Consider the following 60,948-nt stretch of genomic DNA (forward strand, 5'->3'; position numbering starts at 1 on the left):
TTAGGTTTCAGAATGCAACTGTAGCTCTAACCAAAGAGCTTTCCTTTTTTTATGTTTTCACCACTCAAAATGTATAAAAGTAAAAATACATTTCAATTTTCTCATATTACCGATATGGTATTTTCATTTGTAATCAATAGAGCTACTACATACATACAAACCATACTTAATCACACACACATACGCACACACACACACACAAAACACTTGATAAATACCATTAATCATTATATTTCCATGCTAATTAAAATTGATATTTTATGCAATGCATATGATGACAAGGACAGCAACAACAACAACAACAGCAGTAGCAGCAGCAGCGTCAGTGTTGTAACAGCAACAACAACAACTGCAATGATTACAATACCAAGTGATGCTAGAGTTACAGCTATGCTACAAGCATATCCATCACCACCAACAACAACAACATCAACAGCACAACTCAAAGTAGATAGGTATGAAAATTGTAAATTAACTTTTCGTAAATCTGATTTACAACCAAAGCAAAAACCACACTCACATCGTCAAAAACCTCCAAAACCGCAGGTCATGGATTCCAATTTTCACTCGACATGTGTACAAATGAGGTTTCATGTAAGTGTGCGCCTTGTATCACCCTGTAAGGGCACTTAAACAACGAAAAATTCTACAAATTCCATATTTGTAGTGTGACTGTGTGACATCTCCCTGAAGGAGGATAAAATGTAAGCAAAATAGGATGTGTTTCGTTTATATGTACAACTGTCATTACTTACTTTTGTCAGCCAGTGTATACTCCAAAGTACTCTCCAGTGTAGGGTGATTTTTTTAGAGTGACATACAGATAATCTTATCAGGGATTTTAGTTTTACTTAATCAAAGTAAACAAGAAAGTCCGAGGGAAGACGGAGAGGAACTTAGCCAAAAAGACAGACAGACAGTCGGACAGATGAACAGCCACATGATCGGACTGATGAAAAAACTGACACAGGCTAAGGGACAAGTTGGTAGACGAACAGCTGGGGCAATATAGAGACAGACACGCTGACAGAAGGACAGAAAGTGAAATAGGCAAACAGACAGACGAAGAAACAGGTGAAATAGACAAACAGACAGACGAAGAAACAGGTAGATGGGCAAAGAGATAGACAGACAAGATGACTGATAGGAAGACAGGCCAGCAGAAAACCCGTCAGTTAGACAAACAGAAAGATGGACAGAAAGATAGACAGAAAGAGAGACAGGAAGCTAGACAGATAGACAAACAGAAAGATGAACAGAAAGAGAGACAGAACAAGTAAAAAGGCGTTAAGTTCGGCCGGGCCGAACTTTGGATACCAACCACCTCGGGTATATATGTAAACCACCTTTCATCAAAATTCGGTGAAAATTTCATACCTTATACTCATATACCTAATACCGATCTGAACTATATACGACACGGATGTCGAAAAGCCGAACATAAGTCACTGTGTCAAATTTCAGTGAAATCGGATTATAAATAAATGCGCCTTTTATGGGGCCAAGACTTTAAATCGAGATATCGGTCTACATGGCAGCTATATGCAAATCTGGACCGATTTGGGCCAAGTTGCATAAACATGTCGAAGAGCCTAACACTAAGCACTGTCCCAAATTTCGGCGAAATCGGACAATAAATGCCTGTTTTATGGGCCCTAAACCTTAAATCCAGAGATCGGTCTATATGGCAGCTATATTCAAATCTGGACCGATCTGGGCAAAATTGAAGAAGGACGTCGAAGAGCCTAACCAAACTCACTGTCTCAAATTTCAGCGACATCGGACAATAAATGCGTCTTTTATGGCCCCAAAACCTAAAACCTAGATATCGGTCTATATGGCAGCTATATCCAAATCTGGACCGATATGTGCGATATTGCAAAATTATGTCAAGGAGCTTAACTTAACTCACTGTTCCAAATTTCGGGGACATCGGGCAATAAATGAGCATTTTATGGGCCCAAAACCATAAATCAAGAAATCGGTCTATATGGCAGCTATATCCAAATTTGAACCGATCTGGACCAAATTGAAGAAATATGTCAAAGGGCCTAACACATCTCACTGTCCCAAATTTCAGCAAAATCGGATAATGAATGTGGCTATTATGGGCCTTAACCCATAAATCGGAGGATCGATCTATATGGCAGCTATATCCAAATCTGGACCGATCTGAGCCAAACTAACGAAGGATATCGATAGGCCTTACACAATTCACTGCCCCGAATTTCATCAAAATCGGATAATAAATGTGGCTTTTGTGGGCCTAAGACCCTAAACCGGAGGATCGGTCTATATGGCAGCTATATCCAAATCTGAACCGATCTGGACCAAATTAAAGAAACATGTCAGAGGGCCTAAGACAACTCACTTTCCCAAATTTCAGCGAAATCGGACCATAAATGTGGCTTTTATGGGCCTTAGACCCTAAATCGGAGGATCGGTCTATATGGCAGCTATATTCAAATCTGAACCGATCTGAGTAAAATTGACAAAGGATGTCGAAGGGCCTAACACAACTCACTGTCCCAAATTTCAACAAAATCGGATAATAAATGTGGCTTTTATGGGACTAAGACCCTAAATCGGTGGATCGGTCTATATGGGGGCTATATCAAGATATAGTCCGATATAGCCCATCTTCGAACTTAACCTGCTTATGGACAAAAAAAGAATCTGTGCAAAATTTCAGCTCAATATCTCTATTTTTAAAGACTGTAGCGTGATTTCAACAGACAGACGGACAGACGGACAGACGGACGGACATGGCTAGATCGTCTTAGATTTTTACGCTGATCAAGAATATATATACTTTATAGGGTCGGAAATGGATATTTCGATGTGTTGCAAACGGAATGACAAAATGAATATACCCCCATCCTTCGGTGGTGGGTATAAAAACAGACAAAAAGACAGACAGAAAGACATACAGAAAAATAGACAGACATAAAGACCTAAAGAAGACCGATAAAAGTCGGGCAGTAAGACAGACAGTAGGACAGACAGAAGGACAGAATGTCCGATAGAAAGACAGACAGAAAGACAGATAGCAAGACAGACAGAAAGACAGGCAAAAAGAGAAACAGAAAAATATACAGACAAAAATACAGACAGGAAGACGGACAGAAAGACAGACAGAAAGACAGACAGAAAGACAGACAGAAAGACAGACAGAAAGGCATACAGAAAGACAAACAGAACGACGGACAAAAACACAGACAGAATAACAGAGAGAAAGAAGGACAGAAAGGGAAGCAAAAAAGGATTCAGAAATGGAGGCAGAAAGACAGACAAAAAGGGAAACAGAAAGATTGACAGAAAGAAAGACGAACAAAAAGACAGGCAGAGAGACCGAAAGAAAGTCCGAAGGCAATACCGAAAGAAATACCGAAAGAAAGACCGAAAGAAAGAACGATAAAAAGACGGATAGAAAGACAGACAGAAAGACAGGCAGAAAGGGAAACAGAAAGGGAGACAGAAAGAAAGATAAAACGGGAAAGAGAAAAGGAAACAAGAATGAAAACAGAAAGGGAAACAGAACGGGAAACAAAAAGACAGACAAAAACGGAAACAAAAAGACTGGCAGAAAGACAAATAGAAAGGCATACAGAACGACAGACAGAAAGAGAGACACAAAGACAGAGAGAAAGACAGACAAAAAGGGACACAGAAAGACAGACCAAAAAGGATATAGGAAGATAGATAGACATACAGAAAGACAAGTAGAAAGACAAATAGAAAGACAGACAGAAAGGAAAACAAAAAGGGAGACAGAAAGGGAAACAGAAAGAGAAACAGAGCGGAAGACAGATAGACAGACAAAAAGGGAAACAGAAAAGCTGACAGAAAGACCTAACGAAGACCGATAGAAAGACGGACAGTAAGACAGACAGTAAGACAAAAAGTCAGATAGAAAGATAGACAGAAGGATAGATAGGAAGACAGACAGAAAGACAGGCGGAAAGAATGGAATATAGACAGAAAGATAGAAAGAAAGACAGGCTGTAAGATAAAGACAGGAGCAGAAAAGGATACAGAAAAGGAGACGAATAGACACAGAAAAAGGGAAACAGAAAGACTGACAGAATAATAGACAGAAAGACTGACAGAAAGACAGACAGAAAGGCCGACAGAAAGACTGAAAGGAAGACCGTCAGCAAGACAGACAGTAAGACAGAAAGTCAGATGGAAAGACAGACAGAAAGATAGGTAGAAAGACAGACAGAAAGACAGGCAGAAAGGGAAACAGAAAGGCAGACAGACAGACGGACAGAAAGGGAAACAAAAATGGAAACAAAAAGGGAAACAGAAAGAGACAGAATGGGAGACAGACAAAAAGAGGCACAAAAACAGAAAAAGACAGACAAAAAGGGAAACAGAATGGGAGACAGAAAGACAGACTGAATGACAGACAGACAGAAAGGGAGACACAAAGGCAGACAAAAGGGGAAACAGAAAGACTGACAGAAAGACAGGCAGAAAGGGAAACAGAAAGAACGACAGAACAACCGAAAGAAAGGCCGAAAAAAGACAGACAGTAAGACAGAAAGTCAGATAGAAAGACAGATAGAAAGACAGGCAGAAAGGAAAACAGAAAGGGAGACAGAAAGGCAGACAGAAAGCGAAATATATAGGGAAACAGAAATAGAAACTGAACTGGAGACATAAAGACAGACAGAAAGACAAACAGAAAGACAGACAAAGAAACAGACAACAAGAGAGATAGAAAGACAGACAACAAGACAGATAGAAGGCAGCAAGACAGGCAGAAAGGAAAACAGAAAGACAGACGGAAAAAGAGATAGAAAAAGGGACAGGCAAACTGAAATATAGACGGGCAAAGACGAAGGCAAGACAGATAAACTGATAAACAGACGGTCAAATAGACAGACAGACAGACAGATACAAAAAACAATCAGAGAAACAGACAGACAGCCAGATTGACACCCTAACAGAGAAGCAGAAAGACGGCAAATGGACGGATGGACAAAAAGACAGACAAATCGGCAAACAAATAAACTGATAGATAACAGACAGACCGACAGCCATATAGACATGCAGAAAAGGCATAAAGGACCTAACAAAATTGAGGGCCGATCTTGACAGACAGACAGCCATAAAGACACAAAGACAGGCAGAAAGGAAAACAGAAAGACAGACAGACCGAAATAGAGAGACATGCGTACTGAAAGATACACGGGCAAAGACGAAGGCAAGCCGACAGATAAACTGATAAACAGACGGTCAAATAGACTGACAGACGGACAGACAGATACAGACAAATAATCAGGCAAACAGACAGACAAACTGACAGATAGCCAGACTAAGACACTAACAGAAAAGCTGACACACAAGCAGATAGACAGACGGACGTACAGAAAGACAGACACAATGGCAAACAAACAGACTGATAGATAACAGACAAACCGACAGCCATAAAACCAACAGCCATATGGGCATGCATAAAAGGCATAAAGGACATTACCAATATGTGGGCCGATCATGACAGACAGACAGCCATACAGGCAGGCAGAGAAGACATAAAAAACTTTGCCAAAATGAGTGGCGATCTGGACAATTTCTTAAAAAATAGCGGCTAGCTCTACGCATTCGACCGCTATCGTGATTTTGGTAGACGGACGGACATGCCTAAATCGACTCAGAACGTCGAGACGATCACGAATACATATACTTTATGGGATCTTAGACGAATATATCCAGGTGTTATAAACGGAATGACTGGATTAATGACTGGATTAATGGTTGGCATAAAAAGTTTGCTAAAACTTGGTTATCCTCATTAGAGTTTGGGCGGTGCCTCTATATAAGACTGCATCTAGATTTTAAATTTTCTGAATGTTTTTGCCACATTTGGTCATAGATGCATTTGGGTTCTAAGTAGGTTGAAAATGCATCTATGACCAAATGTGGCAAAAACATTCAGAAAATTTAAAATCTAGGTGCAGTCTTATATAGAGGCACCGACCAAACTCTAACGGGGATGACAAAGTTTTTGCCACACCTTTTTATACCAACCACCATAAGATGGGGGTATATTAATCTAGTCATTCCGTTTATAACACCTGGATATATCGTCGAAGATCCCATAAAGGATATGTATTCGTAATCGTCTCGACGTTCTGAGTCGATTTAGGCATTTCCGCCCGTCTATCAAAATCACGATAGCGGTCGAATGCGTAAAGCTAGCAGCATAAAATTTTCCACAGATACTTAATATTGATATAGGTCGTTGGGAATTGCAAATGGGTGATATCGGTTAAGATTTAGATATAGCTCCCATATAAACCGATCTCCCGATTTGACTTTTTGAGCCCCTAGAAGCCGCAATTTTAGTCCGATTTGGCTGAAATTTTGCATGTGGTATTCTGTTATGACTTCCAATAACTGTGTCAAGTATGGTCTGAGTCGGTCTATAACCTGATATAGCTCCCATATAAACCGATCTGCCGATTTGACAACTTTAGCCTCAGGAAGCCGCAATTTTGGTCCGATTTGGCTGAAGTTTTGCATGTGGTATTCTGTTATGACTCCCAATAACTGTGTCATGTACGGTTCGAATCGGTCTATAACCTGATATAGCTCCCATATAAACCGGTCTCCCGATTTGATTTCTTGAGCCCTTACAAGCCACAATTTTTGTCCGATTTGGCTGAAATTTTGGATGTGGTGTTCCGTTATGACTTCCAAAATCTGTGCCAAATACGGTCCAAATCAGTCTATAACCTTATATAGCTCCCATGTAAACAGGTCCCTCGATCATCCATGGTTTGATAGAAGTTTGGTATGTAGAATAAAATAATGCCCTTCAACTAAATTTATTTTGTAGAAATTTTTAGCAGTGGGTTCCCAAGATTCATCCCCGTCGAACTTAGCACGCTTTTTATACCCACCACCGAAGGATGGGGGTATATTCATTTTGTCATTCCGTTTGCAACACATCGAAATATCCATTTCCGACCCTATAAAGTATATATATTCTTGATCAGCGTGAAAATCTAAGACGATATAGACATGTCCGTCCGTCTGTCCGTCTGTCTGTTGAAATCACGCTACAGTCTTTAAAAATAGAGATATTGAGCTGACATTTTGCACAGATTCTTTTTTTGTCCATAAGCAGGTTAAGTTCGAAGATGGACTATATCGGACTATATCTTGATATAGCCCCCATATAGACCGATCCGCCGATTTAGGGTCTTAGGCCCATAAAAGCCACATTTATTATCCGATTTTGCTTAAATTTGCGACAGTGAGTTGCGTTGAGCCCTTCGACATCCTTCGTCAATTTGATCCAAATCGGTCCAAATTTGGATAAAGCTGCCATATAGACCGATCCTCCGATTTATGGTCTTAGGCCCATAAAAGCCACATTAATTATCCGATTTTGCTGAAATTTGGGACAGTGAGTTGCGTTGAGCCCTTCGACATCCTTCGTCAATTTGGCTCAGATCGGTCCAAATTTGGATATAGCTGCCATATAGACCGATCCTCAGATTTAGGGTCTTAGGCCCATAAAAGCCACATTTTATGTCAGATTTGGATGAAATTTGGCACAGTGAGTTGTGTTAGACCCTTCAACATTCTTCGTCAATTTGGCCAAGATCGGTCCAGATTTGGATATAGCTGCCATATAGACCGATCTTCCGATTTATGGTCTTAGGCCCATAAAAGCCACATTTATTATCCGATTTTGCTGAAATTTGGGACAGTGAGTTGCGTTGAGCCCTTCGACATCCTACGTCAATTTGGCCTAGATCGGTTCAAATTTGGATATAGCTGCCATATAGACCGATCCTCCGATTTATGGTCTTAGGCCCATAAAAGCCACATTTATTATCCGATTTTGCTGAAATTTGGGACAGTGAGTTGCGTTGAGCCCTTCGACATCCTTCATCAATTTGGTCCAGATCGGTCCAAATTTGGATATCGCTGCCATATAGACCGATCTCTCGATTTAAAGTTTTGGGCTCATAAAAAGCGCATTTATTGTCCGATGTCGCCGAAATTTGGGACATTGACTTGTGTTGGGCCCTTCGATATTTGTCTTCAATTTGGCTCAGATCGGTCCAGATTTGGATATAGCTGCCATATAGACCGATCTCTCGGTTGAACAATGACTTGTACTTATAAGCATTTGGTCTAAATCGGATGATATCTATAGAGCTGCTATGGGGCTTAAGGTATGCATTTTTCACTGGATTTTGACGAAATGTGGTTCACATATATACCCGAGGTGGTGGGTATCCAAAGTTCGGCCCGGCCGAACTTAACGCCTTCTTACTTGTTCTTGTTTGAAGTTTCACTCTACTGTTCTAAAACCTTCCCCAAAAAATTTTATTTTCCCATTCCCTAAACTGTTCCCCTTACAACTGCACCTTTGTGTGCTAAATAAAAAAGATTCTCCTTCATTTTATTAAAACTAACTTCCATTACTCTAAAAACATCACCCCACTTGTGTGGATGTCCTTGTCCAGCAGCTGTCATCTAAAACATCCACAAGATACTCGTATTTTAGCATGGTGTCATTTAGTGTGCACAATTTCGCAGCTAGTCCTTAGGGCATCTCTGATGTAGGTTTTTCGCATTTTTGTGGCTTAACAGCTACTCCAACCGCTTCCATTACTTATACCAGCCAGCAGTGTATCACCATAGCGGTTTGGTAGCTTTGGTTGGTTGGTTGGCTCATCTAAGGTGTCACATGAAATATGCATAAATTGGCTGATGCTCATAATTAGAATGTCATTAAATTTACGCGGTTTTTAGCAACTTGAACAGTGATGACAACGTAGGCAAAAAAACAAAATTTTCATATGAGAATAATTCACTTTTGGCGATAACTGATATGGATATTAGGGAGGAACAGAAAAATCCCGAAATTAAGTGGGGCATTCAAATTAAGCGCGATCTTTTGTTATTCCAGACCTTTGGGGACGTGATACTGTCTACATACGTGTCTATACTGAGCTTCGAGGAAATTAGAGCCACACTCTCGATCCTTTTTGCGATGAGCTTAATGCTACAGACCTCAGCCTGAAGGACCGTTCTTTCGTCCGGCACTCAAACTGACATACCAATGTCGAGTGTCTCTATGTAGACCCCCAATCCCTTTCTTGACTCCATCCTGGAGTCGTCAGTGAAGACCGAGGCTTCATCCAACTCAAACGACAGCATCTGCCTCTAAATCTTCCGGGAAAACGAATACTGAACAACCTCTCCCGAATAGGTCTCGGCGACAGACAGTTGGACACCCTCTTCACCAAATCCCGCATCCTTGGCATATAGAATAGAGCAGTGGTCGAGTCAGCTTTCCTTCAAAATGCGAAGTTCCCTTGACTACACCTAGGAGCCATCAGTGATGGCAGAGGTCTCATCCATTTCAAACGACAGCATCCGCCTCCCAATCCTCTCTTCCGGGAAAGCGAATCCTAAACAAACTCTCCCTAATCAATCTCAGCGACAAACAGTTGGATTCCCTCTTCAGTCAATACCCGCATCCATGGCATACAGAATGGAGCACTGGCCGAGTCCGCTATCTTTCAGCATGCAAAGTTCCCTCAGTTCCATATGTCAGCACAAGTCTCACAATGGCCATGTACATCCAATATATCATATTCAGGTTAAACCCCCTTTTCTACCGTACATCCTTCTGCAGGAGTAGAAGGCGCACGTCACCTTTCGGCACCTTTCCTCCATATTTCTTTTCCAGGAAATTTTTGGAAAAGAAATATGGAGGACTAGGCCCAAGTATTTCGCCGCAAATGACGGGAGTCTGAAATCCGGTATCTTATATCTACGAATGAAGATCACCAGCTCCGTCGCCCTCGGGTTAGTACTCAACCCATTCTCGTAGCACATCTCGATAGCCTCCAATGAGTCACTAGGTTCCAGAGAATGGGCAAGAACACCACTACTTGAGGCGTTCTCCTGGTCCCACGCTATCTGACCACACTGTATCTCATATCCGCATTAATAATCCTGCTGAGAACCATATTATCCGCTCACCGGGAGAGACTCGGCAACTACCGTCACTATCTCCACGTTCTTCGCTATCCTCGTCTCCTTTAATCTGCCCGAGGCGTCTCGATATTCATACCACCATTGTGTTCTCCCTCTGATGAGTTTAAGATACCGTGATCTGACTCCCCGAACATTGATGCCTCGTAACCACGATTTCTGAACCATCTCTTCCCATAATCTTGAGCAGCTCATCAGTGGCATCTAAGTACGTAGGGCTTTAGAACGTAGGACTTTAAGATATAGGACTTTAGAACATAGGACTTAAGGTCGTAGGACTTTAGGACGGAGGACTTCAGGACGGAGGACTTTAGGACGGAGGACTTTAGGACGCAGGACTTTAGGACGCAGGACTTTAGGACGCAGGACTTTAGGACGCAGGACTTTAGGACGCAGGACTTTAGGACGGAGGACTTTAGGACGCAGGACTTTAAGACGTAGGACTTTAGGACGGAGGACTTTAGGACGGAGGACTTTAGGACGGAGGACTTTAGGACTGAGGACTTTAGGACTGAGGACTTTAGGACTGAGGACTTTAGGACTGAGGACTTTAGGACGTAGAACTTTAGGACGTAGGACTTTAGGACGTAGGACTTTAGGACGTAGGACTTTAGGACGTAGGACTTTAGGACGTAGGACTTTAGGACGTAGGACTTTAGGACGTAGGACTTTAGGACGTAGGACTTTAGGACGTAGGACTTTAGGACGTAGGACTTTAGGACGTAGGACTTTAGGACGTAGGACTTTAGGACGTAGGACTTTAGGACGTAGGACTTTAGGACGTAGGACTTTAGGACGTAGGACTTTAGGACGTAGGACTTTAGGACGTAGGACTTTAGGACGTAGGACTTTAGGACGTAGGACTTTAGGACGTAGGACTTTAGGACGTAGGACTTTAGGACGTAGGACTTTAGGACGTAGGACTTTAGGACGTAGGACTTTAGGACGTAGGACTTTAGGACGTAGGACTTTAGGACGTAGGACTTTAGGACGTAGGACTTTAGGACGTAGGACTTTAGGACGTAGGACTTTAGGACGTAGGACTTTAGGACGTAGGACTTTAGGACGTAGGACTTTAGGACGTAGGACTTTAGGACGTAGGACTTTAGGACGTAGGACTTTAGGACGTAGGACTTTAGGACGCAGGACTTTAGGACGAAGGACTTTAGGACGTAGGATGTAGGACTTTAGGACTTTAGGACGTAGGACTTTAGGACGTGGGACGTAGGACTATAGGACGTAGGACTTTAGGACGGAGGACTTTAGGACGGAGGACTTTAGGACGTAGGACTTTAGGACGTAGGACTTTAGGGCGTAGGACTTTAGGACGTAGGACTTTAGGACGTAGGACTTTAGGACGGAGGACTTTAGGACGTAGGACTTTAGGACGTAGGACTTTAGGACGTAGGACTTTAGGGCGTAGGACTTTAGGACGTAGGACTTTAGGACGTAGGACTTTAGGACGTAGGACTTTAGGACGTAGGACTTTAGGACGTAGGACTTTAGGACGTAGGACTTTAGGACGTAGGACTTTAGGACGTAGGACTTTAGGGCGTAGGACTTTAGGACGTAGGACTTTAGGATATAGAACTTTAGTACGTAGGAATTTAAAACGTAGGACTTTGTGACGAAGGAATTTATGACTTAGGACTTTGGGACGTAGGACTTTATGATGTTGGAACGTAGGACTTTAGTGCAGAGGTACTTTATGATAAAGGATTTTAGGACAGACGACCTAAAGAAGAAAGTGTTTGGAGCGTAGGACTTATAGACGAAATATTTGAGTGCTGATGAGTTTAGTCCATAAGCAGGTGGTATGACCGGATTGAACCGATGGAAGTTTTTGCCGGCCTGGGTCTTCAACCTGAATTTTTTGGTCTGTTTGCCCATTGTTTATCCGAAGCGCAGCCTTTGATCGATCATAGTCCGTGTATGGACCGAATAGGCAAACATTGAAGCTTCTTGAGGCCGTGGACTTATCAAAAGATCTGTTAATATGGGAACTGTATCATGTTATAGACCGAGTTAGAAATTACTTACCAATGATGGTGGAAGTCATATCAAAACATCATGTGCCAAATTTCACCCAAATTAGATAAGAATTACGGCTCATTAGGTCTCAAAATTACAAATCGGGAGATAGGTTCACATTGGAGCTACATCAGGTTATATACCGATTTAGACCATACGTAGTACAGTTGTTGGAGGTTATCAGCCGCTATCATCATTTTCACAGATGGATGAGAAGAGGTACGTAAGGACTTGACTTGATGGGTTTAGAATGTAAAGGCAAGATCGCATGTCTATATTTCGAGGTGTTACTAATGGAATGACTATATTATTATTATATCCACCATCCTGTGGCGGTTTGTATAAAACCGGACTTACCCATGACATGAGTAATACACATATCCGTCACTTTTTAAACCCTACAAATTTTCTATTCTATACCCTTCTTATATCATACCATATGCTGTTTGTTTCTATTATTGTGGTTTCAAGTATCACACCACTGCAATATACTCTAGAGTACACAATGACCATCAGCTTTTCGTGGGTTGGACTGATAAAAATGTCCATGAAGGTGTGTTATATGCATATTTGCTGTAAACAATGTCCACTTTGAGGTGGTTTTTGGGAGATGACAAGTGTTTATATGGCTTTAATATGAGTGCACTCAACTCGCGGACGCACACACACAAGTCATGAGCACTACATGCGTCCAACGTAATGGGATAATCTGGAAATTAGTGAGGATTTTGGGATTTCATTTTACAATGGACAACCACAAAAGTAATTAAGGCAAATTGTCATTTCATGTAAGCATTGGAAGCTGAAACATGGAAAATATATAGGGTGACATATATTAACATACATGCCTAGAAGGAGGTTCTTCATTAGAAAGCAGTTAATTAAGACTATTTTGATATAAAACAAAGGGTGGCATAGGCAATGAGGAAAACCAAGTAATGGTTCTGAATGTCTTTAACTGATTGAAAGTCGGCGCTCCTGCAGAACGAGATGTATGAACAGAGCAAGAAATCGATTATCTCATTCTAATCAAGACAACTACTTAAGTAATGCCTGTAATGTGTATCTAACTACTTCCACAAATTCGGCACAGGTCAGTATATCGACCCTCTCGGACCCTCTGGTACGAGTTTTATTGCACATAGTCACCAATTTTTGGGCACAAGCAACGTGCAAGTTAGCCTGAGATATTTCTTAGTCTACTCTCCGCATCTACAGTATCCAGTATGGTACTATGGCTGTAACCATCTTCAGCAAATAGAGATCCCTTAGCAATACCATTGCTCTTAGCCATAACATTGCTGGGGTATGGATCTCTACCGTGATCTCCCTCAGGTTAACTCTTTACCGTCTACCGAACATCCTACTGCTAAAGCACAAACAGCATAATGCCTTTGCCTTCGTTCCGTCGTAATCATTTGCATGATAGTTACAAATTAAGCATTAGGACTAGGTATTCCGCCACTTTCAAAAACAGCAGAATGATCCTGTCCAGAGACGGGAGTTAAAAATTCGTGTATCTCATAGGATCTTCAATCTTCATCTTCAATATCTTTTATATAAAAATCAATTTGTAATTGTTGACATTGAAAATAGGGTACCACATTTTTTGATATCTAAGGGGAGAGCGGACCCTCCCCCTAACCCTTATTTTCAGAAACACCAGATCTCGGAGATGGATGGTGCGATTTAGTCGAAATTATGTGTGCTCTCATAAGTACCCTAAAAATAAAAATTTCGTATCCAAATTCGGATGGGGTACCTAGGGGGACCGCCCCACCCTAAAACCTACCAAACATATATTTATAGCAATCACGACAATATGGGACTCAAATGAAAGGTATTTAGGATAAGAAAACGTATCTGATATCCAATTGTCGGACCAAGTGCTGGAGGGACCACCCCAAGCCCCAAAACACCCCTAAATCGTTCATATTTACCGACCATGGAAATATGGGACTCAAATGAAACGTATTTGCGAATAGAATACGAATATGATATCCAAATGTGGGACCACGTGTCTGGGGGTCCACACCTTCCCCAAAACACTCCCCCAAACAGGACTCATTTTGTATAATATTTGTGAAAAGTGTCTATGGGGCCACCCCAACCAACTGTCTAGGGGACGTCCCACCACCATAACAACCCCCAAATAGGACGTATTTGCTCACCAAGACAATTTGGGTCTTAAAAAGAGTGCAACTAAATATTTATAGTTTTTAGGGTCAATACCCCAAACCAAACATATTTGCTGACTTTGCAATAAGGAGTTTAAATGAAATTAAAAAACGAATTGATATCCAATTTTGAGGCCAATGGTAAAATGGAGTTCAAATTAACGATATATAGATAGATGAGAATAGAGCACGTTGCTGATATATTTTCCGGACTTAGTGTTTGGGGGACCACCCAATCCCCAAAACACCCCTAAATCGGACATATTAACCAACCATGTCCATGTGAAGCTTAAATGAAAGGTATTAGGAGGTAGAACACAAATTTGATACCCACTTTCGGGACCAATGTGCTGGGGGTCTACCCCTTTCCCAAAATACCAAACAAGCAGCTATTTTTTACTGACCATCGCAATATGGGGCTCAAATAAAGGTATTTGGGAGTAGAATACAAATTTGATATCCAAATATAGGACCATGTATTTAGGGCATCACCCCTTCCCCAAAACACGCCCCAAAGGGTACAAATTTTTCGACCATGCCAACATGTGGCTCAAAGGAAAGGTATTTGAGATTAGAAAACGAATTTCATAACCTATTTTGAGGCCTAAACCAATGGCAATATGGGGTTTAAATAAATGGTATTTGGAAGAAGAGCACGATGCTGATAGTTTTTCAGAGCCAAGTGTCTGGGGACCACCTCACCCCCGAAAACACCCCTTAATCCCTTGAGACATAATTTCAAGAGATTTTCTCTAAGCACCAAATTTCAAAAAATTGTTTAAAAAAAATCTAAAAAATATTGTCCAAAGACAAATTTCCATAAAACTGTCTAGGAAACATTTATCGAGGAAATTTTTTCAATACTTCCCCTGTGCGAAATCATTCACCCAAAATTTCAAACAATTTCCCCTTCTCTAAAAATTGCTTTGCAGTTTCCTGCATAGTGTTATAGTTTTCGCACAGCCTTTCATATCCTTATAGCGTTTTTAAGAATTGGGGAAAAAAAATGTAAATAGGTCTGGCAGTCTAGTTACTTCCTTACAGTCCGCCAGCCAGCCAGCCTTCCACCCAGCTACTCACTGTCTGTGGCGGTTAGTGTTACATTTGCCATAAATGTTGTTGCAATGTTCGCAAACATGTTACTTTCCACTTTTGTTGTAATAAATAAAAAAATTATATATTTACGCTTGCAATACATGCAACTTGTGGTTTGGTGGCTTATGAGGAAACATTACTCAAGATTCCATTTCGAAACTAAAACCACAGAGAGAAAAACGGATTGTAGGAAAAAAGTATATATACCAATGAGGAATAACCGCATGTAAGATACGAGGGGAGGGTATGAGAAGGGAAGGAAGAAAAAAGATGGTTATAGCTTTGGTAACATCTCGATATATTGGCATAAAGCTCTATAGACAGAAAGAAGGTGAACGTGGTGCAAAAATTTGGAAGTCTGGGGAAATTTGCGTCATAAAAACAAATGGTAAGCTGTGGTTACCCATAACTGATTCTGGTAACATTGGTGAGGTTTAAGGCCATGTAAAAAACAGAATTCCCTTTAAATGTATGTAAGGACTAAATTTTGATAATAATAACTGTGACTTTTTCTGGGTACATTGGTCGCTCTTGCAATGCTTCTGGCTGATCTTCACTCCAAAATCGACAATGCTGTTTATATACGTACCCATTGAGCCAAAAATTAGCTTCATCGATGGATTGGAAGAAGCGCACTATGAACCTTCTAAACAGATCACGCATTTTGGTAATAAAACTCAATAATTTCCAAGCGTTGTTCGTTTGTAAGACGATTCCTGATTAAATTATAGACCAAACCAGAGATTTTTGACAGTGAAACAAAACACGAAACGTACGTGAGCTGTTTTAGCTAGTGTTGCCAAAAAGATAAGAGCTACAAAATCACCCTTTATTTCTCTAAAGGCAAAATTTTGGTAAAATTTCTCTAAAGACTTAATTTCGATAAAATTTTCTCTAAAGACAAAATTCACATTTAAATGAAATTGACTTTATACTCTTTTTTTAGCAAACCTAATTCGCACACATGAACTAGTCGCTCATGTAATGGAAGCCTTATTTCCATTCTATAAAACATGATTTAGAACTATATCATATCAATTCAATTGCAAGAAATATTGAATTTTTAGTAGTAGGAGTCAAATAATTTTTATTACTTATACGCTCCCATTACCTAGAAATATTTAAAACATCATTTTTGAGGGTAAACGAATTGATATAGTAAAAATGAAACATACAGTAGATAGTTATAACTCCAAATTGATATATTCTAAACAAGTTTTGTATGTGTGCAGGACTTTAGAGGTTGTATAACAAATTTCATAGAAATTTTCTATAAATAAAAAATTTTAATAAAATTTTCTCTCAAGACAAGACAATTTGGATTATCTCACTATAATCATAATATCATATCTATAATATCATAACAAAGTAATGTCTATTGACCAAATTTTAAAAACATTTTCTTTAGAGACAAATTTCTAATAAAATATTTTCTAAAGTCAAAATTTCAGTAAAATTTTCTACGATTACAAAATTAAAAAAAAAAAAATAATTTTATAAGCAAACGTTCAGTGAAATTTTGCACAAAGATAAAATTTCAAACAAGTTTTCTCCACAGTTTGAATAAATTTCATTTAAATTTTCTCTCTAGACAAAATTTTAATGCTATCAAAAAAAATATTGTGAAATTTATACTTATTGTAACCCAAAATCTATGCACACATGAACTTGTCGCATACATTATGAAAGCATGATTTCCGTTCTATATAAAATGATTCCAAATTATGACTTATTAATTCATTTGCAATAAATATCAAATATTTAGTTGAATAAGTAAAATAATTATTATTACTTATACGCTCCCATTTCCTAATAATTGCTAAAAAGTTATTTTTAAAGAGAATCGAATTGATACAGTAAAAGTGAAAACCAACATAGATTGTCATGTATCCAAGCTCATAAAGTGTAGGCGAATTTTTTATGTGTGCAGTAGTTTTCGGGAAGTGTTTGATTTTCTATAGTCTGTCCCAATCATCTATTCCATTTAAAATTTAAGTGTAGCATTTCTCGTATTACGATGTAATCCGGCGTTCATTAGTGGTGGTTATCTCACTACTGATACTGGCGACATGCGTGAGGTTTCAGGCCACATTAAAGACAGAATTCCCGTTAAATTTATATAAGGACAAAATTTTGGTAATATTTCTCTAAAGATAAAAGTTTGGACAAATTTCTTTAAAGACTAGGCTAGGTTGAAAACAGGATGCAGATATTAATCCCCCCCTTCAAAAGACTAAATTTCTATAAAATTTTCTCCAAGGATAAAAATTTCTAGGATATTTACTGTAAGGACAATATTTCGATGATTTTCTTTCAAATTAAATTTCAATTCAAGACCGCCCGTCCCTATGCAAACACGGATCTATTTATGCCTGAGCTTGTGGCACCCAACGTCGGAACCATTCTGTTCCCTCAACAAACCTCAGGAGACATACCAGAGGTGCGTTTGCAAGGTCACCCTGATCTCACAAGAAACGGCTCCCCAGAGAGAGTCAATAGTCTCCTCCTCATCTTCTTCGAGGCAACTCCTACTGAAGTCATTATGCGGTATCCCCAAGCGGCCTTTGGCACAGTGTCCGGTTATGACCCCTGTCAAAGTATTCATCGACCTCTTATCGAACGCCAGCAACTCCCTCGTCCTCCTCCGGTCGATAACCGGCCATAGCGCCTTCGCAGTCCGGCAACCATCTACCGAATCCCACCTCGTCACCGACGTCGCCCTGGCCATCCCATCTATTGTGTTCAGTAGCTCGACAAATGGCACGTAGGCAAGACCGATGACTGGTCCGCCCGAACGCCAGGAATTCCCTCATCCTCCTCCGGTCGATGACCGGCCATAGCGCCTTCGCAGTCTGGCAACCATCCACCTTGTCCTACCTCGCCACTGACGCCGCCCTGGCCATCCCCTCTACTGTGTTCAGTAGCTCGACAAATGGCACGTAGGCAAGAACGATGACTGGTCCGCCCGGCGCAGATGAACCATTCCTGGTGCACTCGTCAGCCCTCTCATTCCCTGGAATCCCCTCATGCCCAGGAACCCATGTCAGTGTCACATCGTGATCCCGGAGCCTATCCAGGAATTCCAAACAGTCCGCACCAGCATCTAGACCTCACCATCCTCGACCCCAAGGCCTTGAGCGCCGCCATATTGTTCAAATAAATTTTGAGATTCAAGAGCGGTAAGCCCCTTAACGATATTTCTCTTGCGGTCACTGCAATTACACAGACCTCTACCTGAAAGGCCGTACACTCGTCTGGCAGTCCCAGAGACATACTGACATTTAGTGCATCAGAGTAGTTCCCCAATCCAGTCCCTGACTGGAGTCAGGAGGGTAGACTGAGAAGAATCTCCTACTATCCGGCGCCAGTGTCGACTGGAATGAGGGCATTCGCGAATGGAAGGCAGATAGTGTACTTGAGGAGGATGAGACCTTGATCTACACAGATGGCTGCAATATACATCCATCCAGTCTACCCTCCGTATCCATAACACCCAGAATCGATCTGTGGCCGCAACAATCCTTCTTCAGCATGCCGAGCTCCCTCAGCCTAAGGGAAACCCTGACGGCGAAGTTCCAAATAAAGGCCACAATGGGCTGCATATCCAGCATCGCCCCTAGGCCTGCCTGCGGTGCGGATCTCTGTGTCCCTGTGATTCCGACACACGCCAGTCTCTGGACCTTGTTGAACTCCCTCGTACGCGTTCTCTTCCCTACGCCATTTCACCATACCAGTGCTCCAAAGGACAGTACTGGTCGCACGATGGCCACATACGTCCACTAAATCATTCTGGGAGTAACCCCCCACATCCTACCGAACATCCTCCTACAGGAGTGAAAAGCGAACAGTGGCTTACGGCTTCTTTCCTCGGTGTTCCTCTTCCAGGACAGTTTCAAATAGAGGACTATGCCTAGGTACTTCGCCTCCTTCAAGGACGGAAGTGTGAACTCCGTTATCTTGTATCGACGAGTAAAGGGCACCAGCTCCGTCTTCCTTGGTCCTGAACCCATTTCTGGTATCCCACCGCAACAACCCCCAAAGTGACCCTTCCATGATCTCGCTGATCATAGACTGAAACTTGCCTCGGACCAGCAGCTCGACATCATGCGCATAAGCGATAATCCTCATGCCGTCCCTACCGTGATCCATCAGGATTTCATTATTCACGAGGTTCCATAGAATCGGTGAGAACACCCCTCCTTTGGGGATCCTCTGGTCACCCGCCTTCTGACCACACTATCTCCCAGGTTCGCATTAATAATCCTGCCATAAAGCATATTATTGGATAAAATGTAATCCAAAAGTGACCTCTTTCATTGGTATCCTTGCTTCCTCAGAGACTGTGGTGTGCATTGGCGTCACCCCCTAGCACAAGGTCATGCCCCTTCTCCTCTTACCAACCGACCAGGGCCCGGACTGTGTCTGTTGAGGGGTTGTACACATCGTAAGATAGGTACATGGAGGCCAGGATCAGTAATGGTTTGCGGGGTCTCTCCAGAGCCACTATCGTCATTCTTCATCGCTGAAACGAAAAATCAGAGCAAGGTTCAAATCCCTACTAGCTTCGATACAGCTTCTAATCTTACCTTCTTTGGGGGGGGGGGGGGGGGGGGGAGATGAGATTCAGATTTCGTGATCTGACTCCACGAACCTTGTTACCTCATAACCACGGTTTTTGAACGAGGCTCACATCAGTGCCATCTCTCCCCATAGCTCTCAGCCGCTCATCCGTGGCTGCCTCCGAGTAGTGCAGGTTAATCTGCACTAGCTTCAGGCATCCCATACCCCCTAGTACCATGGGTGGCATCGACTTCATCGGCGGGCAGGACCATTCTCACATGGTTTAAGCCGAACTTGACTTCTCCCAGCGAGGACTTCAGGAGTGAAAAGGATTCTGAACGAACCCTGATCCAGAGGTCCTTGCCATTAGCTTTATCCCACGCTTGTCCCCTTACAATTGTCCAGCCCTCCGCTAGCAGATGCTTATTCAGCCCTTTAAGCAGCCTGAGTATAGCTTAGTCCTCCAATACTGGTGGGGGAATTCATACTTGCAGCGTCGTCCTGCGGGAGATCTAATCAATCGGGACCAGATCTATCTTCATGCCAGGCGAAAGAGGGTCAAGGCCACCGATGCAGGTCGAAAGAAAATCCAAAGCTTTCCTTTTACCGCATCCGATGCCCTTCTGCCACTTGGCGACATCGAAAGCCGCAAATGAGTCATCCCCGCCTTTTCCAATGGCTTCCGATAGAGTTCGGAGAATCTCCTCTTCGACTAATAACCATCTCTCAGTGCATAGCCGGCCTTCAGGATTGCTCCGGTCCAGGATAGCCCCCTGTAATTCAGGCGCTGATGATAATCTGGCCAATTTCTTGGCCCTTTTGCCATCAGGCAAAATTAACTTACCATTCTATTCTCTCTCCTCGTTTCTACATACTTGGGATTTGGGAAAAATATTTGAAATATTTCCACACTGGCTTACAATAATTCTTGCAGCCATGGACTTTAACACTCCTTTAAGATTCCTCATGCCGCCACTCGGACATTTGGCCATATATTCTTCTTTAAGTTTAAAAATCCTGCCCGGAAGTTGAACGTTATTTATGGTTAGCAATCAAGTGCATTTTCATGCGGGGTGCTAGAATTGTTGTACTGAATATTAAGGAGAACATTTTGTTTACTTGCTGTGTTGCGTTTTTTTTCTTTATCAAACCAAATTCGTGTTAAACTCCTACAGGAACTGAGTAAGACAGCAATTATGGGTAAGAATGTACAAAAAACAAAATACAGAAAAGAAAATCAACTGACAAAGTTGGCAAATGCTAATGCAAATTTGGTCATGAACATTCCACTTTAGAACAGCCGCGATACTTCTCTCAAATCAATGAATGCGGTGCAATTAAATTTGTATCTCACCATAAGGTGTTACATATTTGGGGGGCCTCATCCTCATCACTAGATAATGAAGTTGTTAAAGGTAAAAACTCTCAAATATAGCCAGCATTGCTAAGGCGATAATCACCGCTGAAATTTTTACTGCCAAGATTAATGCCCAGTCAGTAAGCTTTGACATTCAAAGTTTACGGTGGCCTGACAAAGTCGGGCAATATTTTTTTCAGTGTATTACCAATAGCTTCTGCTTGCTGTTCATTGCCAACTCCATGTCCTTAAACTATTTCATGCGTAATCCTTAAACCTTTTGCACTTCTTCCTCTCCACCTCCACCCCTCTCTCTCTATTTCTCTTCACTTTACCTCTCCTTAAAATTCATTTGGTATTTAACACCTGTTCCTTTCTTAATTGTGAATCATAACTACACCAGCATTTTAAGTCCTTCATAAATGTTTCATACTTGCACTGCGAACTTTTCTATACTGGCCTTTACTTTTTGTACCAACTTGAATTGCATAGGATTTTCTGCACCACAGTAGGAAGAAAAACCTCTTTAATATTCTAAAGACATTCACTGCAATGAATGAAATTAAGATGTGCATGGCAAAAAGGACAAACGTAATTCGTTTAGGGAACAGTGGGAGTAAAAGAAAAAACATTTCGAGCACTACACCAAAATGACAAAAGGATGAAATACAACAGACATACATATTGGTAGGTAGCATTTGCTGCTATAATAATTTCAGCTAAATCGGAAAATAAAATTTAATTAAAAAACGTTAGATAACGGCTCTCGATGTTGCCCCGTGTGCCCAGGTACGAATCCAGGCCGGTACTCGTCCCAGCCCTCTGGCGTGTTCTCCCTCTTGGCCTTGTTAAAAAGTCTTTTACTCTCCCTCCTGACCACCTCTTTCTGGCCGCCTGGGAAATGAGCCTACATCAGGAGTTCCACCGTCTCCTGCCCACTCTCAGTGTAAGTCATGTCCTCCCTCCTCAGGAAGCTAAACGCGATGGGATCCTTCAAGAACACTTTGCGCAACCTAGATGCCTCACTAGTGCTTTCCAATTCCCCACAAAATTTCGCTCAGGAACTTCTCTTCGCCTTTCTCGTCTCCTTCTTGAACTTGCCAAGGGTGTCACGATACTCGTTCCAGCCCTCTGGCTGATTTTGCATGACGGTACTCTTTCGGGACATGCCTTCAATAAGGCCTCGTTCAGGCATCCCGTGAGAAGATCGACTGCGGTCTCCAGTTCTCTTGCGTCCTCCAGCGGTCCCCTAGGGGCCCTAATTTCTCCATATGTTCCCTGAACTTCTCCCAGTGGTCCTTCTCGGGTTTCTAAATGGCACCCTCCTACTCCTAGCGTGCTCGACCCGAAAACATATCCCATAGTGATCCGAAAAGGAGCACTCGAAGGAGACGTTCCAGTCCAAAACCTTCACCGAGTTACTATTCTTTACAAGCGTTATATCTAAACCTATTCCCTGATCCGAAAGTAGGGGGGTTTCCCCTAAGGCATACAACTAGGCCCGTGGATAAAATGTAATCAAAAAGTGACTCACCTCTTTCATTGGTATCCGTGGCGTGTTCTTCCTCTTGGCCTTGCTAAAAAGTCTTTTGCTCTCCCTCCTGAGCACCTCTTTCTGGCCGCCTGGGAAATGAGCCTACATAAGACATGGAATCCTTCGAGAGCACTTTGCGCAACCTAGATCCCTCACTAGTGCTTTCTAATTCCCCACAAAATTTCGCCAAGGAACTCCTCTTCGCCTTTCTCGTCTCCTTCTTGAACTTGCCAAGGGTGTCACGATACTCGTTCCAGCCCTTTGCCGTGTTCTCCCTATTGGCCCTGTTAAGAAGTCTTATGCTCTCCCTCCTGAGCACCTTCAGTTCCGGTGACCACCATTACTGGCTGATTTTGCGTGGCGGTACTCTTTCGCGAAATGCCTTCAATAAGGCCTCGTTCAGGCATCCCGTGACAAGATCGACTGCGGTCTCCAGTTCTCTCGCGTCCTCCAGCGGTCCCCTAGGGGGTCCCAATTTTTCCATCTGTTCCCTGAACTTCTCCCAGTGCGTCGTTCTCGGGTTTCTGAATGGCACCCTCCTACCCCCTAGGGTCCCCCTTGGGACCAGTCCCAATTTCTCCATCTGTTCCCTGAACTTCTCACAGTGGGTGCTTCTCGGGTTTCTGTATGGCACCCTACTACCCCTTGCGTGCTCGACCCGAAAACATATCCTATAGTGATCCGAAAAGGAACATTCGGTGGGGACGTTCCAGTCCAAAACCTTCACCGAGTCACTATTCTTTGCAAGCGTTATATTTATAACCTGTTCCCTGATACGGTTGTAGAAAGTGGGGGTGTTTCCCCTATGGCATACAACTAGGCCCGTGGATAAAATGTAATCAAAAAGTGACTCACATCTTTCATTGGTATCCGTGCTTCCCCAGAGACTGTGGTCAGCATTAGAGTCACCCCCTAGCACAAGGATCAAAGACCTTCTCCTCTTACCAACCAACCAGGGCCCAGGCTGTGTCTGTAGGGGGGTTGTTCACATCGTAGGTTAGGTACATGGAGGTCAGGACCAGTAATGGTTTGCGGGGTTTTTCCAAGGCCACTACCGTTAGGTCTTTATCGCTGAAACGAGAAATCAGAGTAAGGTTCAAATCCCTACTGGCCACGATACAGCTTCTAATCTTACCTTATTTGGGGAGGGGAAATGAGATTCTGATTTCGTGATCTAAATCAGCGAACCTTGTTACCTCGTAACTACGGTTTTCGAACGGGGCCCACATCAGTGCCATCTCTCCCCATAGCTCTCAGCAGCTCATCCGTGGCTGCTTCCGAGAGGTGCAGAATAAGCTGCACTAACTTCAGGCAGCCCATGACGCCTAGTACCCTGGGTGGCTTCGTCTTCATCGGCGTGCAAGACCACATTCTCACATGGTTTAAGCCGAACTTGACCTCTCCCCGCGAGGACTTCAGGAGGAGTGACAAGGATTCTGAACCAACCCTGATCCAGAGGTCCTTGTCATTACCATTATCCCTCGTTCGTCCTCTAACAATTGTCCAGCTCTCCGCTAGCAGATGCTTATTCTGCCCCTTAAGATGTGTCGTCCAGCGTGGGATCAATCGGGACCAGCGCTATCTTCATAACAGGCCAAAGCGGGTCAAAGCCACCGATGCACATCGAAAGAAAAACCAGAGCTTTCTTATTACCGCATCCGATAACCTTGATGCCCTTCTAGCACTTAGCACCATCGAAAGCCGCGAAGGAGTCATCCTCGCCTTTTCCGATGGCTTCCGATAGAGCTCGGAGAATTTTCTCTTCGACTAGTAACCATCTCTCAGTGTATAGCCGCCCTTCAGGATTGCTCCGATACAGGATAGGCACCTATAATTCAGGCGCAGATGACAAGCTGGCCAATTTCTTGGTCCTTTGGCCATCATGCGCCTGTGCATCGCCAGATTGCTGCCGTGTGTTCCCTGGATTGGGCTTGTCATTTAAGTGATATACTCTTGTCGGAAGGACTCTCTCCTAATCACCCTTCCAGGCTCTAGCGGCAGGATCTACGAAAGGCCTCGGCTTAACTGTTTTGCCCTTTTCTGGGCCTGGCATTTTGCACGCGGTGCTTCCGCTAGCGGTCTCGGTATTGTTTGTAGCGCATGTTGCAGTGTTCGCGTCGGTGTCAGTTCCAGTATTGTCCGATGTAGCAGAGGGCAGCATACGTTCCACGAAAGAAGCATTCATCTTAGAATCGTACTTCCTGACGTGGAACCTAAGCCTCCGCATCAAGCGCTTATCACCTATCGTCAGAGTGAATGGCTCTAGACACTCCATCTTCCTCAGAAACCCCCTGCGAGGTTCCCACCACTCCACCAGGAGTTGAGGTTCCGGCTGCGTTCGGTTCTAAGGAGATCATCTCCAGATCGCTCCAACTCCTGAGAGTTCATTGTGCATATATTGTGCATAGAGTTTGGGTAAAGTACTATGTAGTGTGCCTGTTTGCTGTGTAAAACATGAGGTTGGGACCTGCAGATATTGCATCCCTGCCGAACCTGTTGGTTCGGGTGGATTCACGGTGCTGGAATCCAGCGGTGGTTTTCCCATCCTAATGCAACATTTGCGAGGTACTATGCCATATAAAACTTCTCTCCAAAGAGGTGTCGCACTGCAGCACGCCGTTCGGGCTCAATGAAAAAAATTTTTGTAAAACTTATACTTATTTTACGCAAATTTCAATGCACACATAGACTTGTCACTTATGTCATCGAGATTGATTTATATTCCATCAAAAATGATTCGAAATTATGTCATATCAATTCATTTGCAATAAATATTCAATATTTAGTTATATAAGTCAAATAATTATTATTACTTATACGCTCCCATTTCACAAAAAAAGTTAAAAAATTATTTTTAAAGACATTTGAATTGATACAGTAAAAGTGAAACCTAATTTAGATTGTCATAAATCCAAGCTAATAAACTGCAGGCGAATTTTTTGTGTGTGCAGTAGTTTTCGAAAATTTTATGATTTTCTATAGTCTGTCCCAATCGTCTATCCCATCTAAAATTAAAGTGTAGCATTTCGCGTTTTGAATAAAATCTTCTATAAAAACAAAGCACTGCACTGGAAACGTCATCCGTTTCATAAAGCTGGATCGCTCCAACTCCTGAGAGTCCATCGCAGGAATCCTCGCAAGTGGGCAAGTCAATGTTGTCTTGTCGGGTTAGTATATTTTGCATAGAGTTTGGGTAAAGTTTATGTTGTGTGCCTGTTTGCTGTGTAAAACATGAGGTTGGGACCTGCAGATATTGCATCCCTGCCGAACCTGTTGGTTCGGGTGGATTCACGGTGCTGGAATCCAGCGGTGGTTTTCCCATCCTAATGCAACATTTGCGAGGTACTATGCCATATAAAACTTCTCTCCAAAGAGGTGTCGCACTGCGGCACGCCGTTCGGGCTCAATGAAAACAATTTTTGTAAAACTTATAAATACTTATTTTACGAAAATTTCAATGCACACATAGACTTGTCACTTATATCATGGAGCTTGATTTATATTCCATCAAAAATAATTCGAAATTATGTCATATCAATTCATTTGTAATAAATATTCAAAATTTAGTTATATAAGTCAAATAATTATTATTACTTATACGCTCCCATTTCCCAGTAAAAGTAAAAATACTATTTTTAAATACATTTGAATTGATACAGTAAAAGTGAAAACAAATTTAGATTATCATGAATCCAAGCCAATAAACCGCAGGCGAATTTTCTGTGTGTGCAGTAGTTTTCGCCAATAATTTGATATTCTATTGTATGTCCCCTGCGGCCCACACTGGGGCTATGTAGTTCTTTTTCTTTCGGCCAATCGCCTTAAAGGTTGTCAATAAACACAATTTCTGTAACATTTTCCCTAAAAGACAAATTTGTAATGAAGTTTTTTTTTAAACACAAAGTTTGAATGAATTTCAGCTGAATTTTCTATAAAAAATTTTTAATGTTATAGGTTTGAAAATTTTTTTTGTGCAATTCGAACTTTTTTACGCAAATTTCAATGCACACATAGACATGCCACTTATATCATGAAGCTTGATTTATATTCTATAGAAAATAATTCGAAATTATGTCATATCAATTCATTTGTAATAAATATTCAATATTCAGTTATATAAGTCAAATAATTATTATTACTTATACGCTCCCATTTCCCAGTAAAAGTTAAAATATTATTTTTAAAGACATTTGAATTGATACAGTAAAAGTGAAAACTAATTTAGATTATCATGAATCCAAGCTTATAAACTGCAGGCGAATTTTCTGTGTGTGCAGTAGTTTTTGAAAATTTTCTGATTTTCTATAGTCTGTCCCAATCGTCTGTCCCATCTAAAATTGAAGTGTAGCATTTCGCGTTTTAAATAAAATCTTCTCTAAAAACAAAGCACTGCACTGTCTCTCGCACTCCTACGGACCACACTGGGTCTGCTTAGTTCTTTTCCTTTCTACGAACAGCCTTGTAGGTTGATAAAAGACTAAATGTTAGTGAAAGACAAAACTGTAATGAAGACAAAGTTTGATTGACATTCAATTAATTTTCTCTATAGACAAAATTTCACTCATTTTTTCACCATTGCAATATCACGACCCCTAAATTTATAATCCGAATTTGCACTATTTCAGATGGCAAATATTGATTTGGTACTTCTTTAAAAGCAATTTTTTTCAAAATATTTTATAGAAAAAATTCTACAGTAACGCACTGTTTAGCATGTACGCCTTTGATGCTAAACACCTGGATTCGAATGCTGGCGAGAATATTAATTATCGCCTCCTAATGCTGGGGACATTTGTGAGGTACTATGCCATGAAAGGTACTATGCCATGTAAGGCAATATTCCCGAGTGTTATCGCACTGCGGGCTGTTCGGACTCCGTTATAAAAAGTTTTCCACCTATCATTGAGCTAAAACTTGAATCGCACTGCACTGATATGTGAGAAGTTTGCTCCTGTTCCTCTAATGGGCAATGTCTTTTTTTTTTGGCAAATTTCCAACAAAATTCTCTCCCACTGTGCCCAAACTTAACTGAGACCAGTGGCTTTGAATAGAGCTGAAACTCAAATAAAAAGTGCAGTAATTAATTTTATTAGCCATAAAAGGGACGTAAATTAGACACAACTATGAGTTGCTAAAAAACCAAAGAAAGAAACTTTCAAGGACTTTTAAGATACTTAGTACCAAAAAATAAGTGTAAGGATTTAAATTCAAAAAAAAAAAAATTCTCCTTAAAACTGTTTACCATTTTTGATAATCACCTAAACTTTTGAAATCTTGAAAATCTCATAAGAGGATAATGGTTGTTGTATTTGAATTCAATGCTTCTGGAAATAGTTCAAGCACAAGCAAATCGGTTCTCTATCCTTTATCCTTGGCCTGGCATGTTGTTTCATAAATCTATCAGGGTGTTTATAAATTATTGATAAAGAACAGCACAAGAAAATGCATCATCACAACCACAAACTCAACCATTGGGACAACATGAAATGTTCATCATGACTAATGGTCCTCATTGGTCTTAGAAGCATCACCAATTTGTGAATTTCTTGTTTTTTACTGCTTTTTCCATTCCTTCGGCTGTTACTCTGCCACCAAACACTTGATGGCATAATAAAACAATGGAAGATAATAAATTTTTCAAACTCCATGAACTGTGAACCAAGAGACAGCGGAGGTAAAATGAGAATACCCTACTTGAATAGAATGAAGGTATTAGAAAACTAAATTCTCTAAAAATCAGATTTCAAAAAGTTTTTCTTAAGACAAAATTTTAATAAAATCTTCTCAAAAGAAAAAGTTTAATGAAACTTTCCCCAAGGACAACATTTCTACGAAATTTTCCTTAAAATCAAAATTAAAATGGAATTTTCCCCAAAGACTAAAATTCTATAAATTTTCCCCTATGACCAAAATTTCATAAAATTTTCTCCTAAGGCAAACTTTCCATAAAATTTTCTCGAAAGATAAATTTTGCATAAATTTTTCTCAAAATTTTTCTCTGAAGACAAATCTTCTCCAAAATTATCCCTAAATACAAAGTTTTCAATTCAATTTTCCAAAGACAAAACTTCAATGAAAATATCCTTGAAATTTACTGTAAAGGTAAAATCTAGAGTACCACAAATTCGCCTACACCCTGCTTCTGTTCTTCTCCTTTCTTACAATCTCTCACCTCAAGTATCCATAAATCGGGGCAATGTGAAACAATCAAAGTGTTCCCCATGGTACTCTTTGATATCTCACAACGCTTTGTTTTTTCCCCATTTTGCTCCTTGCTTTGGATTGTTAATAATTTATGCGACCATAATTTACCTTGATTTTCAATGTTTTCGAAAACCATTGTGTATCTTCATCGAATGCTTCAAAGAAATCATAAAAAAGAAATTCCACAACCAACTCATGAACATGAAAAATATTCCTACGTTCTCTCCCGCTGGGGTGGCCGCCGTGAAAGACTTGTTGTACACAACGCCCAAGGATTGGTGTTGGTGTGGTTAAATGGTGCTTGTTATGATAAATCTGTTATCAATTTATAATTTATTAAAAGGTTTTAAGAGCTTAAACCAGCAAGATGTTGGAAAGGTGGTGCTTGATATCAGATATGATAAACAAAGGGTTTATTTGTTTTATAACTGTGCCAGGTTAAATTGATTTTGATGATGGGTGTCCGAAAGGTGGGTATCCGAGGGGTGGGTATCCGAAGGGTGGGTATCCGAAGGGTGGGTATCCGAAGGGTGGGTATCCGAAGGGTGGGTATCCGAAGGGTGGGTATCCGAAGGGTGGGTATCCGAAGGATGGGTATCCGAAGGATGGGTATCCGAAGGATGGGTATCCGAAGGATGGGTATCCGAAGGATGGGTATCCGAAGGATGGGTATCCGAAGGATGGGTATCCGAAGGATGGGTATCCGAAGGATGGGTATCCGAAGGATGGGTATCCGGAGGATGGGTATCTGAAGGATGGGTATCAGAAGGATAGGTATCCCAAGAATGGGTATCCGAAGGATGGGTATCCCAAGGATGGGTATCCGAAGGATGGGAAATCCAACTGATCGGTATTCATAAGATGGGCATCCAAAGGATAAGAATCTGATTAAGAAGAAACTGAAAGATGTGAATCCGGCGGATGGGTATCCGATGGAGGGGTATCCGACGGATGGGTATCCGTTGGATGGTTATCCGAAAGATAAGAATCGGATTAAGAAGAAACTGATAGATGGGTATCCGAAAGGTGGGTATCCGGTATCCGAAGTATTGGTATCCAAAGGATGGGTATACGAAGGATGGGAATCCGGAGGATGGGAATCCGGAGGATGGGATTCCGGAGGATGGGAATCCGGAGGATGGGAATCCGGAGGATTGGAATCCGGAGGATGGGAATCCGGAGGATGGGAATCCGGAGGATGGGAATCCGGAGGATGGGAATCCGGAGGATGGGAATCCGGAGGATGGGAATCCGGAGGATGGGAATCCGGAGGATGGGAATCCGGAGGATGGGAATCCGGAGGATGGGAATCCGGAGGATGGGAATCCGGAGGATGGGAATCCGAAGGATGGGAATCCGGAGGATGGGAATCCGGAGGATGGGAATCCGTAGGATGGAAATCCGGAGGATGGCAGTCCTAAGCATGGGAATCCGAAGGATGGGAATCCGAAGGATGGGAATCCGAAGGATGGGAATCCGAAGGATGGGTATCCGAAGGATGGGTATCCGAAGGATGGGTATCCGAAGGATGGGTATCCGAAGGATGGGTATCCGAAGGATGGGTATCCGAAGGATGGGTATCCGAAGGATGGGTATCCGAAGGATGGGTATCCGAAGGATGGGTATCCGAAGGATGGGTATCCGAAGGATGGGTATCCGAAGGATGGGTATCCGAAGGATGGGTATCCGAAGGATGGGTATCCGAAGGATGGGTATCCGAAGGATGGGTATCCGATGGATGGGTATCCGAAGGATCGGTATCCGAAGGATGGGTATCCGAAGGATGGGTATCGGAAGGATGGGAATCCGTAGGATGGAAATCCGCAGGATGGCAGTCCTAAGCATGGGAATCCGAAGGATGGGAATCCGAAGGATGGGAATCCGAAGGATGGGAATCCGAAGGATGGGAATCCGAAGGATGGGAATCCGAAGGATGGGAATCCGAAGGATGGGAATCCGAAGGATGGGAATCCGAAGGATGGGAATCCGAAGGATGGGAATCCGAAGGATGGGAATCCGAAGGATGGGAATCCGAAGGATGGGAATCCGAAGGATGGGAATCCGAAGGATGGGAATCCGAAGGATGGGAATCCGAAGGATGGGAATCCGAAGGATGGGAATCCGAAGGATGAGAATCCGAAGGATGGGAATCCGAAGGATGGGAATCCGAAGGATGGGAATCCGAAGGATGGGAATCCGAAGGATGGGAATCCGAAGGATGGGAATCCAAAGGATGGGAATCCGAAGGATGGGAATCCGAAGGATGGGAATCCGAAGGATGGGAATCAGAAGGCTGAGAATCCGAAGGCTGGGAATCCGAAGGATGGGTATCCGAAGGATGAGTATCCGAAGGATGAGTATCCGAAGGATGGGAATCCGAAGGATGGGAATCCGAAGGATGGGAATCCGAAGGATGGGAATCCGAAGGATGGGAATCCGAAGGATGGGTATCCGAAGGATGGGTATCCGAAGGATGGGTATCCGAAGGATGGGTATCCGAAGGATGGGTATCCGAAGGATGGGTATCCGAAGGATGGGTATCCGAAGGATGAGAAACTGTAAAATAAGAAACCGAAGTGTGGGAATCCAAAGGATGGGAATCCGAAGAAAAGGTATTCGAAGGAAGGCGAATCCGAATAATAGGAATACGAAGGAAGGCGAATCCGAATAATAGTAATACGAAGGAAGGGAATCCGAAGAATCCTTTGATGCCAAAACGTACACGCTGTCGGTATGCAGTGACATCGAGGGAGCTTTTAACAATGTGCGGACCCACACACTGATCCAAGCCTTAGACAACTACCTGGTGGATCCGGTCTTTGAGAATGGATAAACCATATGCTAAGGAACAGGCGGATAAATTGTGTGTCCCGGAGCAATAAGTACCACCCCCACTAGGGCACTGGAGACTATTCTTGATATCCAACCCATTGACATACAGCTTAAGTGTGAGGCAGCAACTGCGGTTAAGAGACTTAAGGCGATGGGAGTATGGATAAAGGACAGCTCATACCATCGCGGTATAATCGAGGCGACTATTGGAAAGCTGGATGGAATGGAAGAGGTTTCCAATCGGATACATGAGATGATACAGTCTTGGAATGACGGAACCCTAGTAATGCCATCTGGATGATCATGTTATACGGATGGATCAAAGCTAGGAAAGAGTGGGCCTTGGTGTTTGCATTGAGAACTCAGGAACTGAGTCCTGTTTTAGACTGCCTGACCAAAATACGGTCCTGAGGGAAGAGATCCGAGCAATCACGGAATGCGTGAGGTCGTGTGGTACTAACGTTGACGTCGTTGAGTGTGGCAGTAAAATTGCCATAAGGGCAATGACAATCAGGACGGTAAGGTCACGAACTGTCTTGGAGTGTAAGAAGGAACTTAACGCCTTCTCAGAGGATGGCACAATCCGCATCGTTTGGGTGCCAGGCCGTAGCGGAGTAAGGGGAATGAAAGGGAAACGATTTGGCGGTGAAGACCAGAGGACTGCGGTCAATAAACTTGGTTAACCCGAAGCCTTTCGGGTCGACGCAGTCCGAGTTAAGGGTGTGGGCGACGAACGCGTTGCAATCCTGTGGAACAGCAAAGTGATAGGTAGGACGGCGCAAATCCTATGGGGGAATTTAGATAGTGAAAGGGAGCAAGAAAGAGGTCAGTATAGCTATTGGTATCATGACGGCATACATAGGACTACGAGCTCACTTATGTAAAATCGGTGCAGCAAGTGATAGCATGTATAGGGCATGCGGGGAATATGATGAGACGTTGGAGCATTTCCTTTGTCAGCTTTCGTGTCTAACAGATACCGGCACTTGGGTGGAGACACTATACAAGACATGAACCAATTTAGGGCAGAGGCATGGAAAACAATTAAGGATTTTCTATATAGCACGGAATTCCAAAACTTGGATTTTCTTTTTCGAGGTTACTTTTTTTGTGTTTAGAGGGCACAACAAGCCGATTACTGGCTTAGGTGTATGTCCATTGTGGCAGGGGGCGTATTTATATCCGTAACTTCTTTTCAATTTAAACAGAACCATTTATCAGGATTCAGATTCCTTAGACCATGGATTCCCATGACTAGGATCCCTAGGATATAATAGCCGGCATAAAAATTCCATGGCTGAAATGCATAGGATAAGGATTTTGAGAATCAGGACTTTCAGCAACAAGTCCCCCATGTCAAGTTTGGTTTTGTAAATGGCCGATTTAAGAAACGTAGCTTAGTGCACTCTTTTGTTTAATGGTATTTTCGTAGCTATGAAGTTTATCATCCCTTCCCTTTACTCCTTAAGCATCCTTCCCCTTTCACATACATTTAAGACTTTATATGCAAACTCCCTGAACAATTTTTAAATCTTATTAAAATCAAATTATTCAAATCCTATTAAATTCGACATTGATATTGTCTCCTCAAACCACAAAAATTCTCAGAGTATTAAAATAACAAAAGAATAGAAGATATTCTATTTATTTAATAAAAACAAAAACCATTCAACATGAGCATCTCGAAAGATAAACAAACACAAAAAAACATATCATCAAACATTGAAGTTTGTTGACTTTAACACTTTTAAGTCATTTCCTTTGTTTTGTGAATCAACTGTTTGCTATGGTCAAATATATGTCCCTTTGCAACTCGAATGTAAGTCATCATGGTGTTTTACCCTTTTGAAGTTTTTTAGTAGTTTGTGTGCTGTTTTTCTCATTTTTTTTTTTTTGTTAAATAATGGAAATAAAGTTTTCATTGCTTTCATTCTCTTGAGATAGAAACATAAGTTTCATGCATGATTAAATAAAAGATTTACAGTACACAACAACTATCAAAATGCAGAAAAACTTGCAATCGGATGACTGAAAAGCAACAGAGAAGGATTTTTGAACACAGGGGGCCTTTGTGATTTATAGAGGGATATGTAATGTATCACTTGAAGGTCATAGTAAAGCATTGGCTAATATGTCCGCCTATGAGGCCGGAGGGTATATGGGAACTAAAGAAGTCATTGCTCCTGCCACCTGAGTTAGCTCGCTATCACTTGCATCTTTCTTAGGATGGTGATGTGGAAAACACATATCAATTTGCCTTCCGAGAGCCTTAAAATTTCGTCCATGTTGCTTTGCCATTTAGATTTTGAATTCAAGCATGACTTTCGTCACACATTTACATGTGAATATTTGCATTTACACACACACATACACAGAAAAACGCTTGACTACTATAAGGATATATTCGAATATCTTATGAGTCTAAAACACAAGTAAAAGTCACAAAAGTAAATAAATATGCAAACAAAAAAAAACCTAAGGATCCAAAAGGAGTTCACATAAAGGCAGCAATATTTTAAAACTTTGAAGAAGTTGAAACACACAAATCCTATAATACATAAAGATGCTGGATAAATACGATGTCAACACATTTAAAAGGATATTAAATAAAAGTCCCAAAAGTATGTCAGGTTATAAGCATGCTAAGTCAATCTGGTGATGGGAGAAGAAGCTAATAGTAGTTGACCATGAACATTGATTTAAGGCGAAGATTTTATAATAAAGGTAATCCATGCTTTATTGATAAGAAAAAAATGTGTAAGAGTTCTTTTCCTAAGACCAAATTTCTAAGAAATTTTCAACATTTCAAAGAAATTTTCAACATTTGAAAGAAATTTTCAACATTTCTAAGAAATTTTCTTTAAAAACCAGTAAGGAAAGGCAAAAGTCGGGCGGAGCAGACTATATAATACCCTACACCACCTAGTGTACGTAGTCCTCTTTTTATATGTAAAATTTATCTCGAAATCTAGTCAGACATTACTTTGGATACCTATTGAAATATCAAATAGAACCTAAGATTTTCCTACGATAAGACAACAAATTTGGATGGACAAATATGGATGTGGAACCTTAAAAGGCCATATCGGATAAAAGATATATGTGGAAGCTATACCTAAATCTGAACCGATTTTGGTACACATATGAAGACATCAAATAAAACATCCCATGCCAAATTTTGTTAAGATCGGACCAAAATTGTGGCTGCTACAGCCTTTAAACTTCATATCGGATAAATGTTATATATGGGAGCTATATCTAAATCTGAACCGATTTTGGCAAAAATTTGCACACATATGAAGACATCAAATAAAGCACCCCATGCCAAATTTAGTAAGGATCGGAACAAAATTATGGCTGCCACAGGCTTAAAGCTCCATATCGGATAAAAGATATATATGGGAGCTATATCTAAATCTGAACCGATTTTTATGAAAATTTTTCACACATATAAGGACGTTGAATAAACCACCCCGAGCCAAATTTTGTAGGGATCGGACCAAAATTATGCCTTCTAAAGCCTTAAAAGGCCATATCGGGTGAAAGATATATATGGGAGCTATATCTAAATCTGAACCGATTTTTATAAAATTTTTTACACATATAAGGACGTTGAATAAACCACCCCGTGCCAAATTTTGTAAGGATCGGACAAAAATTTTGGCTTCTACAGCCTAAAAAGCCATATAAGGTGAAAGATATATATAGGAGCTATATCTAAATCTGGACTGACTTCCACGAAATTTTGCACACATATGGAGACATCAAATAAAGCACCTCATGCCAAATTTTGTGAAGATCGGACCAAAATTGTGGCTGCTACAGCCTAAAAAAGCCATATTGGGTGAAAGATATATATGGGAGCTATATCTAAATCTGAACCGATTTTTGTGAAATTTTGCACACATATGAAGACGTCAAATAAAGCACCTCGTGCCAAAGCTCAGATCAAAATTGTGACTTCTAGAGCCTAAAAAGGCCATATCGGATGAAAGCTATATATGGGAGCTATATCTACATCTGAACCGATTTTGCCAAAATTGGGCACACATATGAGGACGTTTAATAAAACTCCTCATGCCAAATTTAGTAAGGATCGGACCAAAATTGTGGCTTTTATAGCATTAAAAGTCCACATCGGATGAAAGATATATATGGGAGCTATAGCTACATCTGAACCGACTTTTATGAAATTTTGCACACATATGAAGACGTTATATGAAAGCAACTCATGCCAAATTTGGTAAAGATTGGACCATAATTGTGGCTGCTATAGCCTTAAAACTCCATATCGAATGAAAGATATATATGGGAGCTATATCTAAATCTAAACCGATTTTTATAAAATTTTTCACATATATTAGGACGTTGAATAAACCACCCCGTGCCAAATTTTGTAAGGATCGGACAAAAATTTTGTCTTCTACAGCCTAAAATAACCATATCGGGTGAAAGATATATATGGGAGCTATATCTAAATCTAAACCAATTTTTATAAAATTTTTCACACATATAAGGATGTTGAATAAACCACCCCGTGCCAAATTTAGTAAGGATCGGGCCAAAATTATGCCTTCTACTGCCTAAAAAGACCATATCGGGTGAAAGATATATATGGAATTTCGGCCGATTTCGACAAATTTTGCACACATATGAAGACGTCAAATAAAGCACCTCGTGCCAAATTTTGTAAAACTCAGATCAAAATTGTGACTTCTAGAGCCTAAAAAGGCCATATCGGGTGAAAGATATATAGGGGAGCTATATCTAAATCTGAACCGATTTCGACAAAATTTTGCACACATATGACGACGTCAAATAAAGTACCTCTTGCCAAATTTTGTAAAGATCGGATCAAAATTGTGACTGTTACAGCCTAAAAAGGCCATATCGGATGAAAGATATATATGGGAACTATATCTAAATCTGAACCGATTTTGACAAAATTTTGAACACATATGAGGACCTTGAATAGAACACCTCGTGCCAAATTTTGTATAGATAGGACCAAAATTGTGGTTTCTACAGTCTTTAAAAGCCATATCGGATGAAAGATATATATGGGATTCATATATAAATCTTAACCAATTTTCTTCAAAAGCAATAGCGTTCGTCCTTGAGCCAAAAATGAGACTTGAGTGCAAAATTTTATGACAATCGGACAATAAATGCTACCTGTAACTTGATCACAAAAATACATGGACAGACAGACAGACGCACATAGCTAAATCGTATCAGCAAGTGATTGTAAGCCGATCGATATACTTATCAATGGGTCTAGCTCTTCTCCTTCTTAGTGTTGCAAACAAATGCACAAAGTTATAATACCCTGTACCACAGTGATGGTGTTGGGTATATATATGCCTTAAGCTGATCCGGGCGCCTCTTGCCAGGGCCCTTAAGTTGGTCATCTTCATTTGTGTTTTTATACCCACCACCGTAGAATAGGGGGTATATTCATTTAGTCATTCCGTTTGAAACACATCGAAATATCTATTTCCGACGAATATATATATATATATATATATATATATATATATATATATATATATATATATATATTTCGGATCGTCGTAAAAAAGAAAAAAAAGACGATATAACGATGTCCATGTGTCTGTCCGTCCGTCTGTTGTAATCACTCTACAGTCTTCAAAAATTCAAATATTGAACTGAAATTTGGCACAGATACGTCTTTTTGATGCACGCTGGTTAAGTTCTTAAACGGGCCAAATCGGACCATATTTGGATAGGGCTGCTATATAGACCGATCTGCCGATAAAGGGTCTGATGCCCATAAAAACTTCATTTTTCATCCGATTTCGCTGAAATTTAAAACAGTGGATTATTTTAAGCCTCCCGACATCTGACGTAAAAATGGTTCAGATCGGACTATATTTGGATATAGCTGCCATGTAAACCGATCTGGGGTCTTGACTTCTTGAGCCTCTAGAGGGTCTGATTTGACTGAAATTTTGCAAGTAGTGTTTTGGTATCACTTCCAATAACTGTGTTGAGTATAATTCAAATCGGTTTATAATCTGGTATAGCTGTCATATAAACCGATCTTGGATCTTGACTTCTTGAGCCAATAGAGCGCGCAATTCTCATCCGATTTGGCTGAAATTTTGCATGAGGTGTTTTGTTCTGACTTCCAATAACTGTGCTGAGTATGGCATAAATCGGTACATAACCTGATATAGCTGCCATTTAAACCGATCTGGGGTCTTGACTTCTTGAGCCTCCAGAGGGCGCAATTCTTATCCGATTTGGCTGAAATTTTGCAAGAAGTGTTTTATTATGACTTCCAACCACTGTGCTGAGTATGATTCAAATCGGTTCATAATCTGGTATAGCTGTCATATAAACCGATCTTGGATCTTGACTTCTTGAGCCAATAGAGCGCGCAATTCTCATCCGATTTGGCTGAAATTTTGCATGAGGTGTTTTGTTCTGACTTCCAATAACTGTGCTGAGTATGGCATAAATCGGTACATAACCTGATATAGCTGCCATTTAAACCGATCTGGGGTCTTGACTTCTTGAGCCTCCAGAGGGCGCAATTCTTATCCGATTTGGCTGAAATTTTGCAAGAAGTGTTTTATTATGACTTCCAACCACTGTGCTGAGTATGATTCAAATCGGTTCATAATCTGGTATAGCTGTCATATAAACCGATCTTGAATCTTGACTTCTTGAGCCACTAGAGGGCACAAATCTTATCCGATTTGGCTGAAATTTTGCATGATGTGTTCTATTATGACCTCCAATGACTGTGCCAAATATATTTCAAATCGGTCCATAACCTGATATAACTGCCATTTATACCGATCTGTGATCTTAGCTTCTTGAGACTCCAGAGGGCGTAATTATTATCCGATTTGGCCGAAACTTAGTACAACGGCTTCTCCCATGACCTTCAATATACGTGTCAAATATGGTCCAAATCGGCCCATGGCCTGATATAGCTCCCATATAAACCAATCTCTCTATATTACTTCTTGAGACCCTAAAGGGCACAATTCTTACTTGGATTGGCAGAAATTTTACACAAAGACTTCTACTATGGTCTCCAACATTCAGTTCAGCCCGGAGCATAACATAGCTCCAACAGCATAACAGTTATTATTCAATATTCTTTGTTTGCCTAAAAAGAGATACCGCGCATAGAACTCGACAAATGCGATCCATGGTGGAGGGTATATAAGTTTCGGCCCTTCCGAACTTAGCACGCTCTTACTTGTTTTTTTTTTTTTTCTTAGAATTTTTTCAATCTGTATCAGGAAGTTGCAGTTTTCTCTTAATTTGATATTTTTACACATAATTCGGCTAATAGGACAATTGTTTTGTCATAACCAATTAAAGTAAGGTAAGAGTTTAACCTGATGTAGCTCCCATAAAACCGATCTCTCGATTATCCTTGATCGATTCCTAGAAGCTTTAATTTTTGCCTGATTTGGCAAAAGATTCGACCCGGCCGAACTTAGCACGTTTTAAGTTGTTTTGGCATCATACCCGCCTTTAAGACGACACCATCTGATGCACTGAAATTAATGCTACACCTAGTGCTTCTGGGCATTGTGGCTAGACAAATTGCGGCTTTGATATCAATTTATGGGTAGGGCATGTAAGCTTATTTTCGGTATAATCCCCGAAGGGTTATACATGACAGATTGTTACAAATAAGCGGCTAATAAAGCTCCAAGATTAGGTGGCCCAAACTTAACTCAAAGTGTTCTACGGTTTTTCTTTTATTTCTTTGGCAGAAGTCTCACTAATCGTACCAGTCATGAAAGGTCACTGCCCTCTCACTTAGAATGCAAGTAATGATCTGTGCTTTGTGATTCATCCAAATTAAGGGCCTTTTGTTATGAACAACTTCCAAATTGTTGTTGCTTGTTTTGCCCTTTAATTTATGTTCTCAGCACATTTTTCAAACTAGAAGTGATTAGCATTTCCTTAAGTAACTTTTAATTTTGTTTTCTCCGATTATCTCTTTAATTTGCACGGATTTGTTGAGCACAGTTATAATTGCCCTCCCCCCTAAAGTATGCACTGATTTCGTTGACACCCCCAAAATAAAAGCAGCATACAGTCAGTTTGTCCGTCCGTTCGTCCTACCCTATAATTATCTTAATTTAATGTTTATATTTTATCTATTTAAAACACGTAGCACCGGTTAAGTTTTATTGTCGTTAACGCTTGACAGAAAAATGTCAATAATGATGCTCACGAACATTTCCAATTTGTGTGTCGAAACATTAAATGCTTTAAAGGTTTTTGCTTTGTCATAGCATTTCTTGGGCACTCAAAGTTTTTGGTTTAATGAATGGAGGGTGAAGGGTGGTTGGATAAATCCCCCTGATTAGAAAGTAAATGCAGGGACTTGGTGAAAAATGCTTAATATATGCATTGATTTGTGGCAAAAGCAAATGCCTAAATGTAGGCTATGGAAAATATTGATAAAGCAAACAAAAGAGATTAAGGGCCTACAAATAATGAATAACCTTTGTGCAAAGCCTTAAAATATGCAATAAATTTATGCTTCAACAAATTTCTTTGTTATAAAGTTTGACTTTGAGGAAATGGTCTTTAATTTATTTATAGGCGGAAAATTGTGTGTCGTTTTTCAAGCATCTCAATAGATATTCAATTGTTGTTGGTCCCCTACTTTTCTTTTCAGTTCCTTAAGCGGAAAATCAACAATTTGTTGTGACGGAAGCAAGGAAGGAGGGGAGGGCAACTGTCTTGAAGTCATCATAAAATGTCACTGGGCCCATCAACAATGACAGCTTCCTTGTTGGCTTTTGGTATGTCGTTTTTTCTTCTGATTTTCCTTCTGTTTTATGCCCAGTTTGTCTGAAACGTGTTCTGGCTTGTCGCCTGCCTATTTAGGTTTGGGTTTTTTTTTTCTTTTCCAGCCATACACCAATGGTGTTTGGCCTCAAACACCGTAACAATTGTGTTAAACATGACTTGGCAAAAAATGGTCTTAAGATGACAACAAAAGAGAAAGAAGAACAAGAAGAAGAAGAGCCTTAAGTAGAAAGCATATCATATAAGTTAATGTGCCTTGACATTTAATGCCATTTGAGACTCCGCAACAGATATGGCCATAAAAAACGACTACAAATATGGGACGTGATTTGGAAGCGGAACAAATGACATAGCAGAGAATGTATTTCAATGACTTTCAATACTTGGGCCTTACTTGACGAGAAGTTGAACTCAAATAGTAATGGAAGGTATGGAAGGCATTTAGGCTTGTTTTTAGAGAGGTGAAGTAGTTTCCAGGGAATTAAAAGTCCCAGAAATACCTCGAAGCGATATGAGAATGGTTACAGAATGGTCAGGACTTACCATCGCGGTGTGATCAAGGCCCCGATAGGAATCCTGGAAGAGGTTTCCGTTCGGATACCTGAGACAACACATGAGGTCGAGGGCGTGGCGCTGCTTCCAGTGGCACAGCTTTGGATTGACAAAAATCTGGTGATTGTTTTTTTTATTCTCTCCACCATAGGATCGGTGGTGGAGAGAATAAATTCCGTTTGCAAAACATCGACATCCGCATTTGCGACTAGCCATGTCCGTCCGTCTGTCGGTTGAAACTTTGCACAAATTCTTTTTTTTTATCAATAAGCAGGTTAAGTTCGAAAATGGGCTAGGTTAGGTAATGCTAGGCTGAAAAGAGGATGCGGACATTAATCCACCCTATGCCACTGTGGACCTACACCTAAGCCAGTAATCGGCTTGTTGTGCGTTCTAAATAATAACAAGTAAAAGCGTGCTAAGTTCGGCCGGACTGAATCTTATATACCCTTCACCATAGATCGCACTTGTCGAGTTCTTTTTCCGATGTCTCTGTTTAGGCAAACAAATGATAAAAGAAAAGAATTGCTATGATATTGGAGCTATATCAAGTTATGGTCCGATTAGGACCATAATTGAATTGAATGGTGGGGACCATAGTAGAAGTCATTGTGTAAAATTTCAGCCAGTTCGCTCAAGAAGTAAAATAGAGAGAATGGTTTATATGGGAGCTGTTTCAGGCTATAGAACGACTCTGACCATATTGGGCACGCATTTTGAAGGTAAAGGAAGAAGCCGTTGTACAAAATTTCAGCCAAATCACATAAGAACTGCGCCCTCTAGTGGCTTAAGAAGTCAAGATCCCAGATCGGTTTATATGGCAGCTATATCAGATTTTGAACCGATTTCATCCATACTTAGCTCAGTTGTTGGCAGTCATAACAAAACACCTCATGCAAAATCTCAGCCAAATGGGATAAAACTTGCGCCCTCTACAAGCCTAAGAAGTCAAGACCCCACATCGGTTTATGTGGCAGCTATATCAGGTTATGAACCGATTTGAACAGCACTTAGCTTAGTTGTTGGAATTCATAACATAACATCTCATGGAAAATCTCAGCCAAATCGGATAAAAATTGCGCCCTCTAGAAGCCTAAGAAGTCAAGATCCAAGATCGGTTTATATGGCAGCTATATCAGGTCATGTAACGATTAGCGCCATACGTAAACAGTTGTTGAAAGTGATACCAAAACACCGCGTGCAAAATTTCAGCCAAATCGGATAAGAATTGCGCCCTCTAGAGGCGTAAGAAGTTAAGATCCTAGATCGGTTAATATGGCAGCTATATCAGGTTATGAACCGATTTTTAATCATACTAAACATAGTTCTTGGAAGTGATACCAAAACACATCGTGTAAAATTTCAGAATTGTATAAATAATAAAATATAAGAATTGCGCCCTCTAGAGGCCTAAGAAGTCGAGCTCCCAGATAGGTTTATATTGCAGCTATATCAGGTTATGAACCGATTTGAATCACACTTATCACAGTTTTTGGAAGTGATACCAAAACACCACGTGCAAAATTTCAATCAAATCGGACGAAAATTCCTACCTCTAAAGGCTCAAGAAGTCAAGACCCAAGATGGGTTTATATGTCAGCTATATCAGGGTATAAACCGATTTCAACCATACTTGGCACAGTTGTTGGAAGTCATAACGAAACACGTCATGCACAATTTCAGCCAAATCGGATAAGAATTGCGCCCTCTAGTGGCTCAAGAAGTCAAGGTCCAATATCGGTTTATATGGCAGCTATATGAGGTTATAGACCGATTTTCGCCATGACAGCTATATCAGGTTATGAATCGATTTGAACCATACTCAGTTATTGGAAATCATAATAAAACACCCCATCCAAAATTTCAGCCACATTGGATAAGAATTGCGCCCTCTAGAGGCCTTAGAAGTCAAGATCCAAGATCGGTTGCTATGACAGCTATATCAGGTTATAAACCGATTTGAATCATACTTAACACAGTATGATTTAACATCGTGCAAAATTTCAGCCAATTCGGATAAGAATAGCGCGCTCTAAAAGCTGAAGGATTCGAGACCCCAGATCGGTTTATATGGCAGCTATATCAGGTTATGAACCGATTTCAACCATACTTTGCACAGTTGTTGGAAGTCATAGCGAAACACCTCGTGCAAATTTTCATTCCAATCGCATAACAATTGCGCCATCTAGAGGCTCAAGAAGTCAAGACCCAAGATCGGTTTATATGGCAGCTTTATCGAAACATGGACCGATATGGCCCATTTACAATACCAACCGACCTACACTAATAAGAAGTATTTGTGCAAAATTTCAAGCACCTAGCTTAACTCCTTCAAAAGTTAGTGTGTTTTCGACAGACAGACAGAACGGCACACTGCAAGATCGACTTAAAATGTCATGACGATCAAGAATATATATACTTTATGGGGTCTTAGACGCATATTTCGCAGTGTTACAAACAGAATGACAAAATAAGTATACCCCCAATCTATGGTGTATGGTATAAAAAAGTATCTTCGAAAAAGAAAATCCAATCCTAACCAAAGTCACCCTAACTCGGACCGCGTCCAACCGATAGTCTTCGGGTTAACCAAGTTTATTGACAACAGTTCTCTGATCTTTAATGGCAAATCATCTGCTTTCTCATTCCCCCTTACTCCTCTATGGACCGGCAACCAAACGATGTGGATCCTGCCATCCTCAGAGAATCTGCTAATCTCCTTCTTATATTTCAAGATTGTTCGTGATCTTACCGTCCTGGTTGTTATTGCTCTTATGGGCTGTTTACTGTCCGCAAAGATGTTCATACTCGACGTCCTCGCGTTAATACAACACCATCTCACACATTCCGTGATCGCCCGGATCTCCGCCTGCAGGACAGGCTGCCTACAACAGATCTCAGTCACTGGGTTCTCAATGCAAACCCCCAGGCCTTATCTGTCCTCTAGCTTTAATCCTTCCTTGTAACATAATCTTCCACATGGCAATACTAGGGTTCCTTCAATCCAAGACTGTGCCGCTGACAGCAGTGCCTCGCACTCGACCTCAAGTGTCGTCTAAGGTATCCGATCGGAAACCCCTTCCCTCCAGGTTTATCGTCGCCTCGATTACACAGCGATAGTATGAGCTGCTCCCATCCTCAATCCATTTTCCCATCACCTTAAGTCTCATAGCCGCAGTGGCTGACTCACACTTAATCTGTATGTCAATGGGTCGAATATCTAGAATAGTCTCCAGTGCCCTAGTGGGCGTGATCCTTATCGCTCCGCCTATGCCTAGACAACATGTTCTCTGAACCTGTTGTATTATCCTTACGTTGCACTTTTCTCCATGGCAGAGGCGCAAGGAAGTATCGGGGCTATATCGGACTATATTTTGATATGCCTTTTTGTCGGCATTTCGCTAGTGGTCTCATTTCTACAGCTTGGTCCTTCTTCTTCTTGATAGGGTTTTCATCGACTGGACTCGGTGCACTACTCCTGTTTCGGTCCGTGGAAGGCGTCGACATGATATTTGATGTCGTGGAAGTCTCTGCTGTGCTTGGCCTGCATAGCTGCTTCTTCTGCTTCCCCGTGGTTTTCCATTTTTTGCAGTAGTTTTTTATAACACCCACCGTAGCGCAGAGGTTAGCATGTCCGCCTATGACGCTGAACGCCTGGGTTCGAATCCTGGCAGAAACATCAGAAAAATTTTCAGCGGTGATTAACCCCTCCTACAGCTGGCGACATTTGTCAGCTACTTTGCTATGTAAAAACTTTTCCCCAAAGAGGTGTCGCTCTGCGATACGCCGTTCAGACTCAGCTATAAGAGGAGGTCCCTTATCATTGAGCTTAAAATTGAATCGGACAGCACTCATTGATTTGTGAGAAGATTGCCCGAGTTCGTTAATGGAATGTTCACGGGCAAATTAGCTTTTTCTTTAACGTCCAAGAGTTCCTTAGTTCTCTGTGTGCGAAAATGTAGTCGCCCTTTATGTCGACCCCGAGGTTCCCATTGCAAGCAACGAGGTCCGAGCCAGGTCGATCATTAATCTGGATAGCAAATCAACAGAATCTACATTACCAACTTAATGGTTATGCGGCACAGAGCGTGCTCTAAGCCATGCCAAGGATTTAGCGGGACGGAGGCAGCGGTGGCATAGGTCTGAAAGCCATTTCGTGAGGGATGTCACTCCCTCCAACTCAGATAACAGAATGCCACAGCTCTCAACCCGTAGCATCAATCCAAATACGTTATCAAAAACATATTCCAGTATACGCGCCAGGGTCAAGGTTTGTTTTATTGAGGAATCCACGAGGGCATCTCTTGCGAGGTTGCATCTATCTGTAGAGCACACCTGTGGATGGATACTTAGGTAACTGGCAGCATCCGTTGGCCATGTTGCGAATGTGTCGTCAGGTATTAATGCCTTTTTGTATCTTGTCCTCGGACCTCGCCGCTCGTGGTAGGGAGCTGCCTATTTTTCACAATTAACCTATAGGTCGTCCAGCTATCCGCCACCTGCTGACCCCGATAGTAGCCTGAGCTCGGCCCTACTACCGAACTCGGTCAAGTCCTGGAGCGCAAGAAAGAAATTATCGCGTTCTCTGCGGATGGCATAGTACGCATCGTTTGAGTGCCGAGCTACAGTACAGTAAGGGGGAATGAAAGAGCAGACGATTTCTCAGTGAATGCCAGAGGACTGCAAATGTAAATCCCCCATGAACATTTCATCAACTAACATTGAAGCACTTCTTTTGGAGCGTCGTCTGATGTTGGGTGGAAAACTAGATGGACGAACAGTGACGATGGTTGGATGAATTACGAATTTATTCGTGACGCAATGTGCATACGAGACCGCTCGGACTTTAGCTTCGGCCTGAGCTTCATACTGACGGAACATGGCTCCTTTAATGAATTTTTGCATCAGAGTAACTTGTCCGTGACTGATCTGTGCGATTGTGGGAGACCTGAGGACTGGAGGCATGTACTGTGGGATTTCAGTTGGACCCTTGTAGACGAGACGATTGTTGCAAAGCTGGCCACCTTTTCCCGGGAAGTACTTATTAGGAGACAGACAAGACTTAGAGGAGGCATTAATACATGCTAGTTATTCATAACGAGGTGTTGCTGCACCGACCCGACCGGATGATTTGGTGCCCTAGGACCTTTGAAGACGAGACAACTGTTGCAAAGCTGGCCACCTTTTCCTGGGAAGTATTTATTTGGAGACGGACATAACTTAGTGGAGGCATGAAAACATGCTAGTTATCCATAACAAGATGCTGCTGTACTGGCGCGACCGATTGATTTGGTACTGCGCATGACATGGCCTGGAACCTGCCTTGCCCATGTTGGTGCCGAGGTGTTTGCTCTTCGTTGCTTCCCGTTGCTTTTGTGGTTATGATCGGTCAAACGTTGTTGAATCCCTTGTTGGAGCTGCTATGTGTGGCGTAGCCTTTAATGTATGCTGGCTATAGGTCGGCTTAGGGCGATTCCTTTTCCTCGGTGCCCATCCGGAACTGTTTGGGGTTCAACTGGTAGTAGTCTTTTAGGGCTACGAAGTCCGACCGGAGACTTCAATCTGGTACCACGAGTGTGAGAACCCCTGGAACTTCGATTTCAGGCTACAACAGTGAGACCCCAGTGGGGAGTAACGCGAGAGTAGGGAGTAACGTGGGAGTGGGGAGTAACGTGGGAGTGGGGAGTTACGTGGGAGTGGGGAGTAACGTGGGAGTGGGGAGTAACGTGGGAGTGGGGAGTAACGTGGGAGTGGGGAGTAACGTGGGAGTGGGAAGTAACGTGGGAGTGGGGAGTAACGTGGGAGTGGGGAGTAACGTGGGAGTGGGGAGTAACGTGGGAGTGGGGAGTAACGTGGGAGTGGGGAGTAACGTGGGAGTGGGGAGTAATGTGGGAGTGGGGAGTAACGTGGGAGTGGGGAGTAACGTGGGAGTGGGGAGTAACGTGGGAGTGGGGAGTAACGTGGGAGTGGGGAGTAACGTGGGAGTGGAGAGTAACGTGGGAGTGGGGAGTAACGTGGGAGTGGGGAGTAACGTGGGAGTGGGGAGTAACGAGGGAGTGGGGAGTATCTACCAAATCGCGGGTAGAGCATAAGCGCGGCGTGGAGTTGCGTTTTTAAATGGGTGCCGTTACCCATAGATCGGAAGGAGTTGTAGATAGTGCGCCGTTCCTAACCATGTTGGAGCTGCTATGTGTGGCATAGACCGTCAGGGCTGCCGTGTTCTGTTTGTGTATAGTTGTTTTTGTGCATACTAATGGACGCTGGCCATAGGTCGGCATAGGGCGATTCTTTTTCGCAGGTGACCATTCCGGAAATGTTTAGGGTTCACCTGGCAGTAGTCTTTTAAGGCTACGAAGTCCCACCGGAGACTTTAATCTTGTACCATGGGAGCTAGGAGCCCTTGGAACTTTGGATCCAGCCTGACAACAGTGAGGCCCCAGTGAGGAGTAACGTGGGAGTGGGGAGTAACTACCGAATCGCGGGTAGAGCATAAGCATAAGGATGCCGTGACCCATAGACCGGAAGAAGTTTTAGGTAGTGTTCCGCTCCTAACCAAGGAGGTGAACACGTCCAAAAACATGGTATCAAATTGGTACTCTTTGACGCTTTGTATTCACCCTTGGGCCTTGGGTCTCGCAGGTTTGGACCATGATGGCAGGCATCTGCGTAAAACACAACATTCGTTTTCTCGCCAGGCGTTCAGGGTCATGGGACCTGACCTAACCTCTGCGCTACGATGGCCGAGGACTGCTGTCAAGAATTTTGGTTCATCCGAATCCTTTCGGAAAACGTAGTCCGATTTCGGAGTGTGGGCGACGAACTCGCCCACTGTGGAAAAACGAAATGGTCCTTAGGACGACGAAAATCCTTTGCCGGGATCCGGATAGTGAAAAGACGAATCTATTAATGAAAGGAAGGAAGATGGAAGACTGTATATCTTATGGTATCATAACGAGACACATAAGACTTCAAGCTCACTTATGCAAAATCGGTGTTCAGGCGACAACATGTGTAGGGCATGCGGGAAAGATGATGAGACTATGAAGCATTTCCGATGTCATTACCGGGACTTAGGTCTAGACACAATACCCGATGTGAACCAACTTAGGGGCGTTGTATGGAAAACAATTAGGGATTTGGTAAGTAGCACTGAATTCGTGACTTAAATATTCTTCTTCCAGGCAAATTTTAAGTATTTATTGGGTTGCCCAAGAAGTAATTGCGGATTTTTCATATAGTAGGCGTTGACAAATTTTTTCACAGCTTGTGACTCTGTAATTGCATTCTTTCTTATGTCAGTTATCAGCTGTTACTTTTAGCTTGCTTTAGAAAAAAAGTGTAAAAAAAGTATATTTGATTAAAGTTCATTCTAAGTTTTATTAAACATGCATTTACTTTCTTTTAAAAAAAATCCGCAATTACTTTTTGGGCAACCCAATAGAAGGCACAACAAGCCGATTACTGGCTGTCCATAGTGGCTTGGCATATTTCAACCTAACCGAACCTAAGCCCCAATAGATAAATAGACTTATGTAGTCGAGTTGGAGACGCCTAATCACCCGATTTGACTGAAATTTGAGGCATGAAACTTACTTATACCCACACACCAAATATCACTCACAAAGGTGCTTTAACAGATAATGGCCTTATATAAACCAATTTCGCCCTTTGGCTTTCATATTTAGAATGAAATATGTTTACAATATTTAGATTAGGAGTATTTTTTATGCCACTAAATATTCAATTTTAATTATTTTTTTTTTTTTGCTTTTTATTTTGGAAAACAAAAAAAATGTTTGGTCATTTTGCCTTTGGACTCTAATTTTCTATTTTATTTTGAAAACTATATCCCATTTTATTGCAACCCTTCATTTTTATTCATTTTTCAGTGAATCCATTTAATCAAGTGTTAAATCGAAACCATAAAATACAACAAAAAATCGACGAATAATAAAATGTTCCCTTAGGCTTTTGTTATGCCAGCCAAAGAGGACATCATCATTTGTTTATTTATTTAAGTCAGTCGCAGCCATCGTCCTCATCATCACCATCATCATTACTTACTGCATGACAATATCCTTTTTTATCGTTTTGCTGCCATCGACACCATTGTAATCGTTGTCATCCTTTACGTCAAGTGATTTTTCCGGTTGTTGTGTTCATGAGTGAGTGTTATTGTGTTTTTGTAGTAGCAACAACAACATGAAATCACTTCCGGTTAAAACTAAATGAGCAATATGTGTGTGTGTGTGTGAATGTTTTGTGGTGGGTGTTTCTGTCTGTCCGTGTGTGTTATTCATTTACACACCCTATTACATATGTAGATTTGTTGGTAGACATTCTTGGGGCTATCCAGGGAAGTAGGATTCGATTGGGTTGTATTGTCAAAATTCATATAAGGTGGAACTATAAGTTCGAATGACAATGAAAGGAAAGTAAGTGGGGTTGATAATGTGTGTGGGTGCCAAAAATTCCATATCGCAAGGAAGGGTAATCGATTTAAGTAAATTTTTCTTAAATTAGAGTTCACTGCACTGAGAGGTCAATTCACCTGCAAAATCCTCCAAACTTTTATAAGCCTATTGTAAGAATTACCAGGAAGAGGCGAACGGTTTGAATGTTAATACAACACAAATTCAATCTATTTAAAATTTCCTTACATTCTACTTTTACAAAACTTACTAGACTACGTATCTCATAAAGGGAATCTTATCTATTTTTACCATACACACATTGTTTATGGCAGCCGAAGCACACACATTGTTTTTGACGGGCATTAAATGCAATTATTATTCACTTAATCCAAAACAAACATAAATCCATTAGACTATAAATATTTATATTCACTAGGGGATATAATCAATGTTACACTAACCATAAACTCATTATCTAGCGAACGATTCGAATACATATCCTGGGTCTCAAATTAAATCTATTCGGAAGTGGTGAACGAATCTGAAGCCACTCACCAAGCGGTTGTCAAAATCGTAATCTACGACAAATTTAAAACAAATTGTTCAAGGAAATCATGGTTCCACAGTCAAAATCGAGCTGGCGGTTTATAGTTACCAAACTTCTGTATGTGGCCCCGCATTCAAAAAATTTCTCATGTTGTTGTTGGAAGCTCAATTTTTATTTTGGAAAATTTGTCTTAAATCTATCGAAGATTACAACGTTGGCAAACGCTTGGTTAGGATTATTTAGCCCTTACAAACTGACCCATCCTATTCTACATATCCTTTTAGGAGTTTGTAACGATCGTATTTGGTCTCGACTTTCTGCCCACTGTGCTTTAGTAGCCACCCCGAATATTGTACATCTGTAGTTAACTTGGACTACAAATTAACACAACCGTAGCCACTGTGCTGTTTTCATCTCCTTATCTATTGTGTCTTAGTGGCCTTCCGCCTAGGCCACAACCCCGTAAACCAAAAAAATCTTCCGCGAATCGTCTAAGATTCGTAGATGATTCCCCCGTCGTGAGGAGTTGTGTAAACAAGACGAATTTTGTGGAAGAGTGTTCCTTAGATTCGCGCAAATGAGTGTTTTGGACGATTGATTAAATACTATTCTAGAAGAGTTGCGCATTATTCGGCTGCGACTTGTTCCGACATTTTCGCTTCTTATCGCTGAATAGTTCGCACCCTAACGCGACTCGTTCCGATTTGTAAGCACCCCAACGCGATTTCGTCCGAATTGTTCTTCTCCTAACGCGACTCGTTCCGGCTTGTTCGCTACCTAACGTGGCTCGTTTCGTTTCAACGCGTTTCATTCTGGCTTGTTCGCAACCTAACGTAGATTCGTTCGCTCCCCAACATAACTTTCTCCGACATGTTAGCCTCCTAACGCTGATTCGTTCGCACCCTAACGCTGATTCGTTCGCATCCTAACGCGACTCTCTCCGACTTGTTCACACTCTAACTCTGATTCGTCCCACTCTTCCTCAATTCGTTCCGACTTGTTCACACCCTGACACCGATTAGTTCACACCCAAATGGGATTCGATTGACTTGATTGCACCCTAAAGCGACTCGTTTCGCACCCTAACTCGACTTGTTCGTAACCTAACACTACTTCTTTCTGACAACCTAACTAGACTCGTTCCGACTAGTTCGCACCCTAGCGCAGATTTGTTCGCAACCTCATTCCGCACCATACAACTAATTTGTTCGTGTCCAAACGAGATTCGTTTCGACTTGATTGCACCCAAACGCGATTCGTTCGATTTGATTGCTCCCTAACGCGACTCATTCCGACTTGTTCGCACCCTAAAACTGATTCGTTCGCAACTTTACGCGACTGGTTCCGACTTGCTCGCACTCTAAAACTGATTCGTTCGCACCCTTACGAGACTCCTTTCCACTTGTAAGTACTCTTTCGACTAGTTCACACCCCAACACGACTCTTTCCGTCTTTATCGCACGCTAACGCTGATTTGTTCGCACCCGAACGCGACATTTTATGGCTTGTTCGCACCCTAAAACAACTGGCTATGACTTGCTCGCACCCTAACGCTGATTCGTTCGCAACCCGACGCGACAAGTTTCGACTTGATCGCACTCTAACGCGACTCGTTCCGAAAATGTTCGCACCCTAACACTGACTCTTTTTAAGTCGCCGACCGAAATAGTTGTGCTACCGGAGGTAAACCAAACCAAAGCCAAATACAAGCTCCGAATTAGTTCACTACCAGAAGATAACCGACTACCATGCAAAACCCCAACCGCCAAAAAAATCCAACAGTTGAACACGCCTGAATACCGAATTTACACGACCGACTGGCTCAACTCCAGAAACCGGAACTATCGCCCGAAACGCCGCACTGACAATCTTAAGTTGTTACAACTGTAGTATCCTTATATATAATAAGGCATGAAGTTAGCCAGGCCAAACTTTGGAGTCCCCACCACCTCGTGTGTATATGTTTACCACCTATCGTCGTAGACCGGTAAAAATACATCAATTATGAACCCATAGCAGCTTTATCCAAATATGGTCCGATTTGGACCAAACTCGGCACGGACCTCGAGTCATCTGATCCCACATCACTTCAAAATTAAATAAGCTTAAACTCCCCTTCTAATCATTTCCTTCTCAAATTACTAAATACCTAATTTATGCCATAAGTCTTGTCTCTGTAACTTCCCGCCCTTATATCAAGCCCTTACCTCATTGTAATCTGTCTCTCTCTCTCCCTCTCTTTCGTTCTCTACCTCATCCTTCCATCATAATTAATTCATGGCCATAGTGGTTGAACTTTTAAGATACTTTCTGGTCGCTCACACAAAAACCCAAAGGACTAAAGTTGGCCAACAAATTTCTTAATAACAATGAGGCATAAATCACCTGTGAATTTTCTCACCATTTGGCTACCTAAGAAGAAGATTCAAAAAAAAATGCAAAACTATGTCAAAATTAATGATAAAGTAGATGATGAAGATGGTGATAATGATAATGGCAGCATCGGTGTTGGTCAACTTTTTATTTGAGGTGTTAAAAACTTTGTCCATACTTTATTCAGTACAAAAGTTTTGCAGCCAACAGAATTTTTCGTTTTTTTTTTTCATACATTCAGATCTTTATGATGGAAGAAGATTTTGTCTATGATACGGTTGATGACTAGAGAAAGAAGCAACGAAGTGATGATTGTTTGAATATGATTTGAATTGCCAACATCATTAGGGGAAGTTGTATAAGAAATTAATAAGCCTATTTGCTTTGGTAGAGAAGAGTTTTGGGCTAAGATCATTATAACCTAAGCCTCTACTGTGGTACAGGGTATTATAACTTAATGCATTTGTTTGTAACTTCTCGAGGGGAGAGAGAAAGACCCATTGATAAGTATATTGATCGGCTTAGAATCACTTTCTGCTACGATCTAGCTATGTCCGTCTGTCAGTCTGTTCCTATTAATTTGTAAACAATGTACAGATCTGTCTGTTTGCGCTCTTTTCTTCTGATCTGTAAAATCTTCTACATCCACCATGCAGTCAAAGTGTTTTGGAAACAGTACACACTTGCCTCACTTTTATAAGTTCTTTGCTATTCTTTGCGTAAAAAGCATTAAATATGATCTCTAGCTAGAATAAGTTCGAAAAATCACGAGAAGCACCGAACGCAATTTGGGCCTGGAGACGAAGCCTATTGAAATTGGATGAAATCGGTTCGCTGCCCCCGTGTTTGATACCCACATTTTAGTGAAGGACTTCCAAAAGCCTAGGTAGGCACTCAGTTTATATGATTATGAAATTTTTTAATTGCGTATTAAATTTCAGAAATCGGTAAAGAATGTACCAAATAGTACCAATTAACATAATATATATTGTCAAGGTATAAATAAATCACAATTTTGAGCGCTTTAGCTCAATTTGTAAAGCAAGTACCATTTTGTATGTTTTAGTACGAATTGTGAATGGATCATTTAGTCAACCACTATATATTTCCTTCTTTGTACATACATGCCAAATTTCAGACCTCTAGCTCCATCTGCAGAGAAAGTACCAAATGGTACAAAATTTGGTACCAAAGTGTATGAATTTTGAATAGATCATTTCGACACCGGTAATATATTTCCAAGTTGTATCTACATGTAAAAGGTCAGACCTTCTAGTTCCATCTGTAAAGAAAGTACCAAATGGTACCAATTTCGGTACCAGAATATAAGAATTTTGAATATATCATTTGGTCACCCATTATTTATTTTCTAGTTGCCAAATTTCGGACCTCTAGCTCCATCTATAAAGAAAGTACAAAATAGTACTAATTTTGGTACCGAAATGTTTGAATTGTAAAAGCTCATTATACTTTTCCTAGTTGTACCTGCATACCAAATTTCAGACCTCTAGCTCCATCTGCAATGAGGGTACCAAATGGTACCAAATTTGATACCAAAATGTATGAATTTTTAATAGATCATTAATCAATCATATATTTCTAATATGTACCAATATGCCAAATTTCTGACCTCTAGCTCCTTCTATAAAGAAAGTACTAAATAGTACTAATTTTGGTACCAAAATGTATGAAATGTTAAATGCTCATAGTTACCCAATATACTTTTCCTAGTTGTACCTGCATACCAAATTTCAGACCTCCAGCTCCATTTACAAAAAAAAGTACCAAATGGTACCTAATTTGATACCAAAATGTATGAATTTTTAATAGATCATTTAGTCGCCAATCATATATTTCTAATATGTACCTACATGCCAAATTTCAGGCCTCTATCTTCACCTGCAAAGAAAGTACTAAATAGTACTAATTTTGGTACCGAATTGTATGAATTGTTAAAAGCTCATAGTTGCCCATTATACTTTTCCTAGTTGTACCTGCATACCAACTTTCAGAGCTCCAGCTGCATTTGCAAAGAAAGTACCAAATGGTACCAAATTTGGTACCAAAATGTATGCATTTTTAATAGATCATTTAGTCACCAATCACATATTTGTAATATGTACCTACATGCCAAATTTCAGAACTCAATATTCATTTGAATAAAAAGTACAAAATAGTACTAATTTTGGTACCAAAATATATGAATTGTTAAAAGCTTATAGTTACCCACTATACTTTTCCTAGTTGTACCTGCATACCAAATTTCAGACCTCTAGCTCCATCTGCAAAGAAAGTACCAAATGGTACCGAATTCAGTATCAAAATTTATAAATTTTTAATAGATCATTTGGTCACCAATCATAAATTTGTAATATGTACCAATATGCCAAATTTCAGACCTCTAGCTCCATCTATAAAGAAAGTACAAAATAGTACTAATTTTGGTACCAAAATGTATGAATTGTTAAAAGCTCATAGTTTCCCAATATACTTTTCCTAGTTGTACCTGTATACCAAATTTCAGACCTCTAGTTCCATCTATAAAGATAGTACCATATGGTACCAAATTTAATACCAAATTGTATAAATTTTTAATACAATCATATATTTCTAATATGTACCAACATGCCAAATTTCAGACCTCTAGCTCCATCTATAAAGAAAGTACCAAATAGTACTAATTTTGGTATCAAATTGTATGAATTGTTAAAAGCTCATAGTTGCCCATTATACTTTTCCTAATTGTACCTGCATACCAAATTTCAGACCTTTAGGTCCATTTGCAAAGAAAGTACCAACTGGTACCAAATTTGGTACCAAAATGTATGCATTTTTAGTAGATCATTTAGTCACCAATCATATATTTCTAATATGTACCTACATGCCAAATTTCAGACCTCTAGCTCCATCTATAAAGAAAGTACCAAATAGTACTAATTTTGGTACCGAATTGTATGAATTGTTAAAAGCTCATAGCTGCCCATTATACTTTTCCTAGTTGTACCTGCATACCAAATTTCAGACCTCTAGCTCCATCTGCAAAGAAAGTACCAAATGGTACCGAATTTAGTACCAAAATTTATAAATTTTTAATAGATCATTTGGTCACCAATCATATATTTCTAATATGTACCTACATGCCAAATTTCAGACCTCAATATCCATCTGAATAGAAAGTACAAAATGGTACTAAAATGTACGTATAGATCATTTATCAGCCATCATTTAATTCTAACTTGTACCTTCATCCCAAATTTAGGACCTCTAGTTTCATCTGAACAGAAAGTACCAAATGGTACCAATATGTATGAATTTTTATTAGAATATTTAGTCGCCTATCATATATTTTTTAGTTAAACCTATATGCTAAATATCAGACCTCTAGCTAAGTCTATGAAGAAAGTACCAAATGGTATCAATTTTGGTACCAAAATGAGCGAATAGTGAATAAATCATTTAGCCACCCAATATTTATTTCTTAGTTGTACCCACATGCCAAATTTCAGACCTCAAGATCCATCTGAACAGAAAGTACAAAATGGTACCAATTTTGGTACTAAAATGTACGAATTTTGAATAAATTATTTAGTCGTCCATCATAAATTTCTTAGTTACCAAATTTCAGACTTCAAGATCCTTTTGAGACTTCAAGATCCTTTGGTACCAATTTTGGTACTAAAAATGTTAGAGTTATGAAAACAGCATTTAATCACAAAAAAATCAAGGCATTATATTTTTCAAAGTTTTACCTACATCTCAAATTTCAGTCCTCCAGCTCCATCTGCACAGACAGTACCAAATGGTACCAATATTGGTTCAAAAATGTACGAATTGTAAAAAGATCATTGACACTTATCACATTTCTCCTAGTTGTGCCTGCATGCTTAATTTCAGACCTCTAGCTCCATCTGTAAAGAAAGTACAAAATGGTACCAATTGCGGTACTAAATGTACGTTTCCTCCAGTTACCAGTACTATTTTTCCATTTTTTTCTTTTAACCCTCATGCTTTTGCACCAGATATGCCTTTATTCAAGTTTCAAAATACTACCTCTATCCATCCGCCCTGTATGAAGTTTACCCATTTCGTACCTTTTTGGTACCTTTTGGTACTAAATATTTTATATACTTTAATTTCAAATTTAAGCAAACTCTAATTTCGAGTGCATACTCAATGCAGTGTAGGGTATCAAAAGGCAAGCCATGCCCGATTCTAGCCCAACCAGCCCCGTCTGTCCGTCCGTCTGTCTCTCTGACTGAATGTGCAAACCAAGGATAGTGTGCTTCAACTTTGCACAGTTTTTTCCTTTGTTCATATTCAGGTTAAGTTCGAAAATGGGCTATATTGGACTTTATTTTGATATAGACCCATATAAACCGATCTTCCCATTTAGCGTCTTATGCTCATCAAGGTATTCTTACCAAACATGGTCTGCATCGCACTATAACTTGATATTGCCCCCATATGGACCGATCTTCCGATTTAAGATGTTATACCCATTGAAGGTGCATTTATTAACCGATTTTGGTGAAATTTGGCACAGCGAGTTATGTTAAGACCCTCGATAACGGAATCGAGTGTGGATCGGATTGTACTTTAGCTGGTATGGATCAGATAAGACTTTAGCTGGTATGAATCAGAGCGGACTTTTTCCGTATAAGGCGCCCACCCGATTTATGGTCTTAGGCATATGGGGAGGGTAAATGGGGTGGCTTCGAGATTTAAAAATGGGGCTATGAGTACAACCAGGTTCTTGGAGGTGTTGCGAGGTATACAACCGATTGACCTTAACGTCAGAGAATCGGCCGAAAGGACACTGTTAAGGCTGCCGCAGCTTGGTCAAATTCGGAGTCTGCCGGCCAGAAACACGGGTATACTCGACGGGTCTATTACTGATCTGCGGACTGACTACATGACGAGGGTGGAAATTGTGGAAAGCAGGTTACAAGTGATAATACCTACCTTGGCGGAGTGGCAGACAGGGCGGGTCAGACTTGGGGATTTCAATATTTTTACAGATGGATCGAAGATGGATAGTGGGATCGGTTGTGGAATACACTGCACGGAACTACGATGGGATATCTCTTATGGGATGAGGGACGATTGCAGTATCTGACAGGCGGAGGTCTTTGCGATTGCTAGGGGAGCGGAGCTAGTGTTGTCAAGGAACATGGATCGGTCGTATATTTGCATATTTAGCGATAGTCAGGATGAGGGACGATTGCAGTATCTGCTAGGCGGAGGTCTTTGCGATTGCCCGGGCAGTGTTGTCAATTAACATGGACTGGTAGGATATTTGCATATTTAGCTATAGTCAGGCACCTCTTAAGGCTTTTATGGGTACGAGCATAGGACCAAGAGCGCTGTATCAATATCGTCCCTATCTGGAGCAACTACATAGACACCACAGTGTGAACCTGTATTGGGTCCCTGGTCACAAGAGTGTGTCAGGCAACGGAAAGGCTGAATTGTTTGCGAGAGAGGGTGCGATTCTTCCCACGATATCGATAACGGATATTCACCCGCCTCTCTCACATATCTAATACGGGCTCCGGCTGTGTTGTAAGGAAGCGTGGTTTAGCAGATGAAACGCAACAGCAGGTTGTGAGCATACGAAACAACTATGGGACAAACTCTCCAGCTGTAACATAGATGCGCTTTTATCGATGGAAAGAAAGCTCCATCATTAAGCTTAACTTTTGCCAATTTTTTTTTTTTTTAATTTAAACTCCATAAATTTTTGTAATTTTCCATTCACACAACTAAAATTCAATATTCTAATATCTACATATTGGCTAAAATAGTATCATAAACTAAAGCATACCTTAAGGCTCTAACACTAACCATTACCACCATGGCCTTAGCCAACCAAGCAAAAGTTTGCTATATAATAAATTTATGCTTGTGTGTGTTAGTATGCCAAACATATCCCTCTTGGTAAGTATGTGAAAAACTTCACATGTTTTCAATTTGTATGATGGGCCTTAGCCCAAGTTGAGTAAAGAAAAATCGGCTCATATGCATGCAAAAAAAAAACAAAAAAAAGAAAAAACTTTTTCGCACGCCATCATTCATTTGGACAACAACAAATTTGGTTCATTTCTTTTTATTGAAGTTTGCCTGAATCGATAGCCTTAGACAAACTACACCAAAACACTACAGAAGTCTTAGCCTCCTGGGCCATATTTATAAGAAATGATTTTAATTCAATCCATACACATACATGGTTCCAAAAGAGTGTAAATGGTAGTTGAGGTTGTAGAGTAAAAGAGTGTAAATCGTTGTTAAGCTTCTATGTGTATGTGTGCGCGTGTGTGTGATGTGTGTTTGTCTGGCATTGTTAATTTCTATAAAAGGAAAGTTATTTGGGAAAGAAAATATTTAGGTTCTCTACCTAACTTTGCATGATCTATGGCTCAGACTTATTAAAAATCTATCAAAGGCTGGCTATATGTTGTGAAAAAGTTTTCCTTTGGATATTTGTATGGGTATGAGAGGGTACTGTTGCATGCCAAAGGAAATTTTTCTTTCTTTTTTTTTGAAATATTGTCTATGGAGTTTGTTAGAGAAAAAAATGTGATAACATACTTAGCTATAATCTTTCAATATTTACCTAAGTAATGTCTTTCATTTTAAGTGATTAATTTTGTATGGAGAAACTAAAGACTGCACATTGATCGTAACTGTAACTCCTAAAACCAGACAGTAGTGGATTTTAATAAGTCAGCCTAAAAGTATGCAACATTTTTTTGTTTTTTTTTTATTATCGTTTTTTCTTCCTATTAATATAGCAACAGCAAGGCTTTTGAAGAAAATAAAAAGGTTTCATGCTAAACTCGCCTTTTCGCTGGTAACACCACCGGGAGCCATCAGATCCTCATAGTCCAAGACAGGATTGGTGTCTAAATTTAATAATCATTATGACGTGCGCTAATGTTTAAATTTTAACTCTGACCCTAGATTAAAAGCGATTGCCGACATCTTTAGACGCTGCGATTTTCGTTTTTTCTGCCTGCAAAATATTATTGACACACATTGACATAAACATTTTAACATTTATAGTCCCTAATGATATGACTGTCAACATCTCCAGAAGACCCTTGAGAAATGCCTTAAAGGTTAGGTCTTGGTGAGCAAATACGTTCTACTTGGGGATTGTTATGGTGGTGGGACGTCCCCTAGACAGTTAGTCCCCAACGTTGATGTCAGATTCATGGTCTACTCCCAAATTCCCTTCATTTGAGCTCCATTTTTCCATAGTCGCCAAAGATGACCGGTTTGGAGGGTGTTTCGGGATATGGGGCGGCCACTTAGTGACTTGGCTTTGAAAATATATGTGGGCGGACCCCCAAGCACTTGGTCCCACATCTGGATATCAGATTCGTATTCTACACTCAAATACCTTTTATTTAAGCCTCATATTGCCATGGTCAGTAAATAAGTTCTGTTTGGGGGGTGTTTTGGGGAAGGGGTGGACCCCTTGAAACTTTGTCCCAAATTTGGATATCAGACTCGTATTTTACTCGCAAATACCTTTCATTTGAGTCCCATATTGCCATGGTTGGTATATATGTCCGATTAAGGGGTGGTTAGGGGTTGGGGTGGTCCCCCTAACACTTGGTCCGACACTTGGATATCAGATACGTTTTCTTATCCTAAATACCTTTCATTTGAGTCCCATATTGTCGTGATTGGTCTAAATATATGTTTGATAGGTTTTAGGGTGGGGCGTCCCCCCTAGGGCCGGATGGGGTACCTAGGGGGGCTGCCCCATATACGAATACGAATGGGATAAAGGCACTTATATCGCTAAACTATCAGTCAAGCGATATACTATTTTCGTAGCATGATATTTCACTAAAAGATCTTTAATTTTCGAAAATAAATATTCCAAGGAAACTTTTGTTCCATATAAAGTAAAAGAAGGCGCAGCGGAGCGGGCCCGGGTCAGCTAGTATTGTTACAAAAACCTCTTAATACACAGTATGAGTTCAAAACACTTAGAATTACATTTTTTGTCACCTTAAAAATATCTATAAAATGACAAGCCAAATTTTAACCACATGCCAATCAAAAACCAATATGACATCATAATAATCCTTCAAAAAGTCAATAACAAAAATATTAAAGCATAGTTTTAGGCTTACACCAAAAAATAAAACATTTCCTTGGCCTACACAAGCGTACACCAACACAGAAGGAATGCTGGCTATTTTTACTACAATTATCTTGTCACATGAAGTTTTCCAATTATTTAACCCATCACATAATTCTATTGATTTATATTGTTCGATTAAATTACATTTCTTAATTTATTTAAATCATCATAAGCTGTCTTATGGAAAAACACAATTTAACCAAAGATTCAATTAAAATATTTTACAACAATTATTTTTGTTAAAAGACAATGGATGATTGAAATTTCT

The 60,948-nt window shown here is 40.8% G+C and overlaps 1 protein-coding gene across 1 annotated transcript; it reads right to left on the reverse strand.

Annotated features, from left to right (window-relative positions):
- Positions 1-23,727: 23,727 nt before the first annotated feature.
- Positions 23,728-39,398, reverse strand: LOC131996242 (uncharacterized). Its single transcript, XM_059365734.1, has 4 exons — positions 39,335-39,398; positions 30,834-31,546; positions 30,064-30,407; positions 23,728-23,857 (listed from the first exon to the last, which is right to left on the reverse strand). The coding sequence occupies exons 1-4, from the start codon at positions 39,396-39,398 to the stop codon at positions 23,728-23,730; spliced, it is 1,251 nt and encodes a 416-aa protein (XP_059221717.1).
- Between the last annotated feature and the right edge of the window lie 21,550 nt (positions 39,399-60,948).

The sequence above is a fragment of the Stomoxys calcitrans genome, chromosome 3, assembly GCF_963082655.1.
Source record: "Stomoxys calcitrans chromosome 3, idStoCalc2.1, whole genome shotgun sequence".
Taxonomy (NCBI): domain Eukaryota; kingdom Metazoa; phylum Arthropoda; class Insecta; order Diptera; family Muscidae; genus Stomoxys; species Stomoxys calcitrans.

Bases quoted from the DNA above. Each gene is read 5' to 3' on its own strand.
- LOC131996242 (XM_059365734.1), bottom strand. From the start codon at position 39,398: ATGCCCAGAAGCACTAGGTGTAGCATTAATTTCAGTGCATCAGATGGT. The intron at 31,547-39,334 runs GTATGATGCCAA...CTTATTTTACAG, and splicing joins TGGTGTCGTCTTAAAGGCGG to TTTCTCATCCTTCGGATACC. The intron at 30,408-30,833 runs GCTTAGGACTGC...TCCCATGCTTAG, and splicing joins CCCATCCTTCGGATTCCCAT to GACTGCCATCCTCCGGATTT.